The 71,321-nt window shown below is 43.6% G+C and overlaps 1 protein-coding gene across 1 annotated transcript; it reads right to left on the reverse strand.

The window, feature by feature from the left end:
- Nucleotides 1-9,613: 9,613 nt before the first annotated feature.
- Nucleotides 9,614-56,326, reverse strand: LOC115088015 (cystin-1-like). The gene is made up of 3 exons (XM_029595861.1): nt 55,999-56,326; nt 29,468-29,520; nt 9,614-10,959 (listed from the first exon to the last, which is right to left on the reverse strand). Exons 1-3 carry the CDS (start codon nt 56,200-56,202, stop codon nt 10,857-10,859), a joined length of 360 nt encoding a protein of 119 aa, XP_029451721.1. The 5' UTR covers nt 56,203-56,326; the 3' UTR covers nt 9,614-10,856.
- Between the last annotated feature and the right edge of the window lie 14,995 nt (nt 56,327-71,321).

Genomic DNA, 71,321 nt, shown 5'->3' on the forward strand with positions numbered 1-71,321 from the left:
ACAAGGGATCACCAGGTGCAACAAAAGTGCCACGAGGTTGGCCTTTTCTGCACAGTGGCAGGTAGACGATTCTTCCTCTGCCTGAAATCTCTCATGGGGTGGACTGGCTGTGTATCTCCTGACAGGCTTCCAAGTACACCCCAGGGAGGTCCATGTGCCACTGGTTGAGAATCATTGCCCTAAAATACCAATATACCTCCCACTGGGAGGTGCACATTGGAAAACAGAACAAAATGGATTGCTACAGATCCCTTCACAGAAAGTGCACACCAGTGGAATATGTCACTTCCATTGCACACAGAAAACATAGACCCTCACCAAATACCAAACAAGTGATCAATGAATAGAAACAGAAATAAGCAGACAAAAACTGAACTGGAAAACCCAAGAAGCAAAGACTCTGTATGCAATGCAACACCGGAGAAATAGAAACAGGAACACATTTACTCCTTTGCTGTTTAAAATACAAATATCAGAGATGCACATTTCCCAAAGCTGACAGAGAAAATCAAACACTTCTCATAAAAGAATGAGCAGGAAAAGCATTCCATAATCTTGGTGGAAACTGGAGAAACAGTAGTTATTGCAGCAAAATATGTTGTATCCTGCCACCAAACCAGAAATATAATCTGACCAGGGAAAATACGAACCAGGACCAAAATCTGAGACTTGTTATTGTATTTTCTGTAACCTGTAATTTACTTCACTTTTATTATTTTGTAATTTTTCTCTCTTTCTCTTTTTATTTAATCACTCTATGTATTACTTTGGCAAAACATGTAAAACTGTCATGCCGATAAAGTTATTTGAATATAGGTAGATGAAGACTCCCTTTTGGATACTGAAGTATTTGCAGGGCTTCAGTGCCCCGTTTTCCTGCAATTTCAGCAACATCCCAAATGCATAATCCTACCCTCCCCATTTTCAGAATTAGCATTATTTTCCTTCTATCTACAGATACTCTAAACTGCAAACTCACATTGTTTCCATGTCATTCTTCTACTTTAACACACCTAGCTCGGACTGTTCAGCTCAAAACTCAGAAGGTAAAGCACATTCAGACTTCATGAAAGCATGAAATAGACAATAATACTGAAATATTCCCCAAAAATAGTGTTTTTGGTATTGGGATGGGAGAATGGGGAACAATGAAGACCATATGAAGCATTTCCAGAATAGTAAATGAAAAGCAGAGCCTTTGTAAACCCAATCAAAACATAAAGAATGTTAACAGTTGTTGAAATTCCGGATTATACAAATATAGAAAGACACGTAAATGGTTTGTTTGATCTCTGGCAAGATATAAAGCAATTTTACATCTGAAGTTTTCCACATCTCACAGCATTTGTGTGGTATATGTGGGCTGGTGCATTGGTGGAACCACATAAGTGAGGAGAAGTAAAAGAATTAAAGAATAAAAGCATGCATTCACATTTGTATTTATTTATTTTATGAAGAAGAATGATAGAAATAATGCAATTGTGAAATGGCACATTTACAGTGTTACTGTTACAAGTTGCACCATCATAGCAGTGGAATTAATTAATCAGATGGATGCTATGGCACTGAAGAAGTAAGAGTTAGAAAAAAAGGAGGTATAGAGGAAATAAATGCAGAAAGCAATCAGATATTACAATAGGTTTGAATGAAGGAGTTTGAACTGTAATTGAAGACTTGATGGCTATTTTATAGAAAATGAAATAATTATGAAATAGAATTTTATACCAGATGGCCCTAGGTCCCTATCTTAGTTAACAGCTAGGAGGAACATACCATTCCCTAATGAACCTCCCCCTAAGGTTTGCCTAGGTGTTAGATTCCTTTTCTGATAAGGGAGGGTAAGTTTATCGGCTCGGGTGCAGCCGATAAAAAAAATCCCGATCGGGCCGCATGAAAAAGAATTCACGATGTGAATCGGAATCGGAATTGGAACCGATTCCGGTTCCGATTCACATCTCTACTGCAGACCAGGAATAAGAGACCAGGGCCCAGAGGGTTGGGAGAGGCCCCGGAGAGCAGAAAATGTTGCGACCTCACTGCCAGATGCCTCCACTCCGCCCTCCTTACCTCTTTGGCGATTCCCTCCTTGGTTGATGGAAGTTTGGCTGCCGTGGTGTCATCTTGCCGACCTCCTCCGGCGTTCCCGGACCGGCTAAACGCTGCCTTCCGCCATGTTCTCCTGAGGCCTAGGGGCGCGCGCATGGTGCAGCCCCGACTCAAGTACCAGCAGTGGCGTGAACCTCAGGGGCATTCCCCTGAGATGATGTCATCATCTTTGGATATTTAAAGGTCTTTCATTTTGCTAACTAATCGAGTTAGCAAAGGTTTTCCTAGCTGACTCCAGGTATCGCTGCGGATGGGATTCGCTCTTCGCATACCTTGCTACTCTCCCTCCTCGGACTTTACCAGGGGTACCCGCTCCTTGGGGGCCTCGCTCTCTCTTTTACTTTTCAGGTCGCATCTGGAACCGGTACTCGCTCCTCGAGGGCCCACGTTCCCGGACCTACTACTGAATATAACTTCTGCCAGGAAGTCACCGCTGCCTACAACACCAGTGAGTTACCATCTCTCTCTCAGAGCTTTCCCTGGAACCAGGTACTCGCTTCTCAAGGGCCTACTTCATTCCAGTTCCTGGGTTATTCTAAGAGACTACCATGTGAGTGTTACCATCAAGGTTCTGTTCCTGAACTCTGCATACTCTGCCTACTCACTATCTCAGTTTCTCTACAGCTCAGCCATCCTGGGATCGCTGTTCCAGTGCTTGAGGGACTACAGCCCAGCCGGGCTCTTCCAGCTCACAACTGCCACCTCTGGTGATTCTCAAAAGCAGTTTAATAAAAGAACTTGTGTGTGTCTGTCTCCCAACTCTGAGCCTGACCGGAGGTCCCTCTCGGGATCTTCCCCCGGGGGCGTGGTCATCTGCCACCGGCCCAAGGATCCACTCACAACTATCACAAATAATAACAGAAAGGAAGCATTCCTATGAGAGGACATGTTGCAATTGATGTTTGAATATTGTCAGAACAGCAAGGTGAGCTGCATCTGTTTTTCCATTTTGCTTCACTGTAAATAAAAGTGCAGGTAAGGAAACAGCCAGCTATTCTTCTTTTCAGATCCTGCCAGACCTTCTCTTTCATCACGACAGGATGGGTTTTGCTGCAGCCATTCTTCTTTTCAGGCCCTGCTGGGCCTTCTCTTCTAGCTGTGATGGGATAGGCTCTGCCACGACCACACTTCTCTTCAGGCCCACCAGGGCCTACTCTTCCAGCTGTGCTGAGATGGGCTGCACCACGGCCATTCTTTTTTTCAGACCCCTCTGGGCCTTTGCTTTTTGACATGACGTGATGGGTTCTACTGCATCCATTCTTCTTTTCAGGTCCTGTTGGGCCTTCTCTTGTGGCTGCGAAAAGATGAGCTCTGCCATGGTCACGCCTTTCTTCAGATCCCGCTGGGCCTACTCTTCCAGCCGCATTAGGATGGGCTGTCCTCTTTTCAGGCCCTCTGGCCCTTCTTTTCTGGCCGCTTAGGCACCATGTCTGTGGCAAGGTGAGGTGGCCGCAGCAAGAGAATTTTGGGGTACATTTTCTGCCATTCCCCAGATTATACTGCCTGAGGAGGCCACCTTACATCACCTTATGATAGAACACCCCTGGATTTGGCACTCTAAAATCAAATAAGTTAAAGGAGACATGACAGGTTGGAAAGAAGCAAGTCTCCATTGAGTTCAAAGTTAAGGGTTAGAAAAATAAGAGCACAGCTTAAGAAGACATGCTGCCTCCTTGAAACAAAAAGGATACAAGAAGGTAAAATGAGCTCTCTAGAACACATTGAGGATAGTTCCATTGCTAGCTACCACATGGGGGAGCTGCAAACCCAATAAACCACCAATATGTCTTTCACCATAAACTCATGGTACATTCCATGTAGGGAAGTAACAGGATCCCTACATTCAGAAGGCTGCATAAAAATCATTACTTACATTCACAAATGGCTTTCTAAAACACCATCTTTCTAAGAGTAAAGCTGGCCGCTTTTGTACTGCCAGAAAGGTACAAATAAAAGAAGAGCCTTGAACTTTTCAAGACTTCAGTACTGAGAAGCTCACACCACCTTCATCAATGAGGCACTTGTTTGCCAAGGCGAACATGACAAGCATCTCTTTTTCAAGTTGTCACTTTATTAAGGGGCTTAGGTTATTTTAATTTAAAATACAAAGGGCTGTAGTTTCACTGTCTACTTTCAGTACCCCTGGAGCAAACTGAGTTATCTGCTTCATGCCTGCTAAAATATAAATGTTGTTAACAGGAAGATTTTGCGGCAGAAATAGGGGAATATCTCACTCTCCAACGAAGTGCATTATGGTATGGGAAACTTTAGACATCTGAAACATGGAAACAATTTTTGACAAGTAAAAGAGTACACCACCATGGGAGTAATCTGGCAACCTTGCTGCAGAAAATAATGAATGGTGCCACAATTATAAAACATATAAATGTTATTTATAAATCATCTATCATACTTTGAACAAATAGTTTATACAAAGAAAGAAAACCCACACTAATACAGGCACTATCAAAATGTCCATATACACACCTCCCACTAAAAATAGCCTTATCCCAATCCCAACTAGGACCCTAGTTTCAACGACCATATGCCATCTTCTTCAGAGGATAAGTTAAACCCTTAAAAAATATATATCATAAAAATACATCTTTATCACCACACATTAGGTATTGTCTCAATGAATATCAGATGTCATAACTTATTTTTCTATAAACAATCCTACATGTATTCAGATCTGAATCTTCCTTAGCTGCCAAAGTTCCACTGCATGAAAATTGCTCATGTGTAATCTGTAAAGAAAAATTAAAATGAACTATGAATAATTATTGTTCAACAATTATAAAATAATTACAAAATAAACTATAACCTGTGACTCAAAAAATTATTAAAAATGTACCTACTTGCTTAGTTTTCAATTGTCCACTTCATTTCTCATGTTCTAAACATCTCCATATGCCAACTATCACCTTAAAGAGATCGCTGCAAATATCCACTTTTATACTGGCCAATTGCTCCATAGGTCTGTAAAAAATTTAAATTTTCAGATTTTAGAAATTACTAATCTACATCGATATTCACCATTATTTACTCTTGAAATCACTTAAGACAAAACTTTCAAATCTCTCAAGGCAAGACCTTCTTCATTGTAACCCATCAATAGAACCCAATATTTAAAGAAATATTATTATTGTATTTGGTATTATGACAGCTTACTTGTTCTCAAATTTCTAACAATAAGTCCCCCAGCACAATAAATCATGGCTCCACTACGCTAACATTACTAACCTTTTCAGGCTTCATCAATGTATACTTTCAGCGTGCAACCAGGGCCAGAGAGAGCAGGAATTAGGCCCGTGCCAGCTAAGAAAAGTAGGCCCCTATGTAAGGTTCTGATGTGATACTTAATAAGAGAAATCGTTTTCTAAATTTCCCAAATAATTTTTATTTATTTAAGAAGGCTTTACGAGCTTTTTTGTTAGCAAATTCTTCAATTACAATTGAAAAGTCAAGTAACTTTGCTATATCACTATTCATATTCAATATAGCCAATCCATTTAGTCGTTCTTTCCCATTGTCGATTGCAAATAGGATTTAATTAATTTTAGGACACTAAAGCTTCTTTCATTTGATGCCACCATTGTTGGAAATATCAAGAAAATTCTCAGTGCAATAAGGACAGTCGGAAAAATATTAGATAACTTCAAACTCAATATTTGACCGTAAATTTTTTTCGGTGACGTATCATCAATTTTAAAATTTACGTCAAACACTCTCTTAAGCAAAGCTATTTCATCGAGGAGTTCAACGGAAACTTGATTCGCATATTGGCTCACAAATCTGTTAACGTTCTGAAATAATTTGTCTTCACTCAAGTTCTTAAAGTCCCATAAGAAATCAAAATGGTTGCATATTTCTTTAACTGCAGAAAATCAACGCTTAAGCCCATTAAGTATATGATGGAAGACATTCACCATGAAGTAATTTTCTGCATGTTGTTGAGTTGAGTGTGTGGAACCACGACGCAAATTAAAGTTAGTCAAGATACCTATTTTACTTGACACTGTTCGGGCTTCTTGAAGTATTTCATCCCACTTGTCTCTAAGCTTCAGAAGATCTTCTTGTAATTGATTGATATTGTCTCTTTCTGCGTCCAATGTTGCATCACGATATTCCAGTAGTAGATTTACCTCATGTATAATTGTTAGCACTTTAATCCAAATTGAAGCCATTAAAACACATTCAAAACTGTCCAGATACTTTTCAATACCACCAAGGTCAGCCTTACATTCTGCTGTTAAGTTTGTAAGCTTGCTCACCTCTTTTACAGCATTTCTAATATTTCCCAAATGTCGAGCAATAGGGATGTGCATTCATTTTTGCCAAATTGAAAAATTTCAAAGAAATTGTCCAATTCGGCATGGGTCAGAGGACCCGAATCCCAAGACGGATGTTCCCCAAACTTCGGGGAAAATTCATTGTTCGGGTTAGCATGGGGAGAAGGGGCACATTTATTTAAAAAAAACAAAAAACCCCAAACTCACCCCAACCCTTCAAATTTAGGGGGTCATTTATCAAAGTGCTATATGGCATTTTCGCATGGGTTCAGCACCTGCAATGCATGCGAAAGCACCATAAAGCATGGTGCAATACAAATGAGAAAAATCGGAGGATTTGGGGTGTGATTTGTGGCTAAGTGGGCTGGTCTCACAGTTTTGCAAAGCCATATTGCACGGCTTTAATGTGAATTTTAACTACACCTTTTTCAAGCTCCTGGAGAGCCAGCCTAGCTGTCAGGGCCATTGGGGGGGGGGGGGAGAGAGAAAGAGAGAGAGAGACTAGCCATACTGCCCTCATTCTAGGTAGGTATTTATATCTCTATAGGAGACCCACCTAGTAACTCGAGGTGATGTTTAGGTATTAGTGTAGGGGTTAGGGGCCACACTGACATTCAAAGAGAAACTTACGAACAGAACAGTGCTCTCTTGTGAAGATTTGATGACCTTCGGAGTGAGGAAACTGTTACGCGCCCCATCCGTGCACAGCCCGCACACAGGCCTGCTCACCTCGTTAGTTCCTCTGCAGGCCCCCAGCGGCAGCTGTGAGCTCCTCCAGGCCTCAGCGACCCATGGCGGCAGTCGCCGGGCCTTCCACTATGCACCAGGCCTCACGCCGGAGTTCGGCGTCTCCAGTGGCATTGGCCACCCCCCCTACGCGCATGCGCGCGTTCCGCCCAGTCTCTTGTAGGGCCAGGGTTGGGTCCTAGCTCCGCAGCAGGCCCTGATTGAATGTTCAATATAAGGAAGTTCCTGCCTGCACTTTCTTGCCTTGGCAATCGGGTCGGCACTGTAAGTGTACTAGTTTGCCTCTGCGTTCATAGTCTTGTTCCAGTCTTTTACCAGCCTTGTTCCAGCCTTGTTCTAGTCTCGTTCCAGTCTTGTTCCAGCTTCCTTCTGTTCCAGCCTTGTTCCAGCGTCCTTCTGTTCCAGTGTCCGTCTGTCTCGTCTCCCCAGGTAGTACCCTCGGATTGTCTCTCTGGTACTGACCTCGGCCTGTTCCTTGACCATTCTGTCTGCTGCCTGGATCCTGACCTCTGCCTGCCTTGTGACCTCGTCTGACCTCCGGAACCTGACCCCTGCCTCATTGATTACTCCTCAGACTGATCCTCGGATTCTGACCTAGGCTGCCATTGACCATGTCTCCTGATTCTGGCTCTGTCCCGTGCCTTATCATCGCCTACGCTGTTCTGGTCTTCCTTGCTCCATCAGACCTACAGCCTCGAGTCCGACCACGCTCCCTTGCTGTCCGTGGGCACACCTGTCTATTACCTCTCCAGGAAATCCTGCGAGGCCCACCTAAGTCCAAGTGGCCTGGGTCCCTGTGGGCTCCACCCTGGGGGACCGCAGGCTTCCAGTGGTGAAGATCATCCTAACCTCTGTCTCCACTAGTGCTCTGCCCCCTGGGGGCAGGTGCTTCCTAATCCCTACCAGGGAGCCGTTCTCTACTGCTCCAGGCCAAGGGTCCACCTCCGAGCGCAACAGAAACTCACCAAAAGATGAGAATTGTGCAATGTTCTCTCAACCTAGCTTGATGTTACCCAGGTAGAGAGTCCATCAAGCTAGGTTGAAAGAACATTGCACAAATCTCATCTTTGGGTGAGTTTCCTCACTCCGAAGGTCATCAAATCTTCACAAGAGAGCACTGTTCTGTTTGTATGTCTCACTTTGAATGTCAAAGTGGCCCCTAACCCCTACACTAATACCTAAGCCTCACCTCAAGTTACTAGATGGGCCTCCTATAGAGATATAAATACCTACCTAGGATGAGGGCATTATGGCTAGGTTCTCTCTCTCTCTCTCTCATGGCCCTGACAGCTAGGCTGGCTCTTCAGGAGCCAACAATTCTGGCACTTATCACAAAGTGCAAAAAGGTATTGCAGTTTGCACTATCTTAGCACTTCATATAGGTATTAGTGCAAATTGTGATAAACTGCCTATTATCATAAAACACTCCCCTTTTCCTATCACATGCGATATTTAGTGCATTTTGATAAATCCAGGTCTTAGTTAATTACAACCCTCCCAAACCCCCCCCCCCCAAACTTGCCTAATGTCCCTGGAGGTCCAATGAGGGTCCCAGGAGCGATCTCCCGCTCCTGGGCCGTTGGCTGCCAGTAAAAAAAATGTCCTTTGCCCTTACCATGTGCCCTGTCACATGGTAAGGGCAAAGGACCACCAGCACCATTTTGTTTACTGGCAGCCGACGGCCCAAGAGCTAGAGATCGCTCCCGGGACCCCCACTAGACCACCACGGACTTTAGGCAAGTTTTGGGGGGGTCGGGAGGGTGGGGGGTTGTAATTAACTAAATTTGAAGAGTTGGGGTGGGGTTTTTTTTCAGCGAAAATTGCCGAGAAAAAAAAAATGACCCATTGGAAAACAAAGTTTTCCATGGGTTGCCAACCCGAAGCCCGACCCGGCAGATAAAAACTAAGCACATCCGTATCGAGCAATATGTCGAACACAATCTATCCTGGCTGACCACCTCATTTTGGACATTTGATGGAGGGATTCAGGAACATGTTTTTTCAGTATTTCCTTTCTTTGTGAACTAGAGCTGAAGATATTATACATTTTTTGAATCGTTCCACAAAATGTAATCGCTTCTTTACATGCCTCGGCACTATCCGCTCCGACTAAATTTAACGTATGGTTTGCACAGCTTGAAAACAAGCAATTCATATTTCTTTCTTTCAATTTAGCTTGAACACCATTGTACGTGCCAGCCATATTGGCACCATTGCCATACGACTGACCTACACAGTCATCAAAGTTAAGGTCAAAACTATTGAGGAATTCAAAAATTTTTTAGCATTTCTTCACCAGTCTTTTAGGGAAATTACAAAACATAATAAAGCATTCGTCAATAGAAGAGCTTGTATCTGTAACTTTGTCAACAATTGTAATAAATGTCTAAAACATATGACAAACATTACACACTACACACTAGTGCACCTTGCGCGCGCCGACCCCCAATTTTATAACATGCGCGTGCCTGCTCGCACATTATAAAATTGGGCGTACATGTGTGCGCACCGGGTAGCGCGGGCACATGTACGCTCGCGCGCAGGTCTTAAAATCTACCCCTAAGTGGGTAGATACATTTATAATCATTTTTTTGAATCACAGGTTATAGTTTATATAGTTTATAGTTTATTGTTTTTTATATACTGCCACATTAGCTGTAGCCTTCACAACGGTTTACAGTATAAATACGATAAAAGAAATACAATAAAACATTCAATAGTGATAACAGTTAAAATTTTAAAAGAATATTAATAAAAGAATTTAGCTGTTATGAGAAGATAAAAACATTCACTCTTAAAATAATATTAAAAATGTCATAATACAGATAATATAATTATTTTGTAATTATTTTATAATTATACAATAGTTATTCATAGTTCATTTTAATTTTTGTTTACAGATTACACATGAGCATTTTTCATGCAGTGGAACTTTATCAGCTAAGGAAGACTCGGATCTGAATACATTTAGGACTGTTTATAGAATAATAAGTTATGACATCTGATGTTTATTGAGACAATACCTAATGTGTGGTGATGAAAGATGTATTTTTACGATATGTAATTTTTAAGGGTTTAACTTATCCTCTGAAGAAGATGGCATATGGTCGTTGAAACTAGGGTCCTAGTTGGGATTGTGAATGAGGTTATTTTAGTGGGGGTGTGTATATGGACATTTTGATAGTGCCTGTATTAGTGTGGGTTTTGTTTCTTTGTATAAACTTTGTTCAAAGTATGATAGATGATTTATATGTAAAATGTATATGTTTTATATAATTGTGGCACCTTTTGTACTATCTTGTTAAATGACATTGGTGCAAGATTTTGTTACCTTCAATTATACTGCTGAAAAGCATTTTGTTACCTTCATTACTGCTGAAAAGCATGCCCATTTCTAAAATTAACCATTATCAGAGTGTGGGGCTTCACTCCTTCAGAGACATTTAGAAATAAATTAAAATGTTTATAAACAGATTTCCTTTCCATCATCCTTAACACTGGATAGGCTTCATAGCCTGAAGCATATTGCTAACATTCTCCAACTGCTACACATGAATATTGTCCCACAAATACTTTTCTTTCAAAATATTGTATCATAACACGCATGTGAAAAAATCTCCTTTCCCTGGGTTGTCTTTGCTCTGGAGGTTGTTGGCTTGACCCTTCTTTATAGCAGTTGGGGCCAGGCTGAGTGCATCTGGGCATAGGCTATCAACAGCAGTACTCCTGTTCAATGCTTGCCATTAACTCTTGCTCCGATCTGTCATACACGATGGGGTCCTGCACCTTAGGCATCTTATCACTGGTCTGAAAGCTGCAAGGTAAGCCCATATGAACAAAGTTACATCACAGATATATTTAAATTGCAAATAAACACAAGCTTCCTGTCTCTCCGAGGAGAATTAAGTACCAGCATTTTTTGTTTTTAAATAATAGTTAAAAGTATACACAAATTTAAAAAAATATATCAAATACAAAAAAACAATTTATCAAGTTAAGAAAAAAAAATTAAAAACTTTTAACTGAAATGTCACTTTTGTTTTGAAGTGAAATAGCGCATCCATCTTTTTTATATTTTCTTGAGAAATTCCTTGACATCTTTTGGAGTATATGAGAGCTTATATATGCTAAAAATGCCCTCAAAATCAGCAATTTGTCTTGCTGCTAATTATACAGAAAGATATGTGAACATATATTGGACACATGGTAACAAAAAGGGGTTGAATTAGCACAAGTTTGAAATTAATCAGCAGTAGTGTCAGTCGTCAATGCTTCTATGAATTGAAATTAATGCTTTCTCTGCCTGCTGTGAGACATCAGCAGTTGCAGACTTCCAAAAACACATCTAGGTCTTTGTAAATGGTGTATGATTGGCCACAAATGCAGGTGCAAGAACCTTTATATAAAGATGAAATTCTAAAGGGACATCACTCCATCCAGGAATTGTATTAAAATCATCTTCAGTTCGATTTAAAGAGATTTTTGAGGGATCAAACATTCTGACTGTTTTCTCTGTCCACTCCAACTTCATCCTCCCCTCCTGTTCTCTTCAGGACAGGAAAAAGGGGAAAAGGTGAACAACAGAAGGAAAGGGGCTGGATTAAGAAGTACAGTACTTCTTCTTTCATCTAATACAGCCTCAGCCTCACTCCCCTTCCTGTTCCCTGCAGGCTATTTACAAGGGCATAGGCTGGAGCAGGAGCTGAAAGAGCTGAGACTGAAGGCCCCGCACCCTGTAGCTTTCTTGAAAAGAATAAATTAAGAGGCAGAACAACTTTAAGTATGTTGATTCTGTGGCAGGTTGTCAATTATTCAGCAGCAAGCTAATTATGTGGTTTTTTCCCCGGGGCCAAACAATTGCAGAAGGCTAGGGGCACTGAGCATGTTGCATGTGCAGAGTAGTAAACAAATGTGATAGCTCTACTGAAATAAGGGGAAGGGGTCAGATCAGTCATAATTTTATAAAATAAATAAATGTGCCAGATTGGGGCCAATGGTGACCTTCACCTTCTATTCCAACTAGAATGGGGAAAAGGAAGCAAGTTCCAAAAGGTCTCAAGTCAGTGACCTGGCAAGACTCAGTGGGAAAATCACTGCTGGGTCAGATATGCTTGTTTTGACTGATAAATTGATTGTAATATTGGACTTTTGTTTTATGAAACAGAAATCCTTGATCTAGAAATTCTTTCATGAAATCCAGTGCTGTTAAAAAGCAAATGTAAACCTTACTGTGACAAGGTGAGACTATCCTGCAAAAAGAGATCTCGAGTCCAAAGGGTTAAACCACAGCATGACCGATAAAACTGTCTAGTTAGAGTTAATAGCAGCTGGTGTTGGATATATGACATTATTATTGGAATTACTGAGATTTTTCAGTAAATATAGCAAATTTTACATTCTTCGGATGTGATAACTTGTATATGCAAATAAGGACCTATATGATATTTACTCTCTTTACAAAGGGCACTGCCCACCTCCTGTGGCACCCCGATTATTTTTATCCTGTAGGCTGCTTTTAGCAGGGTTCTGTGGTGAGTAGTTCTACAGGAGGAGAAGGCGCAGCGAGAGAGAGAGCCACTATATGAGCCTGGCAGTTGAGGCTGGGGTATTAATAAAGCCTTCATGCTAAAGGCAAGGTAGTCCTTGTAGTAAGCAGGCTGCCATTTGGGAAATTATATCAGATGCCAGGCATACACCATGACGCCATTAACTCTGTCAAATGGAGTCCTGGGTGCCCCAGAACTGGCATAACAAATAACAAAGGGCAGACATGTATGCATATTATTTACAGACTAGTGACAGTAAGTACATTTGTTAAAATTGTAAAAATTAGTCTGACTTACCAGAGAATGATCTGCGCCACAAAGTGGTGTATTTGAGTTTTAAATACAGTTAATTATTTTTAAGTGGGGTATCCCTTTTAAATGGACCCTATTCATGTCAGTGTGAACAGAAATATTAAAAAAGGATGCCTACAAAACTGAAAATAATCTCAAAGCTTATAACATTTTAAATATGTCATATCTTTATAAACAGAACTGGTAATCAGTTTGGACATATACTCCCTAAAATTGTTCAAGAAGATAGTTTGCCATTCTTTTCAATGATGGTACCTTTGGAACCTGTCTTTGTTACTGAGATACTTTGAGATTCATGTTTCCTTTTTACCTTAAAAAGATCTGCAGAACCAAAGTTTAGTCCCAACTAGTCAACAGCAACATAGTGTTGAAAGGCCAATCAAATACATTAATGAAGAAAAGCAGCAGAGTTAAATCTGTAGATTTTCTGACAGCATGGGCAGTTGCAGCTTCTTGGCAGCCAAAGAAGAAAAGTTTCTGACATGCTATGCTTCAGGGATCAAGAGACTCTGAAGTAACCCAAACATTTAAAAAAAGAGAAATCTATAAAACCTGTGTGGCTGTTGAAGTAGCACTAAAGTAAAAGAGCAACATGAGAGAGGAGGTATAGTAATAAAAATAAGGAAAAAAATGTATTTTAAAGACAATAATTTAGGAAAATTTTATTAGAGGCCTACTGTAATGTCTGAGGCCAGCTAAAGTTTTGTGACATATTTTAGAGGCTAAGAGGCAGATTTTAAAACAGCGCGCGAGATTACACTAGAATTTTTAATCATGCATGCACTTACGTGTGTATGTTTTAAAAGGCACTAACCACTTGTAATTGTGCTCCTAATTTTAAGAGGTTACTTGAGCACAGCTAGCACGCGCGTGTCTTCAATAGGACCATGTTGGCTTTTAAGCACGTATGTCAGCGAATTTTAAAACATGCTCACGCGAGGCACATTCCCAGTTTGCAAAGCAGTCCATCAGTCTGTCCAATTAATAGTGAGGTCCTTCAGACCCTGCTGGTTCTTCATCCTGCACACCCCCGTAGTTGACCTGGACCGCTCACCCTGTTCTATAAGCCCTAAAACCTGAGATCTACAGACTTGCTCCTCATCAGGAGCAGCAGTAAAGTTATGTGAATATCTAACGTATGCGAGCTGCAGGTTTCGTTTTTAAAATTCGGAGTTACGTGCATAAGTCTTGGCCCGCCCCGGCATGCCCATGCCCTGTTCCTATTCTGTCCTTTTCATTCCTCACGTGAGCACTGGTACATATGCGTACATTTTGCGGCTTTTTAAAATCTGTGTTGTTCTTATGCAGCCCGCATATGTGCATTTGTGAGCATTTTTGCACGAGCAACTCTTTTAAAATTGACCTGTAAGTGTGCTAGTAAAGGTTTGTCTAAATGTAGGAAAGCCTCCAGAGGACTGTATAGTCATATAGATCGGAGGCACTCGGCTAAGTTCTCTGTGAAAATTTGCTAACACTTAAATCAGGAACCAATTAACTATGTATTTTCTTTGCCCCTACAGAGACCCCATCAGGTTTCACAGAATATCTGCCACCAAGGGAGGGGAGAGCTGGCGCACGAGAAAAATTCCCCCCTTTAATTTAGAGCTCACTAAGTTGTGGGTTCGCTGGCATCTTGCGATAGATGATGCCATGGAGCCCTGCTGTAGCAAACTAGGGTTAACACCTTGCATCCCCTGACCTTCCATGAATACCAGGACACCCCCCAAAATGTCAGAAAAACCACAATCAAAAGATACAATTAAACTTTTACTTAGAAGCAGTAAAAATGGAGGAAACAAAAACAAATAATAAAACAACTCAAAATTCAGATGTGAAGTACAAGTAGGTTTACAGATCTACATGTATAGAGAGCAGTGGAGTTTCAACCAACTGCATTGCTTAAAAACATAAAATATCACACTCCAGTAATGTATTGGAAACCAGAAACAATTTTATCGACACCTCATATGAGATACCTGGGGCCTCATATGCAACTCAAAAGATTTCCTGCCAGCTGTTAGGGGTTCCCCAATGACCTGAGAGGATAAAGAATAAGGGGTAGATTTTCTAAAAGTGCACCCGCGCATATCTTATAAAATACGGGGTTGGCGCGCACAAGGGGGTGCACATTTGTGCAACTTGCGCACGCCGAGCCCTGCGCGCACTGCCCGTTCCCTCCCCCCCCGCACCTTCCCCTCCCTTCCCCTATCTAACCCACCCCCCTGGCCCTATCTAAACCCCCCTCCCCCACCTGTGTTTTTAGCTAGAAGCAGGCGTAACTCGCGCACGCCAGCGGGCTGCTGGCGCATGAACCCCCGGCCCGGGACCCGTTTTGGAGGCCTCAGCCAGGCCCCCGAAACGCCCCCGGGCCGGCACCACACCCCCGACACGCCCCCAGAATGCTCCGAATGTCGCGTCGGCCCCGACACGCCCCCCGACACGCCCCTCCCCGGAAAGCCCCGGGACTTATGCGCGCCGCCGAGCCTATGCAAAATAGGCTCGGTGCACGCAGAGGTGGTTTTAAAGGGTTACGCGCATAACTTATGCCGTAACCCTTTTAAAATCTACCCCACAAAAGTATAGACTGTGGAAATTATGACTTTAAAATTACTTTTGAGTACTGGTTACAATGAAGTTTTTTGAGTAAGTGTACAAACCTGTGAAACAAAACTGTGATAGAAGGGACAATGTTTCCTGATTTGGGAATTGGAAAAGTGGATACAGAGAAATAGACTGAGATTTTGAGATGTGTTTTCCCTTTGTTGTTTAATACTTCTGATGTTGAACTGTTTCTTTCACTGTGAATGAGGGACTGAGCAATTGTCAGAACTTGTGACTACTGAACTGATTCCAGACCTGCATTTCCACTGTTTGCTATGTGATTACTATTTCAGTAAACCTTATTTATTTTTGGACCACCAGAATTGTGAGGACAACATTTCTTTTCTAGGTGGCAGAGACCCAATTTGGCCCTGCAGAGAAATCTGCCCCAGTCTACACCCTGAGAAACAATGTTCCCCACTTTGACTGAGTTGCCCCAAGGCTCTCCAGGGCTGGGAAGGTAACCCCTTTGCAAGGCAGGGTTACAGACACATGGAGGATGTGTGAATTTAAGAGAACTTAAGAAAGATAAAACTATTGTCATCAAAGAAGCTGAAAAGGGAGGGAAATATTGAAACTGCTTGTAAATGAGACATTTATTGATCTCTTCCATCATACCCCTCCAATCTCAATGAAGAGATCTAGAGCATAGATTCTTAAAGAAGGATGAAAAATGAGGTCGTATAGTGCACCCCTGATAGCAGACGGGAGACGGAGTCAGATTTCAAAGCCGACGTCAGCCCACATACACCCGTGCAGGAATCTCTGCTCTTCAGTATTTCTCCGTCTTCTAAAGCAGATAGGGACACATCCACACACTAGAATAGTGTTAGTAATTCTAAAACAAAGAGAAAGAAAATTTACCTCAAGAAGACGAGCCCCACTCTCCTGCGGTGATACCTAAGGGTCCCTCCCCCAGTTGAGAATTCCTGAGGTGATTTCTGAGATCCCTCAGAGGTAAGCCTCGGTCTGGTAGCCGGCTCCTGGCGTGGACTTAGCCCTAGGGTGGCTTAGAGGCAGCGGGTGTTGAATCGAGCGCGGCGGTGAAGATATTTCCCTCTCCCCCTGCAGCCGGAGACCGCCTGGCACAAGACCGGGAAACACCGAGACCAGGTAAGCTAGAAACCTTCTTTTAAGTCTCCGGTCTCCGAGGCTCGAATAGCTGCACAGATCATCCCCTCCGGCGTCTGTTAAATTGGGTTGAACAGCTCCATCTGAGCTAGATCCCGATCCGGTGCAAGGGTCCACACACTTGGAGACCCTCCAGGGGGGGTCGCCATCTTTCCCGCATGATCGTCGGCGCCATTCCCCCCCCTTGACCGCTGTATTGTCTGTACAACTGAGCCGTGCGCACAGCGGTAAGCCGGGCGCACTAACAACTTGTGCGCACAGCGGCGCGCACATCTGTGCCGTGTGCACAGCGACGCGCACTACGGTGCCGGGCACATAGCAGCCCGCATAAACGGCCCGAGCACACAAATAGGCCTGTGTGCACAGTGGCGCGCACATCTTGCCCAGGTGCACAAAGGGGTTGCCTGCACGCGCATCCCGCACGCACATCGTCGGTGCACCCACAGTGCAAATCTAAGCCTCCTGGCGTGCATACCAATGCGCACAGACAAGTTTTAAATCACTCCACGTGCACAAGTCATGGTACCACCAGCCAAGAAGATCAAGGGACAAGCCCTCTGTCCAGCCTGCCACCTTAGAGCTGCGCAACCTGAAATGGCCTCCGCCTTAATGCCAGCAGTGCGAAGAGGTAGTCTATTGTTGTAGTCCCAGGGACCTCGGCAGAGGGAGCCCTTCTCTCCACAATGATGGCAGGAGGTTCCGCAGCAGGTCTCCCGGCGAGGAGATACTGTGGGTGAGACAGAGTGAGAGGTTAGAGGACTCACTGAGAACAGCTGTTGGTATGCGATTCCACCAGATAAGTAGATGAAGGTACAGGCACCGAGGCAGGGAGAGCAGGCCCTCGAGGAGCAAGTACCTGTTCCCCGAAAGGACCTGAAATAAAGCAGAGGGCCCCCGAGGAGCGGGTACCCAAGTTAGTTGATACCCCGAAGGGCTGAGAGAAAGCTTCCAGCGGCAGCACGGATGGCGTGTCGTCAGCATGAGGGAACGCCCTCGAGGTTCGCACCAAGGGTTATATAAAGACGTGGGTTGCGTGCATGCGCGCACCCTAGTAGGTACCTGGGAGGAGCAATGGCGGAAGGCTGCACCATAGCCGTTCTGGGGACGCCAGAGAGGTCCTTTCTTTGTCATAGCACACTGTATTATATCGGCCTGATAATAAGCTAGTGCCCTCTTGCAGGGCTTCTACATTTTAGTAGCCTTTTTCTGAATCACTTCCTTGTGATCATACTTTCAAAGATGCTCAAGGGAATCTTCCTCCCTCCCCTCCTCCCCAACTAGTCATTGGGTTGTAGCAGGTATAGGTTCAACCTTGGATCCTTTGTGTGTACAGATTATTTTTTGAGATAATGTATTTCTTATTTAAACTCTTATGCTAAAGATTCCACTGTACAGAAATACTGTATTAATCTCAAAAATGTCTTTATTTACATTGGATCTTGCATCGTTATAAACAAATGTTCCACAATATGAGGCCCTAAAGCTTTATAACCATACTTTGGAAAAGGGTTTGCCACCTACACACCCACCTAATGAGTTCACCATTCCATTAACAGAATTTCTATTGACAGAGACTGTAATTACTTACCTTCGATGGTGGTTCTCTGATAGCAGCTCAGTGTATTCACACTATCCAAGGGCTGCATCAAAGGAGCTTCCCAAGCTGGAAGTTGAATCTTAAAAATTAGTTGCTAAGCAACTAGGCAGCTTCTTAACTGTCAGTAACATGTACAAACCCCTAGTTCTCTGTTTTATAAAGGCTTAAAGAAGAGCAGAGTGTGCAACTCTATTGGACACAGGTTGTATGCCTGCATAAATAAAAAGTAAATAAAAAATAAAGCTAAGGATTTCTGCCAGAGTGCAAGGCCCATGGAGCTACAGAGATAAGGACAGGACCAGGAGAATAGAAGTTGTATGCTCATTGAAACAGATTAGAAGACACTGAAATGTTACCAACTAAACTGGACGCAACTAGTAAATTTCATTGAGAATATAGGATAATGAAGCAATTTCAATTTGATTTTAGACAGTCATTGAGTATCGAGATTTTGTTACTCTTATTTATTGATTTGAAGAGAGCTTGAAGAGAATTGAAGTAATGTGTTGATTATGCTTGATATCTCGTCAGCCTTCAATACAATGGATCATGATGTCCTTATTTATTGACTCAGAGAGGCTAGCTTATCAGGCACTGTTCTGAATTGGATCATGTCATATTTATGTGGTAGATAAGAATGTGCTAGAACTTGCAGAAATGAATTTGGATTGATTTCCAGTGCCTATTGATGTTCCACAGGGGTCTGAACTGTCTGCCCAACTATTCAACATCTGTTTGAATTCTATTTGCCAACTACTTTCAACTATTAGTGAGGGATTTCATATCTATGCGAATGATGTTCATTTCTACTTCCCTCTACAGCTATGATTTATTTATGTCTGAACACCATAAAATGATGGCTTACTCATAATAAATTGGTGCTAAACTTTACTAAAACCGAGATTTTAGTTATCCAGCAGAATCAAACTATACCAGTTCTGTTGACAGTTAAAATTGATGGACTTATTGATTACAGCACAAGCACAGAGCCATGGAGTTATTATTGATGCCAAGCTTTCCTGCATTCTGCATGTAAAAAATATTGTTCGTTCTGGCTTTTATAAATTAAGGCTTCTGAGTGGCCTTAAACCACCTCTTCAACTTGGATCTTTTTGTTTAGTGACTCAGGCCCTATTAATAACAATAGAAACATAGAAACACAGAAACATAGAAATGATGGCAGAAGAAGACCAAACGGCCCATCCAGTCTGCCCAGCAAGTTTTGCACTTTTTTTTTCTCATTCTTATCTGTTACTCTTGGCTCTTAGTAACCTTTTGATTCTATTTCCCTTCCACCCCCACCATTAATGTAGAGAGCAGTGTTGGAACTGCCTCTAAGTGAAATATCTAGCTTAATTAGTTAGGGGTAGTTACCGCCGCAATAAGCAAGCTATACCCATGCTTATTTGTTTACCCTGACTAAATAATTCATACCTTGTTGGTTGTTGTCTGTATATAGATCTACTTTTCTTCATTCCCCCTGCCGTTGAAGCAGAGAGTTATGCTGGATATGCATTGAAAGTGAAGTATCTGACTTTCTCCCCTGCCGTTGAAGCAGAGAGTTATGCTGAATATGCATTGAAAGTGAAGTATCTGACTTTCTCCCCTGCCGTTGAAGCAGAGAGCTATGCTAGATATGTGTGAAGTATCAGTCTTTCTCCCCTGCCTTAGAAGCAGGGAATTATGCTGGATATGCATTGAAAGTGAACTATGAGACTTTCTCCCCTGCCGTTGAAGCAGAGAGCTATGCTGGATATGCGTGATGTATCAGTCTTTCTCCCCTGCCGTTGAAGCAGAGAGCTATGCTGGATATGCATTGAAAGTGAAGTACCAGGCTTATTTGGTTTGGGGTAGTAACCGCCATAACAAGCAAGCTACTCCCCTGCTTTTTTTGGAATGCAAATCTTTTTCCACGTTTCCCCTTGCCGTTGAAGCTTAGAGCAATGTTGGAGTCGCATTAACCATGTGTATGTTTATTGAATAAGGGTAGTATCTCCAGGCAGTAGCCGTCATTCCCGTGAGCCACCCACTCTTCATTCACGTCCTCTAGACTTTATGGATCCATAGTGTTTATCCCACGCCCCTTTGAAGTCCTTCACAGATCTGGTCTTCACCACTTCTTCCGGAAGGGGCATTCCAGGCATCCACCACCCTCTCCGTGAAGAAATACTTCCTGACATTGGTTCTTCCTCCCTGGAGCTTCAAATCGTGACCTCTGGTTCTGCTGATTTTTTTCCGACGGAAAAGGTTTGTCGTTGTCTTTGGATCATTAAAACCTTTCAAGTATCTGAAAGTCTGTATCATATCACCTCTGCTCCTCCTTTCCTCCAGGGTGTACATATTTAGATTCTTCAATCTCTCCTCATAAGTCATTCGATGAAGACCATTCACCCTTTTGGTCGCCCTTCTCTGGACTGCCTCCATCTTGTCTCTGTCTCTTCGGAGATACGGTCTCCAGAACTGAACACAGTACTCCAGGTGAGGCCTCACCAAGGACCTGTACAAGGGGATAATCACTTTCCTTTTCTTACTCGATATCCCTCTCTCTATGCAGCCCAGCATTCTTCTGGCTTTAGCTATCGCCTTGTCACACTGTTTTGCCGACTTCAGATCATTAGACACTATCACCCCAAGGTCTCTCTCCTGCTCCATGCACATCAGCCTTTCTCCCCCCAGCGAATACAGTTCATTCGGATTTCCACTCCCCATATGCATGACTCTGCACTTCTTGGCATTGAATCTCAGCTGCCATATCTTCGATCACTCTTCCAGCTTCCTTATATCCCATCTCATTCTCTTCACTCCTTCCGGCGTGTCCACTCTGTTGCAGATCTTAGTGTCATCGCAAAAAGACAAACCTTACCTTCTATCCCGTCCGTAATGTCGCTCACAAAGATATTGAACAGGACCGGTCCCAACACGGATCTTTGCGGTACACCGCTTAAAACCGCTCTCTCTTCAGAGAAAGTTCCATTTACCATCACACATTGTCTTCTGTCCGTCAACCAGTTTGCAATCCAGGCTACCACCTTGGCACTCATTCCTAAGCTTCTCATTTTATTCACCAGTCTCCTGTGCGGGACCGTATCAAAAGCTTTGCTGAAATCCAAGTAGATGACATCAAATGCTCTTCCTTGATCCAATTCCTTGGTTACCCAGTCAAAAAAGTCTATCAGATTTGTCTGACAGGATCTTCCCATGGTGAATCCATGCTGTCTCTGGTCCATCAATTCTCCCGACTGTAGATAGTTCACTATTCTCTCTTTCAACATTGACTCCATTACTTTTCCCACCACTGAAGTGAGGCTAACTGGTCTGTAGTTACCAGCCTCTTCTCTGTTCCCACTCTTGTGAAGCGGGACCACCAACACTCTTCTCAATCACTCGGCACCACTCCTGTTTCTAGGGATCTATTGAACAGGTCACACAGCAGACCCGCCAGCACATCTCTGAGCTCCCTCAGTATCCTGGGATGAACTTCATCAGGCCCCATGGCTTTGTCCACTTTCAGTTTCTCCAGCTCTTCCCATACATTTTCTACTGTAAATGGAGTTACATCTACTCCACTCCCCTCCAGTTTCTTGTTAACTTCTCCAGGGTCCTCTTTAGTGAACACAGAACTGAAGTATTCGTTTAATATTTCTGCCATTTCTTCGTCTCTCTCCACACATTGATCCTTTCCATCTTTCAATTTCGCTATACCACTTTGAATTTTTCTCTTTTCACTGATGTATCTGAAAAATGTTTTGTCACCTCTCTTTACCTCCTTGGCAATTCTCTCTTCTGCTTGACTTTTTGCCATCTTGATTAATTTCTTCGTCTCCCTCAGTTCTACCAGATATTCTTCTTTGTGCTCCTCCCTTTGGGATCTTTGATATTTTTTGAACGCTGTTCTTTTAGTCTTTATTTTGTCAGTCACCTCCTTTGAGAACCAGATAGGTTTCATTTTTCTTTTGCTTTTCTTTACTTTTCTAATATATAGATTAGTTGCCTTGGTAATTGCTCCTTTTAGATTGGTCCATTGTTGAGCCACATCTCTCTCGTTCTCCCAGCCTTTTAATTCTTCCTCTAGGTACTTCCCCATTTCATCAAAGTCCGTGTTTTTGAACTGCAAAACTCGGGTCTTTGTGCTTCTTGTCTGTATCCTTTTTGTGATATTAAACCATACCGTTTGATGATCACTGGTGCTGAGGTGGGCGCCCACCTGGACATCAGAGACATTATCTCCATTAGTGAGCACTAAGTCGAGTATAGCTCCTTCTCTTGTGGGTTCCATTACCATTTGTTTGAACAAAGCTACTTGCAGGGCATCCACTATTTCTCTACTATTATTAGATTCACTGTATTATTAGATTCACCGTAGCTTGAATTCACCACACCCAGCAAGCATAGTATATTGTATTAAGTTAACTCTGCATCTTTTAAACCAGGGGTCGGGAACCCATGGCTCGCGAGCCAGATATGGCTCTTTTGAGGGCTGCATCTGGCTCGCGGACAAGTGTCGCCACACTTCGCGGTTCCCCGCTGACCCAGCTGCTCCCCGGTCCTCCGCCGCCCGGGCTTAAAATGCTGTCAGCCCAGGCGGAATGCGGCAGGACAGCTGGAGTCAGCGGTACCGGCGTGCTCTCTTCTCCTCCCCCGCGGCCCGGAAGAGGAAGTGGAGAGCATCGGGTGCCTGCGCGGGAAGAAGAGACCACACTAGCGTGGTCTCTTCTTCCGCGCAGGCACCCGATGCTCACCACTTCCTCTTCCGGGCCGCGGGGGGGGGGGGGGGGGGGGAGAAGAGAGAGTCAGCGGCATGACTGGAGTCAACCGGGTGCCTGCGCGGGAGTTATCGGGTGCCTGCGCGGGAGTCATCGGGTGTCAGCCGGGTGCCAGCGCTGGAGTCATCGGGTGCCTGCACGGGAGTCATCGGGTGCCAGCGCTGGAGTCATCGGGTGCCTGCGCGGGAGTCTTCCCGCGCAGGCACCCGATGCTCACCACTTCCTCTTCCGGGCCGCGGGAAGAAGAGAGCACGCCGGTGCGCTCTCTTCTTCCCGCAGCCCGGAAGAGGAAGTGGTGAGCATCGGGTGCCTGCGCGGGAAGAAGAGGCCACGCTAATGTCCGACGGGAAGAAGACTGCAGCGCGGCTCAGAGGAAAATGAAGAGTTTCAACCGCGACCGATGGGACTCCGCCTTCGCCTCCGCGAGGGCTGAAAATGAAGGAGGTTAGCGTTGGGAGGAGGCTGCTGCTGCTGCTGCCGCGAGTTCCCGGGGTGGGGGTGGGGGAGAGAGAGAGTGAATGAGCGAGCAAGCATGTGTGTTTGAGATCCTGTGTGTGTGAGTGAGAGATTGCATGTATGTGAATGATTGAGAGCCTGTATATGTGAAAGAGAGTATGTCTTTGATTGAGAGCCTGCCTGTGAGAGAGAGAGCATGAATGTAAGTTTACCATTGGGAACCTGTATGTGTAAGTTTGTGATTGAAAACCTGTTTGTGTGAAAGAGTATTGTGTGTATGATTGAGATCCTTTGTGTGTGAGAGAAATCATGTGTATGTATGATTAAGAGCCTGTGTGTATAAGTAAGATAGATATCATGTGTGTCTGTGTCTGATTGACAGCTGGTTTAGGTGATGGAGTATGTGATTGAGAGCCTGTGTTTCAATGAGAGAGAGAGAGACCATGTGTGTCTGTGTGTGATTGAGAGCTGATTTAGGTGAGGGAGCATGTGAGTATGTGATTGAGAGCCTGTGTGTAAATGAGAGAAAGAGAGGACATGTTTGTAAGCATGTGAATGAGAGTCTGTGTGTGAGAGAAAAAGACAGCATGTATTTATGTGATTGAAAGCCTGTGTGTGTGTGTAAGCGTGAAAAGATAGACAGCATATGTGTAAATGTGTAATTAAGAGCCTATATAAGTGAGAGAGAAAAAACATGTGTATAAGTGAGTACTGAGAGCATGTGTGTATAGGTGTGTCATTGAGAGCCAGTGTGAGAGAGAGCGCTGGTATGTGACTGAGAGAGGAGAAAGTTCCAAGCAAACCACCCCACCTCCTGCTAATTCAGAACAATCTCAGGACACCTGGATATCAAACGTTCCCAGGTATGCAGAGCAAAAAAATTTTTGTATCCTTATTATTTTTCATTACTGGATCTTTGTGTCTGCTATTTTGAAATATTTTGTTGGTATCTGGAAATGTTTTATATGAGTTTTTAATTATTGGATATTCCACTCATCAGCTGTTTCGAAATATGTTCTTTTTGTTAGTACAGTTTTACTGCTGATGATTTTATATTTCTTGATTTGTTTTATAAGGATGGGTGATGTTTCTTTTTTCCTTTGTTACACTGCATACAGAGACTCTGGCTTGTTGCAGTTTCCAATTCAGTTTTTTCTGCATGCTTCTTGTTATGCGTTTTGGTCTCTTTATTCTATGTTAGGTGAGGGACAGCACGTGATTCAGGTGAGGTTTTCTGCTGGCGTGTTGTTTCTGTGTAGGACTCTATAGCAGCCTGACTTGGTCCGTTTTCCTAATAGGAGATGTATTGGTGTCTTAAGGCCTGGTGTAATATTTTCAGAGACTTATTGTACATTAAAAGTGTGATCTTACATAAAATGCACATATTTACTTGTATTTAGTTTTAAACATATTGTATGGCTCTCATGGAATTACATTTTAAAATATGTGGCGTTTATGGCTCTCTCAGCCAAAAAGGTTCCTGACCCCTGTTTTAAACCCTCTTGATCTATGCTCACTTACTCTTCATACTAGTTCCATGCCTTTTGTATCTCATTTATTAAGGCTTTGCACCTCATTTATTTATTAATTTGGTTCGTCTTTGGTGCAATCATAGCCCATCCTAGTTAATGTTATCTATGCAAAGTATATTCTGTGTTTAAGGTTTAAGTTAATGTTATCTATGCAAAGTATATTCTATGTTTAAGGTTCTATGTAACGCTCTCATGCGAAGTTATTGTTCCACTGTAAACCGGTTTGATTTGTATTCTATACAAGAAGATCGGTATATAAATGTTAAAAATAAATAAATAAATAAATAAATAAATAGATTCTGCAGATGGGATTCTCCAGTCTACATCTGGCATATTAAAGTCTCCAACGATCACCACTTCTCCCTTCTTTCCTATCTTTTGGATGTCTTCAACCAGATCTCTGTCCAGCTCTTCCTTTTGGTTTGGAGGCTTGTAAACCACTCCGATAAAAATGGATGTCCCATTTTTTTTTAGGTCAGCCCATAGTGCTTCTTCATTGCCCCATCTTCCTTGCAGCTCAGTTGCTTGGATATTGTTTCTGATATAAAGAGCCACTCCTCCCCCTTTCTTATCATCTTTCTTATCCTTATGCTAGGCTATTGTAACTCTATGAGCTTACCAGCAACTATGCTTCGACTTCTGCAACTTTTATAGAACTCTGCAGCTTGCCTGATCACTGGATGTGAGAGAAGAGAGCTTATCTCACCAGTATTGGATGATCTGCACTGGCTTCCAATTCAGTGGAAAGTTCAAACCAAAATAACGATGTTGGTCCACAAGTGATTGTCTGTTGAGTCACTTCCATGGATTAATGTGATGCTCTGAATATACAATTCGCCAAGAGCTTTGCACTCCTCCCAAAGAGCCCTGCTGGATGTACACTCAGTTAGTTAAGCAAGACTGCTGGATACTAGAGAATATGCATTTTCAATTACCACACTGGTATTGTGGAACTCATGCTCTCAAGAGCTTAGGCTTACAGATTGCACTAAGATGTTTAAGAACCTTTTAAAGATATGTTTTCAAGCAGGCCTTTACCTAAGGTATATTAATCAAAATGGCGATTTTAGTCTGTTGCATTTTGGTTCCTTGTGAAGTGTTATGTTGTTGCAGTTGATATATGGTAAATTTTTGTAAGTGTTGTTGTAAACTGCCGAGAGCCTCTGGTGTTAGCTAGAGATTCAGGAACCTCCATAAACATGCCAGTAAAGAACCCAAAAGCTTATTCCAAGAGCTCAAGTTGTGAATGGCTGAAATAAACTACTCAGTCAAGCATATGAACCTAATCTTTTCTGATGGAAAGAAAGCTGTATAACTAGGGGTCATGATATGAAACTCCAAAAGGGTAGACTCAGGAACAATGTCAGGAAATATTTCTTCACACCAAAAAAATGTGTGGCATCAAGTAAACTGGACAATAACGTTGTATTGACACAAAGATTATTTAATTTACATATGCACACTGAACAATGTGCACGACATTCAATATACAGTAAACAATATTATGGATGCAAAGGAAATATTTCTTCACAGAAAGGATGGTGAATGCAAGGAATACCTTCCTAGAAGAAGTGGTAAAGACAAGTATGGTAATGGAATTCAAAAGGGCATGGGATAAACACAGAGAATCCTGAGTGGTTAGAAGAGGGAAATGAAGAAACAGGGTAACCTGTGGTAACTTTTAGTGTAATGTTTCTGGAAGGGGTGTAAGCTGCACAGAGCTGCAGTTACAACAAGGAATGGGATAACCTGCACAGAACAGCAGTTACAATCCTAAACAACTTGCTGAGAAGACTGGATGGACTATTTTGGGTCTTCATCTGCCATTATTTATTATGTAAGGGATAATGCCATGAAGCTCAGAGGATAAGTTACATAAATATATGCAGAGAAAATACAAGGATAAGCCCCAGTGTGCACCTTGAGGTTCTGCTGTAGAGATCGTGCTTTGAGTCTGTTCTCACTTTGTATCACAAAGGCTATACCCCTAAAAGCCATGCCTATACCCCTAAAAGCCATGCCTAAGCTCCTACCATGTGACAGGGGCCGACCAATGGCACCGGTAGCCCCTGTGACATAGTAAGAGCAAAGGCTATCGGCACCATTTTGAATACCGGCAGCCGACGGCCCGAGTGCAGGAGATCACTCCAGGACCCCCGCTGGACCACCAGGGACTTTTGGCAAGTCTTGGGGGGACTTCTGACCCCTCTAAGACTTGCCAAAAGTCTCTGGTGGTCCAGCGGGGGTCCTGGAATGATCTCCTGCACTCGGGCCGTCGGCTGCCGGTATTCAAAATGGCGCCAATAGCCTTTGCCCTTACTATGTCACAGGGGCTACCAGTGCCATTGGTCTGCCCCTGTGACATAGTAAGGGCAAAGGCTATTGGCGCCATTTTGAATACCGGCAGCCGACGGCCCGAGCGCAGGATATGGCTCCAGGACCCCCGCTGGTCCAGCGGGGGTCCTGGAGTCCCCCCCAAGACTTGACAAAAGTCCCTGGTGGTCCAGCGGGGTTCCTGGAGCGATCTCCTGCACTGGGGCTGTCGGCTGCCGGTATTCACAATGGCGCCGATAGCCTTTGCCCTTACTATGTCACAGGGGCTACCGGTGCCATTGGTCGGCCCCTGTCACATGATAGGAGCATAAGATGGTGCCGGCCGTCCATTGCTCCTACCATGTGACAGGGGCCAACCAATGGCACCGGTAGCCCCTGTGACATAGTGAGGGCAAAGACTATCGGCGCCATTTTGAATACCGGCAGCCGACAGCCCGAGTGCAGATCGCTCCAGGACCCCCGCTGGACCACCAGGGACTTTTGGCAAGTCTTGGGGGGGGGCAGGGGGGGGTTATTCATTAGTGATACATTGTATTCGTGGGGGTTCCCCATACGTTTCGTGACCCCCACGAATACAATGAATATGGCATATACGTTGCGGATTGTCAATACGTTGCAAACAAATGCACACCCCTAGAGGCTACATCCTGTAAGAAATGGTTTGCTCAACAGTAAGAGGTATAAAGACTTCTGAAGATCTGTGTATTTGTAATAGTTAAATAAAAGGTCCAGATTTTCACTTGGTTTAGCTTCTCAGGTTTAATAATGAAACAATTTTTATTGGCATAATTCCAACAATACAAAAAAGCAGTAATAATAATAAATTTGCCATCAATTTCCCCCATATCTCCCCAAAATACAAACTTAACCAACAGCACAATAGCAACATCTCAGCAGAAAAGAGCCAATATTAAGATGAGAGCAAATGAATATTGCTCCCATCAGAATTAGGCACATGTCAGTTAAGGGGCATAGCTGTGCGAGGCCTCAACAATTTCTTCAAATCTTCTGGCAGCTTATCAACAAATAGAATCCATATTTGACAGAATCTAGCATAACCCTTGGAAGATCTAGAAAGAGCAGTATGATATCCCATGCAAACGGTCTGCACCATTCTATCTTTCCATGCAGAAAAGAAAGGGGGCGTCTCCTTTAACCAACTAAAAGGTATACATTTCTTAACTAATAAATGGCACCAGCCAAGAATAACATGATATCTTCCAATAAAAATATGCTTATCTAAGCAATTTATCAAATAGAATTCAGAAGTAAATATCACAGTTTTACCAGTAATTGATGCTAAATATCTGAACACTTTTCCAAAATAGCTGAATTTGTGGACATTCCCATAAGCAATGAAACAATATCCCTAGCTCTTTGCATTTTATATAGTTGGCAGCAGTGCTGTACCTCATCCGTTTTGCTCTAACTAGGAGAGATGACAAGTTTATGTATTATTCGATACTGCATCTCCCGAAGATCCACATTAATAATGGTTTGCCTTAGTGAAATCTATAGATGCTGCCAGATCTTTTGCTGTTAAATTTGTTTTACAATCTCTGTTCTATAGAGCAGCAAGCACTTTCAAAGTAGAATAGTCCTTGTATAGAATTTAACTACTTATAGAACTGGAATACAGAAACCATATTTTGTTCGATTAATCATGGAAAAGAAGAAAATTTGGTAGCTCTATAAAGGGACAGAAGATCGGACAAAGGATGAGCTCAGATAATGCCTGAATTCAAACATATAAAAAAAATCTTTCCTGGTGAATCCCTTCTCATTGACACAATTCTCAAAAGGATCCATTACAGTGGAATTAGTGCAGTCATTTACAGTATATTTACAGCAAGCAACAAGGAAATTAAACTCATGCTCTCCTTTGCTATAAACCTGTTACAGGCTCCTCTAGGGAACAGTGAGCATTTCATATCAAGATTACTCTTAGATGTGATGTGACAAATTTGCTAATAAAAAAACCCCCAATGAATGACTAGCATCAGACTTTGGGTATATCCCTCACCCTCCAGTGGACACACGCAGCACTTACTTGCAGGGGAACCGATTGCTCTCTATGTCCTGTGCGCTCCTTGTGAATAATGCCTAGAAAAGCAAAAAGACAAAATGATCGATTACTTTACACATGAGCACATTGCATGGAATGCTTGTGAGTTTCAGTGGTGCTGAACAATGAGGTGTACAAGCAAAGGCTTTCCAGAAATTGACTTTCTCTCATCAATGAGGGAAGGATGTTGGCAATCTTGCTGTTATGGAAAAGATGATTTATGGAAATATAAATGGGATAAATCTGGAAAATAAACATTTTTAGTTTCTACACAGACCTTGGCCTGACACACAGATCTTCGAGCACTGACAGAAAGGGCAACCTTTTTTCAAATAAGAGAGAAGTTGGGGGCCTTCATTTTCAGTTTAAACTGATTTTCACCCATAAATTCCTAGATTTTTCCAAAGGTGCAAATTGTTTTAAACTGATTTTCTCTCTAACTTTAAGCTGGTTAAAGAGCGGCTCCAGAGCTGCAGATGCAGAGTTTCTAGGCCTCCCTCCCATCACTGCTGGAAGCCAGTGCGGGTCAAAACCTGTGCTGCATTTTAAGTTCTGCCCCCACCAGTGCAAGCGCTTGCCCTCCAGTACCAGCAATGCCGCATTTGAAGCAGGTCCTCTCACTAGAAGCACTTCCCAGCAGGCTCCCTGGCTCCACACAAATGCCGAAGTGCAGTGCTGCAGTGTTGTAGAGCACGGGATCCAAAGCAAGCATGCTTCTGAAAGAGGAGAGAAAGGGAGCCTCGAGCCAGCAGTGGTAATAATAAATATTGTTGTGGTGGTAGTTGGAGGGGGGAGGGGAAAGAGGGACATGCCAGGTAGGGGATGCTGCTGAATGGGCGGATGGGAGAATCTGATTATTATTGCTTTACAGTACCGGCTTCTGTCCTCCAAAATAAACTCCGTTGTTTACCCGGAAAACTTATGAGTCAATTTTTTCCTCTGATTTTCTCCCATTGTTGTTCTTATCCTAATAAATTCTGATCAATTCCCGAGAAATGTAACAAAATAAAAACTGAAAATGAAGGTCCCTAGGATAAATGAGTAACCTTTTTGCTACCTGTGGATCTACCAATGGATGGACAGAATGCTGCCAGGAGCATCCTGTCATGCTTAATGCCTCTACCATCAGTCAGACATGCTGAGGTGAATTTTATAACCGTGCGATTGGGTAAAGTTTGAGCATATCTTTTATGCGTGGATTTTACCCCAAGTTTTCTAAGTAAACTTGAGTGCATATGTTTGCTTTGAAAATTTGGAGGTAATTGGTCTGAAACACACATAGATTAACTCACACAAAGAAATACCTGCTCTTTTACGGGTATAACATGTGTGGGTTAATTTACGCGCAGAGAAGAGAATTTTTAAAAGGATTTACATGTATAAAACTGGGTTTTATGTGCCTACATAAAAACATAGAAACATAGAAATGATGGCAGAAAAGGACCAAATGGTCCATCCAGTCTGCCCAGCAAGCTTAAGGTAGTGACTGCCACGCTGTGCAGGTTACTCCCATATTTCTCTTAAGGGAATAACTTTCGCTCTGTGCAGTTATCCCCAAACCTTATTATGCCCATAAAAATTTCAGTTAGTAACATTTTTACTGGGTGATGAGCTTTCTTGAAAATTCAGATAGTGTTGCTTGACGTGCTTTGCTTATGGACTTGGCCGTAGAAACAGTCTTGTGCTTTTTGCCTAAATGGACTTTACACGCACAAATAGGCTTTTGAAAATTGCTACTTTTATGCTTGTAACTACTTTGAAAATTCACTCCAAAGGGCTGAATTTTCAGAAGGTTGTAAGTGTGCAAATGTCTTTTGAAAATGACTACAATATATGCTATTTATGCATGTAAAGCCTTTTGAAAAATACTTCCAGACTTTTTAAAATCAAAACGTCTGCGTGTATGTTCCAACTCTACCCCTAGGGTGGCCAACATTTCCATGGACCATAACTGGACACCCCACTAAACATAATGCTTTGGAAGGAGGGGGAGTTACAAACTACTGTCAGTTGTTGATCCACTCATCACTTGGCTTTCAATCACCCCCCTCAATATACTTTGTTTTATAAAACATTATTTCAACAATCGTCATAAACACATCAACCGTAACCTTTCTCATGCAGTTTTGAGCTCTATCACAAGTAAAGCCTTTCTAATACACATCCACCTCCATACTTCCCCATAAATCCACAGCCTCCTCTCTCTCTCACACACACACACACACTCTCAAACACAGGGCATCCTCTCTCATACACACACTCTCAAACCCACAGCCTCCTCTCTCATACACACAGCCTCCTCTGTCATACACACATGCACACTCCCAAACACACAGCCTCTTGTCTCAGACACAGGTGGTTTGCTCTCCCTTTCCTTAAAAACTTCCCAGCCTTTCATCTTTCTCTCTTGTGCCACCTGTCTCTCAATATGCCCTCCATCTCCTCTGTGTACTCCTCTCTTGTGCTGCCCTCCCTATGCTCCTTTTTCTCTCTCCTTCTTCCCTCCTGTCTCCCTCTCCTCCCAATGCCTTCCTCTGTTTCTATTTCCTTTCCTCATGTGTCCTCCTGTCTCCTTTGTGACTCTTTCGTCTCTTCCTTCCCTTCCCCCCTCTGTCTCCCACCTTCCCTCATGCTCCCATTGTGCCACTCCCCTTCCATGTGACCTTCCTTCTTTCCATACCTCCTCTATTTCTCTTTCCTCCCTTGCTCCCCCTGCATCTATCTTCCTTTCCCTCCCCTTTTCTCTGTATCCCCCTCTGTCTCTCCCCTTTCCTCACCCTGTGACTGGTTTTGCCCACCTCAGATCCTGTATTCCTCAGCTGTCTGCCTGCAGCCCCCTCTCTCAGGTCTTGGCCCAGCACTCAGTGGGGCTGATGCAATAATGTTCGCAGAAAGCGGGCGCTGACTTTTCAGTGCCTGCTTTCTTAATGCACACATGGCGCCTGCAAGGTGGGCGCCATGCAATAGGCAAATTAGGGGGTTGCGCTAGCAAGGAGGTGCTAGGGTCGCTTGTGTGACCTTAGCGCCGATAGACCTTAGCCGATAAACCGTTTTCATTACTGGCAGACGACCGATTATGAAAACTGACGCTGAGTTTACTGGCATCGGTCTTTAATAACTTGGAGGTCTGCAGAGGTTTTTTCTTTTGTTTTTTTTTTTTTACTGAAGAAGTACAGAAAAGCAGTTTTTTCTGCTTTTCTGTACTTCTTTTACATGCGCTCAGCTATTAACGCCTGCTCCAGGCAGGCGTTAATATCTGAGCGATAAATGTGCTTCTGAGATGCACATTTATCTTTTTGAATGCGGAGTGAATGAGTAATAGCCTCATTCACATGCATTTGCATGTGATGAGCGCTATCTCATTCACTGCACGTTGGAAGAGGATTAAATAGGTGCTAATCCCCCTATTGCATTAGGGGGTGGATTAGCACCTATTTAACCCGCGTCCGACAGCGGGTTAAACAGTGCGCTCATGTGAACGCACTGTATTGCATCGGCCCCAGTGAGGGAGGGGAAGGGACCCAGAGGGCATTGCTACAGAGATCTGTGGAGCCACTGAGGGCTGTGCTGTTCCCCACCTCCTCTCCCCATCCCATCCAATCACAACATAGAAAAGGAGGCAAGCGGGCAGGAACACAGTTCAGGTCTCAGCTCTCTCTTTCCCTGTCACCAGGAAGCTGTGGGAAAAAGAAGGAGCCTCTTGCAAAAAAAACAAAACAGATTTTCGGTGTCTGGTGAGTACTTCTGACCAAACACTGTACAATCTGGCTGTCCAGTTGAAAACTGGGCAGTTGTCAACCCTACCTACCCCCCAGAACACTTCTCCCCAGTTCGTGTATGGATATTGTGCTTACTTTTACGTGCACTGAACTCCAGGCTATTTTCCAACAGCCATTTACATGCATAAAACACAGCCCACTGAGGGCAGAGGATAGAGGACTAATGATAATTATTATTCATACAAGGTACACAGCATCATACAAGAGGAGAAGGCTTGAGTACTTTACAGTAGTCCTCCAACAAAACAACAACAACAACAACAACAAACCAAAAACACTTCATAATAAGGTTAGAATAGTCAGGGCCAATTTAAGATTTCAGCACCCATAAGCAGGGTTGGAGAGTGGGGGATGCGAACCCTTGGAGATTGAAAAGTGGAGGAAGTCCCTGCCCCCCACCCTTCAGCATCTCTTTGGCCTGAGTATTTGGTGCCTTCAAAATCTGGCAACCTAGGCATTCCTTATGCCTAAATCCAGGCCTGAGTCTACTGGCTGACAGACAATTGAAATGAATAAACTGAGTACAATGCAGTGAATGAACATGGCTTAGGGCAGGCATGGCAAACCTATGGCATTAGAAACTACAGAGGTCGATGTACTCAAGCATTCCTCCCATTTTTAGTGTCTATGGGAAAAATGCTTACTACATAGGGCCCACAGTGGAGCTCATTGACTGGTCAATTCTTCTAGCCCTCAAGGACTTAAGACACCCAAATGAAAACGTATGAAATCCTATGAACATTGGTACTCTCAAGTGTTTGGCACTCTCTGGCACCTGAACTGAAAAAATGTTTCCTATTCCTAGCCTAAGGGTGTTAAGTTCCCTCTCGTCACACTGTATAATTGTCTGCACTAATAATTAAATTGTTCAGAGTGGATTTACTGAAATTTGTCAGAACATTAAGGTGAAGGGAATATATGTTGTAAGGAATAATGATTGACGATTCCCACAAGAGTGAGGACAACCCATTTCATAGAACGAAAAACAATACAGGTGATAAGGACCTCGGCAACACGAATGCTTTAGGAGCTGCTATACTGGGTACAGAATGCACACATGGGGTGGTGCTCTGCAAAGAATGCAATTAGTAGGCTGGAGTAAATCCTTTGGCTCTTTTGTGTGCGTGTGTGTGTGTGTCTGAGGGGGTATGAACTTTTTGTTACATGCCTTACGCTGCTGGCAGAAGTTTGGCTGGAAGTTGATTCTGTATTCTACTATCTTACTATTGCAAATGTAACCACACCCATTTCTCTGGTTTTTATCTTGTTTCCAGCTTGTAGCATCTGGATCTGAAGCTGCTGTATAGGTAGGCTGCTGCCACCTAGTGTCTCCCTGCAGATAGTCTTGACCTCTTACTGATACTCTACTAATTTTTGCACTGACCTGATAAACATAGGGGTAGATTTTCAGAGCCCTGCTCGCCTAAATCCGCCCAAAACCGGGCGGATTTAGGCGAGCAGGGCCCTGCGCGCCGGGAAGCCTATTTTACATAGGCCTCCCGGCGCGCGCAGAGCCCCGGGACTCGCGTAAGTCCCGGGGTTCTCGGAGGGGGGCGTGTCGGGGGCGTGTCGGGGGGCGGGCCCGGACGTCGCGGCGTTCCGGGGGCATGTCGGCAGCGTTTTGGGGGCGGGTACGGGGCGTGGCTACGGCCCGGGGGCGTGGCCGCGCTCTCCGTACCCGCCCCCAGGTCGCGGCCCGGCGCGCAGCAGGCCCGCTGGCGCGCGGGGATTTACGTCTCCCTCCGGGAGGCGTAAATCCCCCGACAAAGGTAAGGGGGGGGTGTAGACAGGGCCGGGGGGGGGGGTTAGGTAGGGGAAGGGAGGGTAAGGTGAGGGGAGGGCAAAGGAAAGTTCCCTCCGAGGCCGCTCCGATTTCGGAGCGGCCTTGGAGGGAACGGGGGGAGGCAGCGCGGCTCGGCGCGCGCAGGCTATACAAAATCGATAGCCTTGCGCGCGCCGATCCAGGATTTTAGTGGATACGCGCGGCTCCGCGCGTATCTACTAAAATCCAGCGTACTTTTGCTTGAGTCTGATGCGCAAGCAAAAGTAGGCTGATCGCGCTTCTTTTAAAATCTACCCCATAGTGTAAACACACAGGCGGGGCAAGCGATTTCTTGGTACAGTCATGTGGGTAGCCAAAGGGCTTCGGGGCCTTAAAGATTTAATTTGAAATGGATTAAGAGAAATAGCTGGCCAGATGGAAAGCACGAAGTGAATTCACCATGAAAAAAATGAAATGAATAAATAAAACAATGAAGACACGTCAATAGAATTTAACAATTTTAGTTTAGAAGTAAGCTGGCAGAATTTTCCTTTATATTCTTAAATTGCCGTAAACGAATTAGCACAAATAGAGTTGTCATTCAGTTAAACTATGAATATCAAGTCCTGTGTTTCAGACTTTAAACAATAACTGATGTCTTTGTTTAAATTTAATTTCAAGTATATTGTTCAAGAAAACCAGTTTTCGGCAAGGATTACACTTATTTTCAGATAAATATTATGTTATTACTTTATTTTCTTTTCTGTTATTCTGATACTAAATTTAATGTTAGGAACTGATACTTTGTAAGTTGTTATATGTTCCAGATCTCCCCTGAAGATCATGTTAAACCTCAAGAGGATTTTCCAGCAGGTAAGCATTCTAAGTGTTTGTTTGTTTTTTCATTATGTCAATGTTTCTAGCTCTTCTTGTTCATGTTCCTTCTTTCTTTACTAGTTTGCAATAAACAATCTCAAATGAACCCTTTTAGTAAGTCCCATTTTAATCATGTGCACACTTAATTATTTTATTGTAACAGTTTATATTTTTTGTATTGTTAAATTTTATGCACATTTTACTGTGCACCGCCTAGACCCATTTTTAGTGTTAGGCGATTAATAAATTTTAATAAATGTAAATGTAAAATTCAGGACTCCCTCGATGAAGTGGCTAGGGAACGGAGCTGGCTAGCGATGATAGAGAGCACTGGTTCAGGCTACCCATGGAAGCTGAAAAGCTTCAGAAGCCCGTTAGTGGTGCTAGTGTTCGCTGCTAGTGAACAATATCTGGAACTCTTACCTTGACCATGCTGTCTCTCTCTCGAATTCCGGTAAACTTTTACCTACCTCTCTACCTTTAATCAACATAAAAAGATATACTAACTTCTTATCACCAATATTTTTCCAAAGCTTATATGTTGCCCTATATGTATGTCTCACTAGCTTGTTGAGCTTATACACTAACTAATACAAGCAAAGAATAATTGGATTATCCTAACTAAAAAAAACAGGTAGGGAACTAACACTTTTGCCTTAAGACTTGAATATGGATGACTGTCTGTGTGGTACCAATGGGTAAGAAATAAGAAGTGTAGTACTGAGAGAAGCAGGGATGAAATCTGTGATATATCTCAATGAACTATCACTGATAAGAGTACTGTTCTGTCACAAATTGCAACCCATTCACACACTCACTTTTGTTACTTCTCCATTTCTTGATTTGGTTTATCTCTATGTTCCTTTACTTATACAATCAATGTTTTATTGTTTCTTTCAGTAAGCTCTGTGCTTTAAGGAAACAAAGAAACAAAATTCTTTCACCTAAGTGCAGAGAGTTTATTCTCTTGATTTTACCTTGCTTTATAATAGCTCTGGAATTAATTACCCACTTACAAACATGGGAAATTTAAGATAACTCTGACCATTTCAGTACACCTCAGATTTATTCCATAAAATAGATTTTTTAATGCCCTTTCATTCCTTTGCTTTCTATTAGTTGCCCTGTTTAATTAAGCTGAATAAATATCATGCATCAGCTGCTTTTTAAAATTGAATCTGACTGTTCTCTCAATCTTACCTTTTCCTGGCTCCTATATTATTAAACAATATCACAAACACACAGTCACACATTAGGCAGTGTTCCCTAGATGTTTTAGATAGCTTTGGTACAAAATTAGGCCTCAATGGATAGAGAAAGGAGAGAGAGACTGAAACGCAGGTCTTACCTTCGCAATTTTGGCGTTTCCCGGTCCCTACCACTGAGTGATAACATCATTGGATGAGCCCTCTATTTAAGAATTGTTGCAGAGTAGCATGATGGGAGAGAGAGACTGAAACACGGGCCTTACCATCTCAATTTTGCCATTTCCCAGTCTCCGTCACCAAGTGATGACATCATTGAGTGAGCCCTCTATTTAAGAATTGCTGCCCAGTGGCATGCCACTGCCCAGTGCACTGAAGCCGCACACATAAGGGGTCACCCCTTCTGGCATATTTTTTTTATTTCTCTCCTCATTTACTGTTTTGTTTGCTTTAACTCTCAAATGTCCTGGGGAAGAAATGTAAAGGGCAATATTGAGTCTCTCCCATCTGCTTCCCCCCCCCCCCCCCCCCTTCTACTCAGGCTACTTTAGAACCTGAGAAAACAGGACAAAATGAACTTGGGGCTATGTGTCCCATTCTCCAAGAGAGTTTTTGTCTCTTTAAGCCCTGGTAGTTTCACTCCTCTGCAGGTTTCTTCCCCTCACGTTGGCAGCCACTGGGAAGAACCAGTTTGGGTTGAAAATGCCATATTGGTTACATAACCAGATGGGGAAATGAGCTGCCAGCGCCTCCAACTTGGATGTCAGCTTGAGTGTGAGAGCATCTTGTATGGAGAGAACAAGCCTGCAGAAGTTACTCTGGAATCCCTTTGGATAGCAATCTCAAAGCTGGAAAAGTCTGTTTCTTCTAGAGTAGGCACTGTTTTAAACTCACTGGCTGGTGTCTTTAAACAAATTCCAGGATCATAATGAATTGATTATTAATCAAGAGAAAGAAGTTCAAGAGCTTAAAAAGGCTTGCCAATCTCTCTATAATAATGAAATAACTCTTATGAAGGACAATAAATCTGCATATCATAAAATAGAGAATTCTGAGAATTTTACTAAGAGATTAAATCTTAGATTTTTATGTTTAAACATCTTTTATTGATTTTCAACAAAATATAAACTTATAAATTCTGAAATACAGTTTAGGACTGGGATCTCTGGTATAATCTCCCCAAAGACCCATATATTTGTCTCAACAACACTGCTGAACCCCCAGACTTTCTCTCCTTTCCTTACCCACCTTTTCCATGGAAAGCATATTACACAGGAGTTATTTCCTTGCTGGATCTACACCAATCATGTCATCATCTTTACAATAATAATCATTAACAACTAGACTCCTTGCTCTGTGTGGAGTGCCTGTATATATAAATTCCAAATTTGCAAAAAGATTTTCCTCTTATAGATCAGTCTTTTCTACATATCTCTCACATATGAAGTGTTTGATTTCTTCACTGAGTAAGGGGTTGGTGGAATATAAATCTTAGATTTTTAAATTTCCCCAAATATGCTATCATTTCTTTATTTTAAATGTTACAGAAATATTTTTTGGAACATTTGAAATTGTCTAAAGAGGCTATTCCTAATTTTAGTAAGGTCTATTATTTACCAAATAGGAACGGATTGGATCAATCTATTGAGGAGGGGCAGGTGGGAATTCAAGAGAGATTTAATTTGACTGATTTTGGGGGGCACTCCTAGCCAGAGGTGATAGAAAGAGCCATGGTGTTGGCTACTTTTCTTGAGGAGACAGACAAACAGATGATCCTGAGATTATTTTTTCAGGCTAAAGATTTTGCCTTTAAGGGTGGTAAATGGCTTTGACATCAGGGAAACATAGCACAAGAGGCAGTTGTTTCTTACTTATTGTCAGAAGAAACATGATCTTGAAGCTTCATTTTTGTTAAAGTATCATGTAATGCCTAATTAATCTTAATGGGAATAAATATAATTTCTTTAATCCTAAACAATTAGATAATTTCATTCAGAATAGGACTTTACTGTAGACTTTGCTTACTCAGTGGGTATATATGTGAAACATTAGAATATGTGCTGATGTTTCCTTTGTTTCATTTATTTTTACAACAGAAATCTCTCCCCCTTGTTGTGAGCTAAGTATTTGGCAATCAGTGGTTGTGTTCTTGTATAATATTTTTTCTCTTGTTTCTTTATATTTGCCAAAGTATTTTTCTGTAATTCAAGTGATATCTTGATGTAAATTGGAAATTCAATAATAATAAAAAAAAATCTAGGCCTCAGTGACAGAAACTAGTGCCATAATCCCTTTCTTGTCACTATGCAGAACAGTTCTCCTGCAGTTCCAAAATTGTCACTCAGAGTTTCTGTCAAAAGATCTCTGCTTTGCCGATGTCACTATAAAGAATAGTTCCTGTCCTACTCAAAAACCTCACTTATTATCCAGGGACCAATCATCCCCCCCCCCAGCACAAATAAATATGATAAATAATTTTTAATGTTCTGAAAATTTCCTTTTAGTGAAATTGTTTAATTAGTACTGTGCTTTGACCTATAAAAGTGCTATTACACTGACCATTTTACCTGTGAGCTTCTGGTAAATACGTGGTTACCATGGCGTTGCTATGACATTACCTTGGAGATAACTTCAGAACTCTCTTGCTTTTTACCTCCCTGAACCTGACAGATCTAGTTTTTAACCTACCTCAGTACTGCTAATTAAAAATGAATAGGAAGAATCCAATAAAATAAAACTAAAAAATCCCACTTAAACAACTCAGCTTTGTTCCAAATGACCTCATTAGCATCCAAGTATTACCTACAGGTGTCCTGTGTCCTCACACACCCATAAAATCCATTCCAAACACCTTCAGTGACAAACTCATAATTTAAAATTTAAAAATATTTTATCCCAAGCCAATAGCCAAATCAGTATCCCCATGACCTCTTTAGATGTCCACCACTATCAAATAAAACTTCCTGGTGAATTTTTTCCATTTTCCCAGTCCTCAGGGTCCCCTCTGGAAAACAGGTCAAATATCTGCCTTAAAACTCAAATTTAACCCCAAATTCCTGATGTAGTCAGGTTATCAGCATCTTCTAACCTGATTGCATCTGGCAAAACCCCACCAATTTTATGTTTAAAATGTGTTTTTTATACTTATGGTGCCAGGTCCACCGAGATGTTTCCCAGGTGTTGTAAATTGGTAAGGAACTTTCCCTCCAGTTCCCAACCTAAAATGCTGTATAAATTTTAAAATTTTGTAATTTTCTTTTTATTTAATTTAAAAAAATATGCTTTGGTGGTCTCGCAGCTGCCCACTGACCTCACCGCTGATGTCAGCAGACTCAGGCCTTCACTTTGGCATCATGCCAGGGGCTTGTCTAAGGGTCCCCAACGCCTTGATTGCCTCTCATACGCAGTGTCAGCGTCCCCACAGCTGCCACTGTCATATCCTACCTTTATAATGCAGCGACAGCTTTTCCAAGACTCCTGCTGTCTATGTCCCCTCCCATGGTGGCGCTGACTTCTGATTTTTCACTGCTGCATCCCAACCACTACACCATGCCGTTTCCCTCTCGAAGCAGGCCTACTTTCTTCTGAGACACAGGGAGCCTCCATACTCCCGTGGCTTACTGTCCCTCCTTCTTGCAGCCCTCTGCCACTTCTCCAACTTCCCAGCCAAATACTCCGTAGCCCAGAAATCACGGCCAACAGCTGCATTCAGCCTACCTCGGCCCCAGCTCCTGGACCTGCCTCTCTCATGCTGCATAAAATAAAAAAAAAAACTCAGCCACATCTCCAGGACCCCAAGTTCCCCTCTGACCAAGGGGCCCACCATAACCAAGGATCCCACAGCACCAGGCCTCTTACAGCATCGGGGCAGGTAAATAATTCTATATTTTTTACTTTACAGTGGCATAGTGTTTCCCAACCCTTTCCTGGAGGCGTACCTAACCAGTTGGGTTTTCGGGACACCCTTAATGAATATGCATGAGATATATTTGCATACATTGGAAATCTAGGGTATGCAAATCCATCTCATACATATTCATTGTGGAAATCCTGAAAACCTGGTTTGTTGTGCCTCCGGGAAAGGGTTGGGAAACACTGAAGTAGTAGATGTTGGTAAAGAAGGACCAATCGGCCCGCCCAGTCTGCCCAGGCCTACACTTCTATAGCTCCATCATCACCCTTACTGGCCCTTACCACCTCCCTCTGCATCCACCCCAAGCATGTTTGAATTCTGCCCTGGCTTTGTTTACTGCTTCCTCTTACCCGTTAACCATCCTCATGGTGAAAAGGTAGTTTCTCATATTTTCCTTTGAGTTCTCCATTCTTCAGCTTCAAAGCATTATTCTGTACAACCATTGGTGGCAAACAACATGCATAATGATCTCATCTATAACCCCCTTCTCTGGAAAAATCCATAACAACACATATTTAATGTTCAAAATGTTTGTTAAGGAAAGACATCAATACAAAGAAAACAATATGCAGTGTGCGGTGACACTTGACGCCTGTCATATATGATACAATACACTAGATACATTTTTTACATTTTCTCCCCAAGTCATAGAAACAGATTAGAGCACAATTAAAAGTATAACATTAATAGGGCAAAAACAAAGTCAAAAGAAAGGAAGCCCCACAAGGAGGATCAACACCACCCCTAAGCCTCAATGGGAAAAGCAGAACCCAATCCCAGGTTCAGCACCACCTGGGACTATTCCTGTAGTGGGACTTCCTACTGTTACGAACGGGGTGTTTAGTATGCGCTTGGGCCTCAGCCCGACCCCAGACGGATCCAGGACCGCACCGAGGGTTGACGGCGTGTTCCACCATGGCAGACGGTCTTACCCTCCGCCAGGCCTGCAAGCTCCCAAGGCCAACAACAGATGATGTTAGAAAGTGAATGGACCTCTGACCATTACGAGCCCTTTCGGACCTGCCGCTTGGAATGGCATGTACAAGGCAGGCCTGTCCTGAGGATGAGGGCAGACAGGCCTTGACATGAAGATGTGACACCATGATGAAGGTGAAAACATGACACCAAGGTGGATGCAATGGCATCTAAGACGAGGATTGTAGCAGACATTACACCAGGGCTATGAAGACAGGACACCAGGGCTGTTGCGAAGACATCACGGACCAGGGTCGATGCGACGGCATCCCAGACCCGGGTCGATGTGGCGGCATCAGAGGCATGACGCTGACGTGCAGACATGACGAGGAACTTGAAATCCAAACAAGACAAGAAGCTGGGGAGGAGGACATTGGCACTGTCTCTCAGGGCGCCTTACTCAGCCCACCTTCACGGGCGGACCCAATGGGCTGGTCGCGGACCAGCCTGTCCTACTGCGCGCCCTACACAGCCCGAGGAGGCTGGTCACAGACCATGCTGAGAACAGGACGAGCGCAGGGAAGAATCCAGCCGAGGCAGAACTTCGACAACGGAGCCATAAGTCGCCCAGAGCTCCACAAAGGCTGGCAGGACGAGACGGTTCAGGAGCACAGGACACCAGTCCACCTGCAGGCCACTCCAACCCGGGAAAGACGTCGTCCGAGGGAGCCCGGCCGACAGGACCAGAAGGCTCAGGAGCGCAGACATGAACACCAAGAAGGGCAGGACACCAAGGAACCTGGAACATCAAGAAGCGGAGGATCAAGACGAGACATCAGGACACCTGGAGGACCTCAGGCATGAAGACGTGACTTGACATGAAGACATGGCATGACGAGGAACAGACGAGACGAGGAACTCCATGGAAAAGATAAAAGACCTGACGGAACTCTGGCAGGCAGGAGCCTCCAGAGTGAAGTAACTCCGATGCAAGGCGAAAACGTAGTGACGGAGCAGCCCTTATATAGGGATGGAGCAGGAAGTCCACTCCTTAGTTGGGGCCAGCACACTTCCTGTGTCTGGCCCTTTAAATACAGAAGAAAGACGCGCACCGGCCGCCTAAGGGAAGGAAGCAGGAGCTGTGCAGGAGCGCGGACAGCGGCCTGCACCGACGTCTTCTACGCAGAAGGCAGTGCTGGCCTGAGAAGCAGGCCCGATGACGGCAGTGGCTCCAGCCGCTGCAGGAGACCCTGGGGGTGGCTCCAGCCGCTACTCCAGCCCGGGGGTGCGGCCTCCAGGCCGTGAAGCTGACAAGGACTTTGGCGGCGGCTTCCAGCCGCAAAGAGGATGCTGAAAGTCCGCGGCTCCAGCCGCGGTGAAGAAGACAGAAGTGGGTGGCCACCGGGCCGCGTGATGAACTTGAATCCGCGGCTCCAGCCACGCTGAAGGCCTGACTCCGGCGGCACCAGCTGCATCGGGCAAAAGGCGAAACGAGGTGAGCAGGGCCTGCTCGCGGAGGTTAGCTCCGTGGGCAGGGTTCCATAACACCTACTGGAGATGTGCAATGCAAATAATTCAAGGCTCTTGGAAACCATTCATTCATTCACTCATTCAATTTATGTCTGCCCATCTCAACCCAGCGTGGAATACAGTAAGATAAAAAATAATGATACCTATAAAAAGAAAATGATAGAACTGAAATGATATGTCAAAAAATATCAAATTAGTCAAATAGAAAGACATCACCTACAGCTTCTATGCTGATCTTTATTTCTATATAGCTACTATTGTAGAATATGTATATTACTAGTTGAATAAGAATGGCTGGCAAATTACTGTCACCAAACAGAAAAGGACTCTATCACCTTCAAAATAAAAAGAGCCCTATGGTTAATTACCTTATGCCCATATATTCTTTCTGTAAGGAATGCATCACATTTTCTGCTAACATCAAATGTCAGCTGATGGGGGACTGGGAACAATCATATATATCTCTTTAGTACCCATCACAGAGAGACAGGCTTAAATCATAGGTGTCCTCATTGTGGTGCATGGATTACCCACCCTTTGTCATTCTTCTGGTAAGGTGTGGTGGGAAACACGGGGACATTTACCCCAGAGATCTGATTTAAAGTGGAGCCAGCATGATACTGGGTGCTGGCAGCCAATGATCCCTCTAAGGATTGAGTTGCTGTATGCAAAAGTGTTTGATTATTTATCCTACAAGCACTATTTTCTTTGATGCAAAAAGCCTAGCAATTTTATGCTCACAGCAACCATTAGCAGGGACATTGATAGCAGCATGCTCACAGACTTTCCCACATACACATACACACACACACACACACACACACACACACACACACTAACATACTTGTATATTCACTCTCATACTCTTTCTCACACATACATGATGATTCTCCCAAACCACACTCTCATTTCTCTCTTTCACTCCCCCAACTTCCATGCACATGCACACTCACTCGATTCTCCTCCTCTTCCACACACATACTCATTTCACTAACTGCAAACCCTTCACTGCCAAACACTTTGAGAAGCAACACAAACCCCCGCAAAAAAAAAAGACATCTAGAACCTTGCCATATCATACCATACCAGCACTATCTTAGGACTCAAACAGCAGCAGCAGTCTTATCTATGACTTGGCAGCAATGCAACTATTATACCATGCCCTAGAATACTAATATACCACCTACTGTGGTTAACAGAACAAGCCAAACTGCTACAAAGCCCTACAGAAAAACTATATGCCAGCAGAAATACTGAACCTCAGTTACACATGCAGAACACAGACAGACCCTTACCTAATACAGAATAAGGGACTACAAATTTAAAACAAAAACATGTAGACAAAAATAAAATGGAAAGCCCGAGAAACTAGACTCTGAACAGTGGAATACTGAAGATAGAACAAAATACAAATATGTAATGCACATTCCTAAAGACAACATATGCCAATCACTAAAAATTCAAAATACATTTCTTTTTACTGTTGTGTCTGATCTTGTTTTTCTAATTGGTTGGTCCCAGACAGACTTTTTTTTCCACGTTCCCTTTCCCTGTCTTTTCCCATTTCCTTTTACAGGGTCTCTTTTTATTCTTTGTTTCTTTTCTCTCTACCTGTCTTCTTCTTTTCCTCCCTCATACACACATTCAGGCCCTCATTCCCACACACACTGTCTCTCTCTCACACACTCAAACACACATGTTCTCACTCTCACATGGCTCTCACTTTCACATGCTGTCTCTCTCTCATACATACACACCAGCTCTCTCTCACATGCTGTCTGAGTCTCAATTTAACACACAGGCTGTCACTCTCACATGCTCTCTCATACAAACACTCACACTCTCACACACATGCAGTCTCTCTCTCATACACAAGCATGCTGTCACTCCCAGATGCTCTCCCACACTGGCTCCAGAACCCGGGAACTCATACAGAGGAACCTATGCAGATGGATCACCTCAAGTTACCATCTGAAAAGAAGCCAAGGTGAAGGCACCTCAACCTCTGCTTATACTGTGCCACCCAGGGGCACTTCGTGGCTCAGTGCCCGGTTACACTGAGAAACTGCAGGACCTAGGGTTGGTTGGAGAAGCTACCCTAGGTCAATGACATTCCTCTCTCCAGATCCTGGTCCCAATCCACCTGTCAAATGGGAACATTCGGATCAATACTCAAGCCTTCCTGGACATAGGTGCTGGTGGCAATTTCATCCATGAGTCTCTGGTACACCAGTGCAGTTTCCCCACCATCCCACTGCATACGTCTCTCATGATATCCTCCGTCCACGGGGATCCCTTGCTTGGATGATTCACAGCGACCACCACACCACTCCTGATGCAGACTCATCTGTTCCACCAAGAATGGCTCAGCTTATGGTTAATGTAGTCATCCTGGGCCTATCCTGCTTATGCAGCATTAGCCTGACATTGATTGGGGAACCCAACAATCACTAAATGGGGTTCCATCTGCCATATACAATGCCTGGTCAAGGCTCAGCCTGTTTCCCTCACCCGAGCAGTGATCCAGGAATTACCTGGTCTGGCATTGCAATATGCTGCCTATGCTGATGTCTTCAGTAAACAACAGGCCGAAACCCTTCCACTGCCTCGCTTCTATGACTGCCCCATTGATCTGCTTCTGGGGAAGATGCCCCCCAGTACAGGGTTTACCCTATCTCCACTCCAGAAACTGAGGTGATGTCAAAATACATAATGGAAAATCTGGAAAGAATGCGTCTTCTTCCGCTGCTGGGGCCAGGTTTTTCTTTGTTGGGAAAATGATCACTCTGTCCTTGTATTGATTACTAGAGATGTGAATCGTGTGCCCGATTGTTTTAACGATCAGGTTCGGATGGTGGGAGAAAAAAATCGGATCGTTAGAGATGTGAATTGGAATCGGTTCTGATTCCAATTCACATTGTTAATTTTTTAGTGAGGCCTGAGCAGATAAAAAAAAACCCCCACCCTGACCCTTTACAAATGACCCCTTTGCTCTCCCACCCTCCTGAACCCCCCCAAAATGTTAAATTACCTGGTGGTCCAGTGGGGGGGGGGGGGGGTCCCGGCACAATCTCCCGCTCTCGGGCCATCAGCGCCATTTTGGCTACCACTGATAAAAATGGCGCTGATGGCCCGATAAAAAAAACCCCACCCCGACCCTTTACAAATTACCCCTTTGCTTCTCCCACCCTCCCGACCCCCCCAAAAACCTTTTACATGTACCTGGTGGTCTAGCGGGGAGTCCGGGAGCCATCCCTTCAATCATACCCTCGGTGCCGGTGCTGGAGGTTTCAAAATGGCGCCGATCGCCTTCGCCCTCACTTTGTCACAGGGAGGGTTCGGGAGGGTGGGGGAGGGTAAGGAATTGGTTTTAAAGGGTAGGGGTTGGTTTAGGGGTTGTTTTGGTGTGCCGGTTTTCCCGCCCTCCCCCAAATAATTCCCGTGCCCTATTTAACGATACAATACAAATGCCCCTGACGATAAATCGGGGGCATTTGTATTGTATTGTGCACTCTAACGATTTAGAACGATTTAAAATTTTAAAAGAGAGCTCAATGCAATCACTAAGAAGAACCAGTACCCCTTACCACTTATCACAGAACTCTTGAACAGCCTTAGGGGAGTTCAGATATTCACTAAGCTTGACCTCCATGGTGCGTATGACTTGATTAGAATCAGAGAGGGAGATGGGTGGAAGGCAGCTTTCAATACCAAAGATGGGCATTACAAATAACTGGTTTTTCTCTTTGGGTTGTGTAATGCCCCTGCTGTCTTTCAGTTTATGGTTAACAAAATTTTCTGAGATCTTCTCTACTCATATATGGTGGCATACCTGGATGATATCCTTGGGTTGGTTTTTTTTTTTTTTTAATTTCTGGACCAGCATCAACACCACTTGAAGTAAGTTCTCCAAAGGCTTCGAGAATATCACCTCTATGTAAAATTAGAGAAATGCGCCTTTTAACAAGAGGAGTTACAGTTTCCGAGCTATATAATAACATGCCTTTTCTATCAATTGTGATTTACGTTTCCTGAAATCTTCCCCTGACGACTCCAACACCTTCACCTGTCTTTTACCATTTCCTCCTGCCTGCTGCCATATTTACAATATTCTATGATGCCATTGATCCTTGCTTTGTCCCATTCCCACCTTCAAGAAAAATATTTGTTTTGCTTTTCGTCATGGTCATAATTTACATGAGAGGTTGGTGTCCTCTGAATACTGTGAATCTATTTCTTCACCTACCCCGGACTCTAGCCATTCTCCACGTGGGAAATGTAAAGCGTGCCCTTTCATGTTATCCATCTCTACCTTCATACATCCTTCCTTTCACAAACCCTTATAATTAAGATTCTCTTCAGATGGTAGCTCCATGGGTGTTATTTATGTAATTCGCTGTTCCTGTTCTCTTCTCTATATTGGAAAAACCTCCCGTAAGATCCATACCCGGATCTATGAACATCTATCATGTATTCACCACTCGTGTGAAAATGCTCCTCTTGTACAGCACTGGGCTGAGGCTCACCATTCAATAGAGGATTTACGCTTTTTCATTATAGAAAAAATTGCCCACTCTAATTGAGGGGGTGACCATTCATGGATACTCATCCAAAATGAACTTAGATGAACATATGTGCTCAAAACACTGTCCTCACTTTGGCTGAATGCCAACCTGGATTGGTCAGTTTTCTAATCCTTCCTGACATTTTTTTTCATATGGTTGATTTCCCCCCTTTTTCTCCCTGTCTTCCTTCCTTTTATTTTATTTTAATTTATTTTTACCTTTTTCCTTCAATTTGTATCTTTTCACTTTTCCTGTCTTCCACTCACTGTGTTTGACACACTCTCTTTTATTTGTTCAGCATTGTACGTTCTTTGCCCACCACACATGCCTGAGAAATTTATTTATTTATTATTACTCTCTTTGACAATTCTGTGGCACTAATTCTATTTTGACAGCCATATAACATTTTTCTGACATATTTTTTAATGTCCCCATTGACATCACTTTGATTGACAGTTTGAGTCATATGACTTCTATTTGGTGCCCTTTTAGTTTGTTATTTAAACTCCGATGTTTACTCAGGCTATTCTCTAAAAGCACTGTCTGTAAAGATCTGGTAAGATTGTTTCATAAGCTCCTTTCTATAATAATTTGTTTATGTGTGCCTCTGTTTCTGTTTCTTTGTAACATTAGCTTACCTTTTGTTTTCTGTTTTTCCCTCAGAAAAATTCCATTTTTCAAGTCTGTATATACAAATCCGTGGTGAGACTTCTTACAATGCCCTTTTGATTATCCTATAATATGTCTTTTTATATATGTTTTATATTTTATATATATTATTTTTATATTATATTATGGTCCCTGTGCAGAATTTGTTCTATTATTCTTCTATTTTTTGTTTGTCCTCTCTCTTAGAAAATGCTCCATTATTAAGTACAGTGTGTACAGTGACTATTTGGTGAGATTTCTTTATCTATATATCTGCTGTTTCATCTCTGCTGCCCTTTGTCCACTTTTTGATTGTGTATATTTTTCTCTGTAGATCTGGTCCCTCCTGATGCAGTTTGTCGAAATGTGGTCCATGTCAGGGGACCACTAATGAACTTTGCCTCATCATGCAACTATAATAAAATTCCTTGAGATCAGCATAAAACCGGTGGACTTGAATTTTGTTTCCTGACCTCCTATACTGCATCTATATAATTTCCCAACATGGTTTTCGGACGGATCCAGAGAAACTGAAAGCAATCCTAGAGTGGCCACGGTCCGTAGGCCTCAAAGCTCTGCAGCTCTTCCTCGGGTTTACGAACTATTATAGACAGCTCATTCATGGCTACTTCTCTTTGGTTGCTCCACTCACAGCCCTTACTAAGAAGGGTTATGACGCCAAGAAGTGGTCCAACAGTGCAATTTAGGCCTTCAACTGCCTCAAGCAAGAGTTTTCACGAGATTCTTATGTTCATCATCTGGATCCTTCCAAGCCATTCATATTGGAGGTAGATGCATCTCACAGCCCAACTACCAAGGAACCCTAGTGACTTGCTTCTATTTCTTCAAGAAATTCTCCCCTGCAGAAAAGAATTACACAATTGGGGACCACGAATTACTAGTGGTAAAGCTGGCATTAAAAGAATGGCTACATCTGCTAGAAGAAGCCAGGTATCTGGTTACTATCTACACCGACTACAAGAATCTGGAATATTTTGCCCAAGGCCAGTGCCTGAATCCCCGCCAAGCCCACTGGTCACTCTTTTTCAACAGGTTCAACTTTGAGTTATGATACTGCCCAGCAGCAAAAAACTTACGAGCAGATGCTCTCTCATGTTTGTTTGAAATGGAGGACTCCTTGGAACCCCCATGACACATCATAGACCTGCAAAAATCCTCATCGCAGGTACTGTACCAGTCCTCCCAGGGAAAATGGTTGTTCCCCAGTGGCTACACCAGAAGGTCCTCCACTGGGCCAATACTCTTGCCTGGTGGGTCATCCTGGTATCTCCTAATCTTTTACCACTATCAGTGGCTCCAGATAATGATTGATATGAAGCAGTACATAGACTCCTGCCTCATCTGTGCCAAGAACAAGAGCTCTTGAGCTCAATCCAGGGGACTATTACAGCCACTGCTGGCCCCCAAGGAACCCTGGACCCATTTGTCCACTGACTTTGTCATGGACCTCCCCCTCTCTGGTGGCAACACCACTGTCTGGTAGTGGTGGATCATTTCTCAAAAATAGGTCATTTCACTCCTCTCCCTGGATTTCTTTCGGCAACTAAATTGACTACCTCTTTGTCCAGCACATCTTTCATTTACATGGGCTCCCATCTCATATCATCAGACCAAGGTGTAAAATTTACAGCCCGTTTCTGGAAGAGCTTATGCAAGAAATTCGGCATCACATTCGATTTTACATCAGCTTACTACCCGCAGATCAATGGACAAACTGAATAGGTTAATCAGGGCCTCAAGATCTTCTTGATGACCTATATAAACTAGATTCAAGACAACTGGGCATAGCCTTCAGTTGCCTTCCTATAAGTTCACTTCTTGATCTGTGGGACCATTTCCCATTCTCCAAGCTGCCCCCCACACTCTGGATACACAATGCTTTTCATGTATCCCTGCTGAAACCAGCAATCTTGTCATGGCCTTCAAGATCACCTCTGAAGCCCACAGAGATAATGGCTGAAGATGACACTGTATATGAAGTCTAAGAAATTCTAGATTCACGGAAGAATAGAAATAAGGTACAGTACCTGTTGATTATACCCGGGTTCAATCCCCGGCCTTACCACCATTGCTGGACATACTGCTGGTATGGAAAAATACTAGCAGGCCCCAGAACACAAACCTGGGACCTTGAATGCCAGACAAAGCTATGAAACTGTTTTTGCAGGAGTGCACAGACACCAATCAACAAATTCAGCCACAGGATGGGGCAGGAGATATCACAGAGAGTACGCAGCAAATAGTCTGTGGGAAAGAATGCAGGGGGGAGAAAGATAAGGGGAGACAAATAACAGCTGCCTGTAGGCAGACAGCGTAAAAAATTTAGTGGTGTGAAGCATGCAAGCAGAAATCAGATAATTAGCTGACTTTGTATTTTTAACCTATATAAGCAAAGCTGGTATGTAGTAGGGTTGGCAAGGATTCTGTATCTGTTGCAGAGCCCAGCGCTGAGCTCTTTATTATGTAAGTATATATTTGCTATATTTGCTTCCTGTGTACTTTTTGCTTCCTGAGTATTGATCTGTTTTGTGTATGAATAGCATATGATTTACAATAAAGAAATAAAACAAAAGTAGAATCAGAGTTGTTCTTATAAACTATTTTACCTCTGAGTTGGACTTTTAAACATACCTCATGTACTGGAGGGGCTTTGGCCCCAAAGAAAATTCATGGGATCCTACTGCGCACTTCCAAGCCCCCCAGTTGTAAGGGATGTTCACAAATGTTTTCCACTGAAATCTAAATGTAGAACCCTGAGGAGGGGGGCTTAGGTCGGGGGGTATTGTTATGTTTGTCAGTTGCAAGGTCGGCCCACGACCTACAATACTCACACCAAAATGCCTACAAACTTAGGTGCAGCCGGGACGCCGCTGTGATGACATCATGCTGTTCACCCTGCAGGCCTTCCTCAGATATGCCACCCTTTAAAGCCTCCATGGCGGGAACCCAGTCTGCCAGCGCTCTTGAATGATGTCACATGGCTAGGTACATAAGCCCCAGCTTTGCACCCTAATGTTGCCTCAGCAATGGATCTCCTGCCTTCCTGCACAGTAGGTGCTGCCAGCACTCTTGTTCCTCATTCCTGCCTAGTCTCCAGCCTTGCCTTGTTCCTGCCTTCTCTTTCCAGCCTTGCCCTGTCTGTTTTGACCTCCCGTTATTGACTTCTTTGCTTGCTGCTTGGATGCGACCCCTGCTTTGGACTCTGACTTTGCTCTCTCTGTGCCTTCCCTGACCTCTGGCCCATCTCCAGGATCTCTCTAGCTGCTGCCAACTGTGACCCTGATCTGTTCCTGGACTTTTACTTGCCTGACTGCCCTCGGGATCCTCTTATGTCCTGCTAGCTTTCAGAATCTGAGGGGGAGGCAACTGGTATAGGCGAAGCTCCAATCTGCCCCTCCACAGGGTGTGTTCATGTCACAGCACCAAGGACTCACAAATACCATGCTCATTACAGTGGCTTCCACACCACTTAGGCCACTAGAGGGATGGGGTCTGCCGGGTGGCCCGTGGTCTCTTCTCCACTTCAGCTGCTGATGGGATGTAGTCTACCAGGCAGCCTGTGGCCTCTTCTTCACTTCAGCTGCTAGTTGAATGGGGTCCACCAAACGGTCTGCAGTATCCTCTCCACTTTGGCTGCCAGTAGGATGGAGTTCACTAGGTAGTTGGTGGTCTATTCTCCACTTTGGCTGCTAGCCTCTTCTCCACTTCGATCCCCAGTGGGATGGGGTCTGCTATGTGGCCTCACACCATCTGCTCCACTTTAGTCATTGGTGGCCCAAGGCTGCTGCCCCCTCCAAGTTGTTGTCCTGTGCAAGTGCATGGCTTGCTCTGTGGATTGCGCCGGCCTTGCATAGATCTGCAGAATTTGATTCTGTGGGCTGTACTTGGGTCCTTTGGGTTGTTTTTCACTGTTATCTGGCATATTATGCCCTGTCATATTTGTCCATTGTGAGATTAGTCTCTTTTTCAGGTCTTCAAATACAGAGATTTTGTTGTCTTGAAATTTCTGGTGTTGATTGTTCTTGTGTATATGTATGCAGCTTATGTGTATGGCATTCTGTGCCAGGCTGCATTGAAAACTCTTTGACTTCTTCCTGCTCCTCTTCTTTGTGTTGGCTTTACTCATATATGTTTCAGCACCTCCTGTGCCAGTCTTATGCCATCTGCTCGCAAGTCTTCCTGCACCAAGAAGATCTCCCTAGTGTGGTAAGCAAGGTGAGTGCAGTTTCCTCCCTTCTGTAGCAGGGTAAAGTAATGGATCCCATAGGCAGGAGAAAGTGCCCCCTTCACTCCTACTATAAAGCAAGATCCTGATTTGGTGTAAATGTTGTGAGCAAAAACATCCACAAAAGGGGTGGCACAGGTTTGCATGCTTTAGTGCAGGGGTAGGCAACTCCAGTCCCAAGATGCCACAGGCAGGTCTGGTTTTTAAGATATCCCCAATGAATATGCATCTGGTATATTTGCATACACTGCATATTAATTGTGGATGTCCTGAAAACCAGACCTGTTTGTGGCACTCCAGGACTGGAACTGCCTACCCCTGTTTTAATGAATCATGTTCCAGTTTATGTGGCATGGAAGAATAACTCATTTGCATAATTATTTTCTCATTGCTATAAACAGGTGAGCAACATTTTGACTCAAGAGCATCAAATTCTGTTTATGCAGTAAAAGTTGCCATGTAAGAGCATTCACCCTTGAGTAAGTGCTGGTGAAATTGAGTGAATCAGCTCCTAAATGTAAACAAGCAGAAGGAGTAACACTATCTAGCCTTTGTTCTTTTCCCAAAGGAAAAAATCTCAACTTTGTGCCCATTCCCATGCACCCCCACAGCACCCTCCAAGTCTGAAAACTAAAATGATCTAATATTCCCTAGCCAACCAAATTTAGTTGAGCTAGGAGCAGTCATTAAAAAATGATATGGATGGGAGGACACTACACACCGAGCCAGGAACCGCAGAACACATAGATGTCAGCACGATCTGATAAGCCCTCCCCGAATCCAAGAGAGGCTGAAAAGGGATCAACCCCCCATCACACAACATGAAATGGTTCTGTAAGACTGAGCAAAGAGGACTGTAACATTCACATTTAGAATTCCTTAGTCACCAAGTTAATTTAATATGTTACCAAGAAGTCCATTTTAAGGATGGGTAAAAAAAAAAAATCAATATTTTTCCAGCCATAATCTGGGGTGAGGGATGGTTGGATTGGGATCTTAAAGCATGATAATGAAAACCAAGGAAATCAGGAAATATTCCAAATAAATTGTAATCAGGGTCCTAGATGCAGCATATTGTCGTCATCCCCCCCGAACTGTGGGAAACCGGGCCTTGAGCTGGGGGCACAGAAGGCAGGCTGTCACTTTTTAAAAACCTACTACTCTGAACTGGCCTCCTGCATTTTTTCCTCCACACCGTCCAAAATCTGTCCCTCTCTTACTGATCTAAGCTGCTACTTTAATAAATTTTCCCCCACAAATAGCTAGGCAGCCACTCTTTTTTAAGATTGTCTCAGGCTAGCAGGATCACAGCTTTGTTCTTTTTTTTTTTTTTCTATCTAAGGGGCCAATGTAATAAGACGTGTGTTAAAACAGGCACTCGTATTGAGCCCCTGTTTCCTAATGAATGCATAGCCACCTCTCCTGGGCACCCAATGCAATATTTAAATGAGCTGCTGCAATAAAAAGGATGCGCTAGAATTGTGTGTCCCTAGCACTCCAATGCATCGGGCACCTACAATTGCTATGGGCGCTCAATACGAGTGTCTGTTTTATCCCAGTTCAGGTGGATTTCGCCCAATATACATGCACAATATACACGCACAATAGCAAAGGGTGAAATCAGCCTGAAGCGTGTATATTGTGCGTCCAGATTTTTTTTTTTTTACATCAAGCCATCACATTATACCTTTATTCTTAAACACCGCAAGCAATAGATTTAAGTATCACAATGATACCAAGTAGGAGGAACCACAGAGGACAGTATTGTTTAAATTTCTCCTGAACCCTTGACTCGCGGATTGACTTAACGCCACCTCCGGGGCTGGAGCTAACATTTAGCGCATTAAACAGTGTGCGTTGGGCGCCCAGCGATTTTCTGCATCGGGGGTAATTGCTAATAGCCTCATCTACATGGAATTTACATGTGACGAGTGCTGTCGGCTACGCATTTGGGCATGCATGTTGGACGCATTAATCTCCTTATTGCAACACGTGTCCAACCATGTGTAAACCTGTGTGTTAGGCTGGGCGCACTTTATTGCATCGGCCCCCGAATTTGCCATGTGGCAGAGAGTAACTGCTCCTATCAGCACCATGCAGCTCACAGGAAACTGAGCCCTACAGTGGCTGCAGGGGCTCACAGCATCCCAAAAAAAACCAAGATGAGAGTGGAGAAAGGGGGGCAGGGGAAGGAGGCTGAGAGTGGGAAAGGAGGAAAGGAAGAAGAGGCTGGGGAAAGCAGTGAGGAAGCAGAATGAGAAGGCAGGGCAAGAGAAGGGCCGTGAAAAGGAGGGCAAAGAGTGAAAGAAAAGGGAAGGGAGAGGAATAGCATTGTGAATAAAGACGGGGAGAAATGGAGGCCTGAGTGGAATCAAGGTAGAAAAGAGAGTGGGGAGGGATGGGAGATAGGAGGACTGAGATTAGAAGGGAAGGATGGAGGCATGAGAAAGGAGAGTGTGGGAGAGCAGGAAGAGGTAAGAAGAACCAAATGGGAATTAAGGCAGAAAAACTAAGGGAAAAAGTGAGATAATTGAACTGAAAAAAAAAAAGTTAAAATAGGTCAAAGGATTATTTTATTTGAGGGGAACAGTTTGAAAATAATGGATTTTCAATAAAACCCATCTATTTTGTATATGGAGGCACATGAACATCTTTGCAAATGTGCCACAGAATCTACCCCTTAGCTGCTGCTGCAGAATGCCGATACTTTTATTCCATGATTTCCTGGATACGTATAATCCAATGTACCCCACCCTTCAGGCGCATTTCTGGATTGTGGATGGAATTTTCGGACCATTTCTAGTCAAACTGTAGGAGCCGAAGAAACGAATCCACTTTCCGCAAAACCGGGAAAGCAGATTCTTAATCGGAGACAGTGGCACGCAGCGTCCACGCAAAGGACCAAAAAAAAAAAAAGTCAAGTGCGGAACACAGAAAGCGCCGGTTTATCGGGGAGGGGCAGCAGAGCTCCGAACTGCTTCCCCCCCCCCCCGCCACTAACACTTAAAGGCGCGGGGGGGGCGAGCAAAGGCCTGGAGTGGGCGATCCCTGCAGCGGGGGGTGCTCGTGCCACTTACGGGCTCGTCGCTGTCCTGTCCCGGCGGCGGGCCGGCGGGGCCCAGGCTCCGCTCTCTCGGGGCAGGCTCGGGCACGTCCGGCGGCGGCAGCTCCTCCACGACCGCCGCGTCCGGCCGGGCCCCCTCCGAGTCTGAGCCCGCCTCTCCGCCGCCCTCGCTCCTCTCCTGCCGCCGCCTCCTGCTCTTGCTGCTGCTGCTGCCCATGCGGCTGGTGCGGAAGGGAAAGCTGGGCCCCCCCCTTCCCCCGCCGGGCACTGGAAGCGGCAGCGCCTGGCCAGGGGAGAGAGAGAGAGCAGCCAGCGGTTCACTGAGCAAAAGTTATTTAGGATCGGGGGAAAACACTTCCAAAGCAAAAAAAAAAATGGGGGAAGTACAGCGATTTGCTCCTCAGAGGAACCAAATGGGTGTAGTCCATGGCATGAAATAGACTTCCTTGTAGGGAAGCATTCTTTAAAAAAAGAGCCTTCGATAAATCTAAAATGACTGATTCAATATTAATGCGGGGTATTCTTACTTTTTGTTTCCTTCTTGCACTCTAAATGAAAACAAAGGCAAGGAGTATTTGACCCAAGTTCAGGCAGCTGTCTGCTAGTGTTTAGCTCAACTAAGGGCAGGCATGCACTTTGCAGCAGACATCTGGGTCCACCCGCACTTCATTTTCTCAGGTGAGAACCACAAGGTCAGTAAGCTGTCAGTAAACTTACTGAGAGTTGGTGAAAAACCAAACATTGGCCATAAATTATTTCACGTCATTAAAAATACCAACAGTACCTGAATGTTATCCGCTTTGAAGAGTGTGAAAGGCGGAATATAAAGCAAATACATAAATCTGATATGCAAAGAGTGGCAGAGAGCTCCTCTCCTGCCCTGCAGACTGAGGCTCTGTCACCCTGCAATGCTCAGGAGGGGGAACTCGGTCTTGAAGCATAAAGGGGGAGTCAATCTCAGCCTTAGGAGTCCAGCTGTGCACATAATGGCAACAATAAAAAGTGTGTTCCTAAAAAAGTAAAGCTGTCAGGAACAATAAAAGTCAGGAGCAAAAAAGTAAAGCTGTCAGTGAAAAGCATTTTCATCAGTTGGTAGCACTTCCTAGCCTGCCCATTTCTCATGTAATACTGCAGAGCTTTCCTGATCTCAGATTTTACCCTCACACCTAAGGATGATCTATGCTTCTCCCATGCTTTTGTGAATTGTTTGTTTTGGCCTTTTACCACCTGCACAGATATTATCCACCATCCTTTTGATGAAAAAATATTTCCAATATGTTACTCCTGAGCTGCATATTATGATCCTTTTTCTAGTACTTTTGTCACACTGAAAAACGTTTACTTTTCGTGTATTATATTAATACTTTTGAAGTATCTGAATATCTCTATCATTCCCCCTCTCTCTCAAATTCAGTGTCTTCCAGAACAGGGCAAGCATGTTGTCCATTTGCTTAATGTTGCCAAGTTAATTTGGCGTTTTTTGAAGCTTGAACTATGGATCAAAACCATATTTTTTATGTCGTTTGCACTGTTTCAAAAGTATATGTATTTTATTTATTTAAAAATTTATAATCCGCTGATCTACAATTCTCAGCAAGTAACAATGTTACATACATAATATTAAAATATACATTTTGACATAATGACATCATTAGTCATTTTCTCTCACTTTATGCTACTTAGCAGCAGAGTACTGTGCTTCAGCATGGGATGGACAATGGTCATCAGTTTACAATCAGGCCGATATAGTAAAAGTCGCGGGAGAGCGAGCAAGCACCAGCTCTCCCGGTGCACGCACAGGCCATTCTCCTGTGCGCGTGATTTAGTTTCGGCCGGCATGCAAAAGAGGGCCCGTGGTAAAAAGATGCGCTAGGGACACTAGTGTGTCCCTAGCGCCTCTTTTTTGACAGGAGCAGCGGCTGTCAGCGAGTTTGACAGCCGACGCTCAATTTTGCCGGCGTCGGTTCTCAAACCCGCTGACAGCCACGTGTTTGGAAACCAGATGCTGGCAAAATTGAGCGTCTGGTTTTCAACCCGCGAGCCGATTTTACTTTTTTTTTTATTTTTAATTATTTTTAACTTTTGGGACCTCCGACTTAATATCGCCATGATATTAAGTTGGAGGGTGTATAGAAAAGTAGTTTTTACTGCTTTTCTGTGCAGTTTCCAGGTGCCGGCAGAAATTAATGCCTACCTTTGGGTAGGCGCTAATTTCTGAAAGTAAAATGTGCGGCTTGGCTGCACATTTTACTTTCTGAATTGCGCAGGAATAACTAATTGGGCCATCAACATGCATTTGCATGTTGCGGGCGCTATCAGTTTCGGGGGGGGTTGGACGTGCGTTTTCGACGCGCTATTACCCCTTACTGAATAAGGGGTAAAGCTAGGGCATCGAAAACATGCGTCCAAACATCTGTTAGTAGGGTAGACACAAATGACTCACCCTCATTGGATCAGATTGGCTTGGCTACAAACAACATCCGTCACAGGTGGGGCATGTATACCCAGCATAAGAGCTAAGTAGGAATGGAGGTAGGGCTTACAAACTGGTAAAATCCTAGTTACATGAAAATGCTGATATATGCAGCACCCTTGTAATCTATTTTAAAACTCAGAATGTAAATAGTTTTAGTTGCAGCAACTCCTGAACACCTTGTCAAATACATTTCCATCCTAATACAGATTCTGTAGAATAAGTAAATGAAATTCCCAAAGTTTCTTTTGTGCTATATGTTTGTCCTGATTATGTTTAAGCTCTATTGAGAAGGAACTGCCTCTTAGGTGTAGTTGCACAGCGTTGTGTATGTCGAGTAGCACTAGAAGATAAATAGTAGTAGTAGTAGTAGTAGTAGTAGCAGCAGTAATCAAGGACATTTTCTTTACAGCACAGGAGAGTATCTCAAGCAAACTATATTTTACAAATTAGTAGAAACATGAATTTGATTCTAGAGATGGCTGGGATTTAAAATAAAATTGTGATCTTGAAATGATAAACATCTTCAACAGCTCAAGGAATAAGGATGTATCACTTTGGTGGAAAATTCTGGGAGCCCTGCAATAGATAAAATGTAAAAAGGTTTAATCTACTGCCCTTTATTTTTACTTATTGAAATAGACTTAACATGGCAACCACACTATTTAATGCACATTAATTACATGCTATTTATCTTGTAGATTCCAGTTCACTCCAGATGTCTTAGACATGTGACCACAAGGCATCTTACTTTGGCTTCAGCACTAGTGGTGCAGCTGCAGACTGTCATGATATATTTTTAAAGTGGAAAAACATTGCACTTATTTTGGAAATCATTTCTCCAACTTGCAATTAAACATGAGCTGCAGTTTGAACAAGGTATTATAATTCCCAGAACATTTATTTAATTGATCATGCCAATTGATAAGGGCTACATTTGGAAGATCTATGTGCAGACTCAAACAAATTATTGCAATTAGATCTTGATTAAAAAGATTGTACTTTTTAATAAAGCAAAAAAAAAACTCACTATTAATCTTCTTGCAATGTGCTTGCTGTTTTTCTGATATAACAATGTGGTACAGTTTGTGAATCATTTACACAGTGATTAGATTACAAATCTTATGATAAGTTATATGATTATATATGGTTGATAATAGCTGTCACAGTGTTTTTCATGTCCAGTTTGGTCCAATTTCACAACACTGATACAGCAGTAACAGTGGAAAGAGCAGACATCTCCCAGTCAATCAACAAGAGGATGAAATACCCAAAGCCTGGAGGAGACTCTAACTGCACACAGTATTACAAGAAAAAAAATTGTAATGAATTTTGGACCACTGAAAACAAGAGGTTTAATGGAGATTCTTGTCTGTTCAAAGAAGTGGGCAACTGTTTGCCCATTATTACCTACTACCATAGTCAGACTAGAAGCTGAATTGCACTGCAGATTATTTTTCTGGTTTCCAATAGCTATTAGAAATTAGTCTAGGATTTTCTCCCATCAGATGGGTTTGTTGGCTGCAGAGAAAGACTTCTTTGTGAGTTGTGCTTACTTTGGATATGTTCCTACCTCACTATTATTCTAGTGGATGAAATCTGCATGCACTGGAATCTCCTCAGGGCTGGCTGAGTTGATACAGAGAAGTCCATTTTGAAAATACTTTTTTTATTTTTAAAATGTATTTTGGATTGATGGATTCCTCCTGTGTCTTTGGGCTTCCAGCTCAATTAGAATAGCCTGAACCAGGCCTCAGTGCCATCAACGTTTGTTTGCAACTACCTGATTTTTCCCCTCTGTTTTAGCAGCTCTCTGTCACAAACATAAACAATGGCATTGGCTGAAATCCATAACATGCATGCTGAGTCTGGCCACTAGGTGATGGTGTGCAATGGCTGAGACTCCCTCCGCTGAGAACTATACAAGGTGCGTGAAGCCTTGCCAGCCCCAGCCATCCCAAGGAGCAGAGACTGGGGCTGAGTGATCAAACCCAGGTCTCCCACAAGGCACTACCAGTGAGCACCCCCCCCCCCCCCCCAATATTTAAAAAATCAAATCAAATTCAAAAAGAGTTTCCAATGCTGATGATTACTAAAGCAACCATACTTAGAACTAACATAAAATATGTCTTTACCTTTGTTTGGGATCCAGCAGTTGAAAAGACTAATTTAATTTTAGACACAGCTAGACATAAGAATAGATTTATGTTTTTCTCGTTACTAACCATTACCAATTGTGGGATTGTTTTGATTGTAGAGAGGCACAGGAGAATGTCCAGTCTATCAGGAGGTGAAGTAGAGCATGAGAAATCTAGAACCGTCGCAAAAACGTTCTATGTACTAAAACACAAAAATGGTCTTATTAGCTGAAAAAGTGACTTATAGCATGAAAAGTTGATTGCACTATGTACTGGGCACCGAATGAGGGATCTGGACTACCAGAATCTCAGTGTGAGCTGCCATCAACGGTCCCTGCTTGTCTGCATCAAAGTTGGCAGCAGGACATCCAGGCAGCAATGTCAGAGAAGTAGGCTGAAATTTGGGACTGGGTTTGTGGTGAAATTTATGGTGTATAGATGTAGCTCTGGGAGTCATCAGCATAAAAGTGGTACTAAGAGCCATGGGAAGAGATCAAAGCATTGAGGGAAGAAGTGTAGATATAAGAAAGCCCAGGACAGAGTCTTGAGGCACCTCAACTGATAGTGGAATAGCAGTGGAGGAAGAACCACCAGAGGATAAAGTAAAAATATGATGGGAGGGATAAGATGAAAACGAGAATAGAGTAGAGTCCCAAAATCCAATAGAGTACAGCATGTTAAGGAGTAGACAATGATGAACAGTGTCAAAAGGAGTGGATAGGCTGAGTAAAGATCCTTGGCCACAGCCACAAAGCATTCACTGGAGATTTTGGCAAGAGCAGTTTCTGTGGAATGTAGAAGACGAAAGGTTGCGTGCGGTGGATCCAGAACAGCTTGAGATGAAAGAAAGTCAAGACAGCTGAGATGAATGGAACAACGGTATATAAAATGTCTAAATAAATAAATGGCACCTTCAAGCAAATTGGATGCAAAAGGGAGGAAAGAGATGACGATAGGTAGCAGGACAGGTAGGCTCCAGGGAAGGTCTTTGAGGAGCAGCATGATCACAGCATATTTGAAGGAAGAGAGGACAGTGGTCGTGGCAAGTCATCAACTGAGGATGTGACAGATGGAATGGATGACTGGAGAGAACTGAGGAGCCAAATGGGAAAGGGGTCAAAGAACAAGAAGCAAGTTTGGAGGAGAGAAGATGGGCAGTTTTGTTCCTCCATGATTTCAGATAAAGAAGAAAACGTGGTAGTGGTCAAAAGAAGGGGAGGTGAATGATGTGGGGGTAGAGGTGGCTACCTAGAAGAGAATGTACAATTAATCTTGGAAGAAATCAGCCATAGTTTGAGACTTGCCTCAAGACCATTAGGGTGATGAACCTTCTTTTTTATTAACTTTAGTAAACAAACCTCACAGCCATAGCAGTTTGGGGTTATTCCTTGTTTACCAAGTTATTTCACAGCAAACTACAGTGCTGTGCATTGTGCGCAAATTGTACTTTTCCTGTACTAGAATGAACTAAGTAAATGAAAAAAATTAGTTTAAATGCATTTCATAATATATGGAAATGCCTGTAGATTTCAGTAATTTGTCTGTCTGTCTGTCCTGAGCCACCTTTGTGAACTCTCTGCTTCAATAGATTTGCACCAGTTTTTTAAGAATAAAATTATACCATTCATGTTTGGAAAATGTATTTAAATGCTTATTTACCTATTTATTGTAGCCTCTGTTCCAGTCAACATTTGGGCACAGGGCACACGGGGAGGGGCACAGGCCACGCAAGTACCCATGACCTCCCAGGATTCCTGCTGAGGGAAAAACTTTCTTTTCAAGGCCCTTTTTCACTCTCTGGGGCTCTTCTGCACACCAGTCAGTCAAACCAAAAAATCACTCTTCACGCCAAAAGTGGTTGTTCAGTCCCAGTGCTCCACAACCACAAAGACCAAGATGCATGGAAATGTAAAGTAAGTCTCTTTCACCTTCTCCCAAACAGGTAAACTCTTTGGGAAGATACCCTTCCCGCCTGTGCCCTCCCAGTACTTCTCAGTTCCTCTCTTCTCTGGATGAGCCTCTGGTTGATTACCTCTGTTCCCCGGGTGGGCTGCACTCCCTTTAGCCTTCCTGGTATGCTCATCCAGATCTCTGCAGAATCCCCTTCTCTCTTTTGGGTCTCCTCAGATGCACTCCTTTTCAGCAGGACTCTTCTTCCAACACCCTCTGGAGTCCCAGGAACGTCTTCCTTCTGGACTCTTTTGTCTGCGCGACCTGATACTTTTTCTTCCTGGAATTCTGAACCTCTTCTCCTCTTCGTCTCCCCAGACCTTCCCTCATGGAGGGATGAGGCTTCCAGGTGACCTCCACAAGAAGAGACGCCCACACCCTCAGCCCTGGACTAAGGCTGATTCTCGATGACCCCCTGTCACTTGGGCACAGGAGTTTTGTTAACATTCAAAATCCTCTCAATGGGGAGTGATACACTATACTAGCACACATCATTACAATAACCTCGCACATAGGGGCAGGGTCTGGATGGAGACCTCTGACTCACACTGCTGGCAAGCAGTCCTGTTGAGGTCACCACTGCCATACCATTACAACTTTTACATTTTTAGTTTGGTATCACTATTTATTGAATATTTTATTGTATTTCCTAAATGTATTTAAACTGTAAACCGTTATGAAGGCCACAGCTAATGTGACGGTATATAAAACAATAAAACCATAAACCATAAAAAGTAACCACTGCTAGTAAGGGGCAGAACTGGGCAACCCATCACATTATAATTTTGCACATACAGACATCTCACTGTTCCTCAATGCTGTTCACACCCTGTTAATTTCACAATGCTAGTCCCTCCCACTCGGTCAGGGACCCTGCCCACTCCATACGGCACTGTTTGAGGTTCTTGATCATTAAAAAAAAATACTGAGGCTCAAAACTGTGAAACGCACCTCTTTTGTATGATGCTGGAAACAAAATGTACATACACTTTTCTGACATTTATTTTTATAAATAACTCAAAATGTAAAATCCTAACACTTACTTTGTGGTGTCAGAGTCTATAAATAATGGTCAGCAAGCAAGTTACAGGTAATTTTATTAGAAACATAGAAATGATGACACAGAAGGACCACATAGTCCATCCAGTCTGCCCAGCACGCTTCTTAAGGTAATAACTGCCACGCTGTGCAGGTTACTCCCATGTTTCTCTTAAGAGTAGTAATTGTTGCTCCATGCAATTATCCCCAAGCCTTATGATATCTGATAAAAATTGCAGCAAGCAACAATTTTTACTGGGTGATGAGCTTCCCTGACGTGCTTTACTAATGGATGTGGCCAGAGAGGCAGTCCTGTGCTTTTTCCCTTACGTATCACCCCATACCCTGTTTTTCTGTTGTATGAATCCAATTCCCCTTTCCTCCCTGCTGATGAAGTGGGGAGCGATGTTGCAGTTGCATTAAAAGCATCAAGGCTTATTGGTTAAGGTTAGTAATGTCCTTCTGCTAAAGGCAGTAACCGCCACACCAGCAGGTTACCCTCCCATGCATGCTTTCTTCATCTCCTTTACTGTGGAGTCTTCGTGGAATCAAACAGTTTTCTACTTTTAGCAGTGATTTATTTCTCCTTCCTTGTACACTGACAACTAGGGGATGTATAAGACAAACAAAGCGCAGCTGGCTTGTGGCAAAAACATCACTCTCTAGGAAAATAACAAGCAAACTTTCCGTCTAAGGATTTCAGATGTCACTAGTGCCCTGATGTTCAAGTTCTCAGCACTTCAGGCAATAGTTTTCCACTATAACACATCAGCCTCCCCTTGAATGGCTTAGCCTGATAGTTTGCCTTGATGCTGTCCTGAAGTCACCCTTTTTGCATGCCTGGCACACTTTTTGACCTGTTACACGAATGTCTTTCTGTTCTTTTCCCATTGGAATGGATGCTCGGAATCTCTGGGCACTGTTCACTGAAATCCCCGTTGTGCAGTGTTCGACTACTGCATTCCATCCTGGCTAGTGGGGCATCCCAGGGATCGGAGCCCCCCTCCCCCCTTTTTTTTTTCTTTTTCGGTGTTCTTCCTAACAAAGGAAACTCAAGAAATTCCTCTTACACTACATGTATTTCAGCCAAGAAAAGTCTCCCGTTGTTGTTTGCTGACACTTTCTGTCTCTGAGCTGCCAAGGGTATGTGTGTGTGTGTGTATGGTATTTTCAGCGCATGCACATGCACACCACACTCCCTCCCCTCCCTAGTCTTTCTAGAAAAATACACACACCCCTGGAGCAACAAACTCTCCCCGCCTTTGTGAGCAACAAACACACACACACACAACTACACTCTGGCACAACTGATCCCCCATTACCCCCAGCAACTTACATACACCCTACGGCAACTGCTATCCCCCTCTCTCCCAATTCTCAACAACTCACATGCATCCCTGGAGCAACAGACATAGGATCAATTAGTAATAATTTTTTATTTGTATTCCGTCTTTCTGGACATTCCTCCTCTTCCCCAGCAACGTACAAAAACATCCTGGAGCAACTGACTTCCCCACTACCTGCAACTCACACTCATATACACATCCTTAAGCAATGAACTCCCACTTCTTTTTAACTGGCAACTCACACACACAATTTATCTCTCACCCTACACTCTCCCCTTGCCTCCCAAAAGCAATTCATTTCTCATCTTTCAGTTCCATCCAGTCCCTAAGAGCAATTCATCCCTCACCTTTCCACGCACCCATCCCCACCTGGATCAACTCATCCCTCCCTTCCACTGTTGCTTCACTCTCTTTGCCCCCCATCTACCACTCTCCCTCCTGTCCAACCTTACTCGGCTAGGCTTTGAGCTCCTGGCCCCTCTCTCCTCATCCCAACTACTCATGGGAACAGCATATCCTGATCAAGTCTGCCCCCTTAAAGGCCCGGAGGCTAATAGGCTAACAGCAATTTGAAAGCACAGAAATAAAAAGTTAACAAATAAAAACAAAAGAAATATGTGAGGTGATACCTTTTTATTGGACTAACAAGACATTTCTTGACTAGCTTTTGAGAGCTAATACTCTCTTCTTCAGGTCACATGGACTAGCATGGCAGCCAAACCACTTCATTTAGCAATTTGAATGCCACTGGCCACTGAAATTCTGCTCCTTTAAGTGGGAAAAAACACTGGTGTCGCTAAGTTGAATTGCCTTAGCTCTTGCACCACACTGGTCCTATCTGCCATTGCCCAACGGACCAGTCCACTGGACGGGAATTTAGGATGCTAAATTAGGCTGCTATATTAGTAAAGGTAGAAGATGGCCAAATGAGTTCTGAAAGAAGTAAAAAATGAAATTGCAAACTTATTATTAGTAATCTCTAAATTCTCATTCAAAATCAGCTACATTACCTGAGAATTAGAGAGTGGCCAATGTAATGTCCGCTTTTTTAAAAAGGTTTCAGATGTGATCTGGGAAACTACAGACCAGTGAACCTGATGTTGGTACTGAGCAAAATGATAGAAACTAATTTGAAGAACAAAATTACTGGCCAACTGTAGTCTAATGGAGCAGATCCAACATGGTGTTATAAAAGGGAAGACTTGTCTTACAGGTTTGTTAGATTTTTTTGAAGGGTCAATAAACACATGGACAAGGATGAGGCGGTTGATATAGTGTACTTGGATTTTCAAAAGGCATTTGACGAAGTCCCTCATGATAGGCTTACCATGAAATTAATAAGTCACAAGATAGAATGCAATATACTATTGTGGATTGGCAACCGGCTAACAGATAGGAAATAGAAAGTAGGACTGAATGGTCATTTCTCTTAATAGACTCACAATCTATACTGGGACTGGGACTTTTTAATATATTTATAAATGATCTGGTAAAGGAAATCACAAGTGACATTATCGAATTTGCAGATCACCCAAAATTATTCAAAATAGTTCAATCGCAAGCTGATTGTGAGGAATGGCAAGAAGACCTTGTGAGATTGGGGACTGGGCGTGAATTTAAAGTGGACAAATACAAAGTGATGCATATAGGGAAGATAATCCAAACTATAATTGCATAATGCTGGGTTCTGTATGAGGTATTACCATCTAGGAAAAGAATCCTACAGTCACTGTGACCAACACTTTGAAACCCTCAGCTCAGTGTGCAGCAGCATTGAAAAAAGGAAATAGTGTTAGGTATTATAAGGAAAGGAATGGAAAAAAAATGGAAGATATCATAATGCCTCTGCATCAATCTATAGCAGTGCTTCTCAACCAGTGTGCTAGGACACATGGATATGCCTTGAGTAAGTTCTATTGGACAGTGCCACAAATCTCTTGCTTGCTGGTTTAGCCCCTCAGGGACCTGGGACTCCAATGACAGCAGAATAGGGAGTCCTCCAGAGATGTAGCCAGATGAAAATGATTTGTGGGAAGGGAAGGGGGGTTGAGTGCTGAAAGGGGTGAAGAGAGAAGGGGTGAATGTTTGGGGATAGGTGGAGTGCAACGCAAAATGTGGAATCCTCTTCGATGATGTTCTAAACCACCCCAACGGGTGGAGAAATAAGGCTGTCTACCTTCTCTGCAGCTACTTGCAGCAGACTTCGAACACCCCAGCTCACCTCTGGGGAGACAAGAGAAGAACCGATGGCAGCAGTACTCCATGAAAGAGAGGCGATGATGTCATCAGTGCTCCCGGGCTAAGGGAGATCTCATCGGCCAGCGAGGATGGCTTCCGCTCACAGTCTAACTCTGCAGTGGTGATCGCAACTGGGAGTACAGCTGGTGTCACGGCAAAGAAACCTTCTATCTAGGGTTGGTGGAGGTCCAGCGAGGGAGAACTAGTAATGTTATCCTTCAACTTGGCTTTTCGTTTGGTGTGAGGCATAGGAAAAGGAAGGTAATTGGAGAAAACTAGGTAAATGGAGAGAGAGGCTCTGAGTGTGCTTCTCACACGGCGGCCATCTTGTTCCCCCCTATATGGCTGGTGGATTGTAGGTCTTCCTGTAATTGCTGGCATAGGTACTGTATGGTTTCCTTAATAAATCTGAACCTACACTTGACTTCCTCCACTGACAGATCTAAAAACTGAGTCGTGTTCTGTAGACTCTGTGTGCAGGATACCTTCTCCTCCTCCTCCTCTCTATCTCTCTCCTGCACTTTAAAGCCATGAGTACTCATACAGTGATTATAGTCATTTGGTTATGAAAATGTGTCTTCCTATCTCAAACCCCGCAATATGTGATTGCTGCTCCCAGTCAGCACTGGAGGTCCTACACACCCCACACTGGCAGTTCCTGATTCCACTTGCCAAAAGAAGGTGGCCTGACAAACGACAAGACGTTCATCAAAATTTTCTCTGGCGCCGTGCACATAAAACCCCAGTAACAAGTTTGCATGCATAAGTGCTTGCAAGTTAGTCATAGATCTGATTTTAAATGTGTCATTATGTGCATGCATATAGTCACAACCAGATCACACCCTTTCCATGTCCTTAATACACCCCTTTTGTACGCGTGTACTGTTGTGCGAGCACACGTACATATGTGCGTCTTTTGCGGCTTTAAAAATACATACCCATACTGCATGGCCTACATATACGCATATGTGGCCATTTTTGCATGAGTAACGTTTTTAAAATTGACCTCTACGAATGCTTATGTTTCTTTGATGCAGGCTGCAATGGTTTTAGTGATTGATGCCGCTTCAACTTCAATGCAGGGCAACTGGCTGAACTTGACTCTGCAGCTTCAGCCTAAGCGGATGGGGAGGTTTCAACGAGCTGCTGCTCAGCTCCTTTCCCAGCGAGGCAGATGAGGCTGCAATGCGGGATGAGGACCTACTGTGACTCCACAGAGATTTGCGCAGTTCCTCGATTTTAAGAGCCCATGACACATTCATATCAGTTCTTCTAGTGATGATCCAGCCTGAGGCATCGATAACACAATTCATGGTTAGGACATAATTTTTCCATAGATATAACTCTTAAAACTTGTGATGACCAGGTGACAGCAGAGATGTCCATGATGGACACCCACAGGCAGGGGCGGGACTTCAGGCATGCCCCAGTGGGCTGGTCAAGACAGACACTGTTGTTGGTCGCAGTGGCCCCATGCCTGCGGAGCCACTGCGATTAATACCCAGCCCGCAGCAGCTGTTCTGGCGGAAAAGGAGCCTCCATTGAGGCTCTCCACTCATTTCTGGTTTCGTTTTTTTTTTTTTCTTTTCCCGTGGCTGCAGCCGCAGTTCCATGGTCCTGAATTTTTGTTTTCTTTTCTTTCCCGTGGTGTTGCTGATTGCTGTGGGATCAGTCCCTGCCCCTCCCCTCACCACTGTGGTGGTGGGAAACACTCCCAATGCCTTCCCTCACACCATCCCTTGTGAGACAGCTGACAGACCTACCGCTGCTGCCTCACCACTGCTAAAAGTCGTTGACTAACATCTGCCGACGGCACCTCTAAAATAACCCACACCATTGCATTGGGCCTTTCTGTATACCTCTTCCCTCAGCAGGGCCATCAGCTGGTAGCCCTGCCTGGATCCCTCCTGCCCACCAGTGTAAGTCAATTTTTTTTTTTAACATTTTTAGAGGTGGCGAGGAAAAGAGAGAGTGGGAGTGTGCGAGGGAGCATGCATGTGTACCTATGTATCAGAGGGTGCAAGGCAGCATGTATATGAACATAAAAACATAAGAAATTGCCATGCTGGGTCAGACCAAGGGTCCATCAAGCCCAGCATCCTGTTTCCAACAGAGCCCAAAACCAGGCCACAAGAACCTGGCAATTACCCAAACACTAAGAAGATCCCATGCTACTGATACAATTAATAGCAGTAGCTATTCCCTAAGAACTTATCAAACCTTTTTTGAACCCAGCTACACTAACTGCACTAACCACATCCTCTGGCAACAAATTCCAGAGCTTTATTGTGCATTGAGTGAAAAAGAATTTTCTCTGATTAGTCTTAAATGTGCTACTTGCTAACTTCATGGAATGCCCCCTAGTCCTTCTATTATTCGAAAGTGTAAATAACCGAGTCACATCTACTCATTCAAGACCTCTCATGATCTTAAAGACCTCTATCATATCCCCCCTCAGCCATCTCTTCTCCAAGCTGAACAGCCCTAACCTCTTCAGCCTTTCCTCATAGGGGAGCTGTTCCATCCCCTTTATCATTTTGGTTGCCCTTCTCTGTACCTTCTCCATCTCAACTATATCTTTTTTGAGATGCAGCGACCAGAATTGTACACAGTATTCAAGGTGCGGTCTCACCATGGAGCGATACAGAGGCATTATGACATTTTCCGTTCTATTAACCATTCCCTTCCTAATAATTCCTAACATTCTATTTGCTTTTTTGACTGCTGCAGCTCACTGAGCCGACGATTTTAAAGTATTATCCACGATGATGCCTAGATCTTTTTCCTGGGTGGTAGCTCCTAATATGGAACCTAACATTGTGTAACTACAGCAAGGGTTATTTTTCCCTATATGCAACACCTTGCACTTGTCCACATTAAATTTCATCTGCCATTTGGATGCCCAATCTTCCAGTCTTGCAAGGTCCTCCTGTAATGTATGCATCAGCGTGTGTGACTGAGCATGTGTGTGTGTGTTTGTCTGTTTGAGCCAGTGGGTGTGACTGACATGTGTGTGTATGGGTCAGCATTTGCAAAAGGAGCATGTGTGTATATATATATGTCAGTGAGTTTGAGAGAGTGTGTGTGTCAGTGGGTGGGAGGGAGCATGTGTGTGTGTTTGTGTGTGTGAGTCAGCATGTGTGAATGGGAACAGAAAGTCTGTGCATTCCCTCACCCCCACTAATCCAGAACAATCTTAGGGTGACTGGAAAGTATAAAAAGCAGGGGATTTTTAAAATTCTTACTGATTTTAATTATTGGGTGTTATCAGATGTCTGCTGTTTTAAAATATTTGATTTGTTTTTGGGAAATTTTTAAAAGTGTTATATGATTTTAATTATTGGTTGTTCAGCTATTTTGTAATATTTATTTTTATTAGTATGGCTTTACTATTGCTGATTTATATTTCTTGATTTAATTGTTTGATGTTTTATGAAGAATGGTGACATTTCTCTTTTTTTCTATTGTCGCACTGTATACAGGGGCTGGCTAGTTGCAGTTTCCAATTCACTTTTTGTCTGCACATTTCTATTTATACTTTATGGTCTCTTTATTCTGTATTTGGTGACGGTCGATTTGTGTTCTGCATGCGTGACATAGGTGAGGTATTCTGCTAGCATGTAGTTTCTGTATACGGATCTATAGTAACTTAGCTTGTTCTGGTTTCTAAATTGGTGTGTTAGTGTTGCGCGAACCGTCTGAGCTCAGCCCGCACCCGGGCCTGCTCACCTCACTAAGCCCTCCATGGGTCCCGGGCCGTCCTCCCCAGCAGCAGCGGCCAGCACAGCTAGGCCTCGGCATCCTGCGGCGACGGTCGTTGGGCCTTCCACTTCCAGCCAGGCCTCATGGCGAGGCTCGGTGTCCTCCGTGGCACCGGCCCTGCCCCTAGGCGTACGTGTGCAGACCGCCCGGCCTCTTAAAGGGCCAGGGGCGGATCCCAGCTCTGGGGCGTGCCCTGATAGAATGCTGTACTAAAGGAAGTTCCTGCCTGCACTTCCTTGCCATGGCAATCGGGTTGATCACGTTGCGATATCAAGTTTGCCTCTGTATTCCAGTCTTTGTTCCAGTCTCGTTCCCGCCTTGTTCCAGCTCTGTTTCAGTCTTGTTCCAGTCCTGTTCCAGCATCCTTCTGTTCCAGCGTCCTCCTGTTTCA

The sequence above is a fragment of the Rhinatrema bivittatum genome, chromosome 3, assembly GCF_901001135.1.
Source record: "Rhinatrema bivittatum chromosome 3, aRhiBiv1.1, whole genome shotgun sequence".
Classification (NCBI taxonomy): Eukaryota; Metazoa; Chordata; class Amphibia; order Gymnophiona; family Rhinatrematidae; genus Rhinatrema; species Rhinatrema bivittatum.

Bases quoted from the DNA above. Each gene is read 5' to 3' on its own strand.
- LOC115088015 (XM_029595861.1), bottom strand. From the start codon at position 56,202: ATGGGCAGCAGCAGCAGCAAGAGCAGGAGGCGGCGGCAGGAGAGGAGC. The intron at 29,521-55,998 runs GTAAGTGGCACG...TTGCTTTTCTAG, and splicing joins GACAGGACAGCGACGAGCCC to GCATTATTCACAAGGAGCGC. The intron at 10,960-29,467 runs GTAAGTGCTGCG...CTTACCTTGCAG, and splicing joins AGCAATCGGTTCCCCTGCAA to CTTTCAGACCAGTGATAAGA.